The sequence below is a fragment of the Ischnura elegans genome, chromosome 2 (assembly GCF_921293095.1).
Source record: "Ischnura elegans chromosome 2, ioIscEleg1.1, whole genome shotgun sequence".
Lineage (NCBI taxonomy): Eukaryota > Metazoa > Arthropoda > Insecta > Odonata > Coenagrionidae > Ischnura > Ischnura elegans.
This window is the reverse complement of record NC_060247.1, coordinates 16,399,754-16,461,639: the sequence shown is the minus strand read 5'-3', so window position 1 is coordinate 16,461,639 and position 61,886 is coordinate 16,399,754. Positions and strand designations below refer to the sequence as shown.

The window sequence follows — 61,886 nt, the reverse complement described above, 5'->3', positions numbered from 1 at the left end:
AACTGGCTGCATCTAATTGAACTAGATACTCGCTAAGACATGAGCATCAAAATGTTTGTTATGACAGTGGAAATTAAATATGAATGATCTTAATTCAAGCTTCGTTACGAATAATACTTTATATTACTTTCATTCCATTCAAAGATAAAAGTGTTTAACAACCATAAACATATTGCTATTTGGGAAAAAGTTTGTATCTGTATGCAAAAATTTCGTCGGTTTTTGCGTATCTTTCACCGTTTAGACTTTGCGGGCCGCGGAGCCTGGCGCCAAGAGTACCGCTATGCGATGCGGCTCGGCGACGCGGCGCAACAGACGGCTCGCCCACGGTCGACCGCCACGTTCATATACTTCAGTGACTCTCTCTCTCTCTCTCTGAAATTCAGATTCTGAACTCCTTTCGTAGACGAAATCGTATCGGCATGTATACTAATCAATCTTAACTTTATTTTGGAAAATTGTTACAACTTTGTTAACCTACTGAGAAAATTATTCAACAAAACCACGTTTCAGTTGAACTAGCTCTTTCCTCGTACCCTCATTTATCATTTTTCGAAATTGGGAGACAATCTGCGGCAAATATTGCTTTTGTTTTTCGTCGTTAATAATACTGCTATTGAATTCTGTGATTAGGGCATCGCAAAACCTGACTTACCCTGATTACCCTTATTATGGCAGTTTTTGCGAAATCGTACTACAAATTAAAGGTGTTGGTATTTAGGCGCATCTCGCTAAATAATTATTTAAAGTTTTCGAAAATCTTTTTTTCCCTATCCTCGTATACCCGAGGGCGATCGAAATCCGATTGACGATTTTGAAATTAAAAAAAAATGTTTTTTTTTTTTTTGGGACAGCCTACTGTGAGGGCCGTAGCCAGGAATTCTGGCCTCTGCATTGCGGCCAAACCAATGTTTGTGGGGTAATACAATGTCATTAGCACTTTCAGCGGCGAAGATATTTGAGCCCCCCGAAATTAGTATCGAGGTACCCCCACTCTTAATGTGTGAAATTCACACTTTCGCTTTAAAATCATTTCCGGCTCGCATGGCATGGTGTTGTATCAGGAGATGGTGACTGGCAGCTAAGGCCGCTTGCACCATGTCGCAATGATTGGAGAGGTACAGCGGAGAGAAACCCGACGCCGAGATCAGCCTGCTCTCGACGAAATGCGTCAAGGGAACCACGGTCCATCCGACGGACGGAGTGGGGCGCTTGAAGTATGCTCCACACAAAGATCAAGCAATGATCGGGTGATCAGTGGCGTAGCCAGGATATTATTTCGGGGGTCCAAAACTAGGGGGGAAATTTTTTGAAAAATTTGGGTACCAAGTTATGGGTTGTAAAATAATTTTAAGAATTTATAACCGAACAAACTTCATTTGTTAAAGAAATATTTTGTGAATTCATGAATTTTCAATATTTTGTTTTCTTCTATGAAGGAAAATAATTGTATATTTATTTTTGGGGGGAGGGGGTCCGGCCCGGGGTAAGGTGAGTGGGGTTATTATCAAAGATACCACTCCTCAAGTGACCAACGGAGGAACATGTGGGGCAGGGGGGACGTCGAAGCAGCGTAATGGGGGGCGAGGAGAGAGGGTGGGAGGACGATAGTGAGGTGGGAGATGACGTCAGGCGAAGTATGCCGATGTCCTTCGAACATCTTCGATCGTCACTTGGTCTCACTATTACAAACTCATGAATCAACTCCCCCCTGACCAACCGCCATTCCATCGGCAACACTGCAAAATCATAAATTTCCTGGCAGCACGCATCATCGGGGAGGAGGGGTGGTGATCCTTGCGCTGTGGGGGTAGAGCTCACCTTTTACTAAGCGTGTTAAATTTCTCGCATATATTTAGGGCTTGGGGGCAGCAGGTCCTTTCCCTCGCACTTCCAAGACGTCAATTCCCGGTCGGATGCCCAAAATAAAATCATCGAAAAAAACTGCTCCCCCACACTGAATATACGATATTCACTCGCCTATGGCTAAGTCTGAGACGAACCATACCTTTACCCATCCAAATCAACCTTCGGGTGCAATAACTTAATGAGGGAATAATTTTTACTAGAAATGCAACGGAGTTGGATTACCTTAAGCAACTGAACTTAACCTTGCATAATTTAAGAATGCCGGGTAGATATCTCTCCGTAGACTCCGTAAAGATATCACCATAGTCATGGTGATATCTTTACGGAGTCACCCGCAACCCATTTTTCGCGCATTCTTGCGTTACTTTGCACCTCCCTGGAGATATATTCCACGAACGATGATAGCGAAGATCCCGTCAAGAGGGTCTCTCACAGCGGCCAGGAAGTGGAAGCGGAGGAACTTGGGAAGGTGTAGTAGGGGGAAAAGATGGGGGGGGGGGGGGCGGGTTAGAACCGTCAGGCGAAGTATTCCCCGCCATCCTCCGTCCCACACAATCGTCCACAACAGGAACGCATCGTTGGGAAGGGGGAGCGCTTGCTGCGAGGCACTCTCATGTCAGCTATCACAGTCAAATGGGGTCCGTGCAAAGACGCTCAAAGGTGCGAGGTGAATACTGCGACGCAACAGCGCCCATTTTCCTCAAGTCGTGCTTGCTGATAGCGATAGACCATGACGTACTGCGCCCGAAGGGAAGTCGTGGATAGGACTTCCTCGCTTCTCCCAAGGTCTTATCATGAGAGTTAAAAGCAAAGACATTGAAGGGCGGGTTCTTCTCGTCGAGCGCAGAAAACGTATTTGTGGATGCAGCTCGAATTTGTCGTCAACGCAGACGCTAAGAGTTCATTTGAAAAAGAAAATCGGAATATGGTTTGGGAAAGGTAAGTGACGAATAAAGAAGACCCTTCCTCAATCTGATTTCATAAGAACTGCACATTACATACGCGGATAATGGCAGATACACGCACGGATGGGAAAGTTTTCAAACCTAGTTGATGGTCCGCATCCGCAATTTGCTTGGGCACCCTTGTCCGCGATATCTCTGGCCACAGCACCGGCCCAAGGGCCTCCTCAGCTGATGGGCCTCCTCCAGGGGCTCCTCTGACTCTCTGTCCGTGGATTCAGTTACATTTCACTATGTCTGCCCCTAATCACCTTGAAGAGAAACATTGAAGTCTCTTGCCCAAATGTTGAAATATTTTTAGAAAAATCAGTCAGATTCGGTAACACGCGCTTATGGAGACCAAATCATAATAACCACGTAATCTCCGGAAAACCAACGATGGCTATAAATTTGAGCGCTACGCAAACGAATTTTATAGCTAACTGGTGAAATACATTGTTTTTTGATGTGTGGGAATTGATGACAGATTGCCAGTTTATGCTACGTGCATAGCACACCAAACCACCCCCGAAGTAAATTTTTGGCTCAGTGCCTGTCTAGGGTAAAAATTGCCGCTAAGAACTGCTTTGGCTTTAAAGTTTTTCGGCTAGGAATGACGGCTGATGTAATTTCACCATTGGTACAAATTTTAACATAGCCTAATAATAAAAAAAATGGGAAAATAGCCGCCCACCTTTCGTACGTTTTTGACGTCATTGACGTTTAGGCTCATCAACTCTTTAAGAGAGACCTGAGGGAATGAGTCGCTCGATAGTAAGTTGATTAGAACGAGACGTGTGATACAGGTGCACGAAAGACCGAGGATAAGCCATGATGCGTTCGCAATGGTCCGTGACCATGGGTTTACCCAGCCGGAGGCAGGGGGGACAACTGTCTCCCCCTCTAGAATGAAAAACAATTTTATTTCAAAACAAAAGTTATGAACAGATTTTCCTTTTGAAGAAAAATGACATTGGTATACGGCATGGAACTAAAATAAAAATAATTTTTTCAAGCAAACAATTATAAAAACTGATATAATGCGGTCATAATTTCCTTAAAATTTTGGTGTCATTTTCCTCTTATGTACTATAAAGTTACAACTTGAACGATGATAGCTAGTTTTACCCCTCCCCCTAGTTTTGATTACGGGTACGCTCATGGTAGTGGGGGGAAGATATAGGGAGAGAGGGGGGGATATGGGTATCAGAGAGTGGGGGTGAAGATGAGAGAGAGTGGGGGCGGGGATGGAGGAGGGGAAGGTAGTGGGGAATCAGAGATTGGGAGATGGTTTTGTGGGGATGGGATGGAGGGGAGAGGTGGGGGAAATGAGGATGAGGTAGGAGTGAAGTAGAGGTGGAATGGAGTATAATGCGTTTGGGTAATATATGATACTAGTAAAAAATAACTGATTTTATTGATGACAATATTTTGCACTTATTATAGGCTCAATGCACCTCGCAGGATGCTTTCTGAATATTTTTATTTTACTTGGGTTTATTGTTCAATGGCATGATGGTTGTAAAATTTTTCCAATAATTGATGTCATTCCATTTTACTGGATTTGTACCAGTACTTTTATTTTCACAAACATTCAATGTAGAAAGTTTAATTTCCATGAAATTCACGAAGATAACACTATTTTTATAGCATTTTGGATATATAATCAGATGTATACAAAAAGTAACGTAATTTCCTTCACTCGCATTGAGTACTGGATAGCAATTTTTGGCATATAATTTAATATGCATTTAAAATCACCTCAAGGCACGAAATAGCAAAAGCAATAATACAAATAGACTAATTAAACTAATTAAATTAAATTGCAACAAGAAAAAGAATAAGTAAAATTGAAGTAAAAAGACAACTAATTTTTTTTTGTATTTTTTTAATGTATACAAATCTTAAAAATTCGTAAATGCAAGAGTGGAGATTTAAAAATTATCCAACTTTGACCTAATCGGCAATTTTTTAATGTAATTATTTTAAGATTGCAAAGGTAAAATTTGGCATCGAAGTAAATTTATGCAGAAAAGGTCACGGAGACCCAAGTGACATTATCATGTCACAACCTTCTATGGCTTACTTTAAGACTGCATAGATATTACTGAAAATGTATGGCAAACATTTATACTTATATATATATATATATTACATAGATACAATTATATCAATGAGAAATCGTTGTGGAATCAAAATTTGCCATTCATGTTTGCAATCAATTTGTTTATAGAATCAAAATTTGCCGATAGTATCTGTACTAATAATTTCAAAGTAAAAGTCTTCCAGGATAACAGGGACGGGTCCAGGATTTCTTTCTGTGGGGGCACAAGCAAGGCTGTATCCAGGATATTGTTCTGGGGGGCACAAGGATACCCCGTAATACAAAACGAACGCAATGATATCGGGGCCGTATTAAATATTACCTTCTGTCATATTTGTCTTAATTGATCAAGTACTAATTGATTTAAGTAAATATCTTAAGATTTGCTCATTATAGAAAAACAATTTTAAACCCTAAAAATCCGTATCAACAAAAAGCATGAAGAAATGACTTTTCAACAAAAACCTATTCCTTCAAAGTATGTTTTGATAAAAATTTCTTTTAAAAAACAAAATGTTATCATGAAATGCATGAAATACAGAAATTTATTGGCTCTGTCGTTAAAAAAAGATATATATTTTTTAACTTTTACCTGACATTCGGACCTATGTTAAATACACTAATTAGGATCTGGGAGGGGCACGTGCCCCCATGCCACCTCCTAGGTTCAAGCAAACAATTATAAAAACTGATAAATTGCTGTCATAATTTCCTTAAAATGTTTGTGCACTTTTGTCGTAATTATTGTACAGGGAATGTTACTTTGTTATTAATGTCATGTATTTTTTTGTCTTCAATCTTGATGACTGTGAGGGAAAGCGGTACAGACATGTTTTACAATTAAGTACAACAAACACACCCAGTTTAGGCGAGGGACATAAATGTCCAATAACTCCTGTAACACACTTTTATTGTCTTCATCCATCTCTTCGAGGCCCCAGAGATATCTTCTGTCTTCGGGGCCTCAGCTATTTTCTCATCTTCATTCTTCAAACCTGAAATAAATTGGTTATTACAAAACCCAACTTAATATCCAGTCATGGTTGAGCTTCCACGCGAGACAGACGTGGGCTGGTGCTTCGCTCGAGACAGGCAGGTGCCTTAGTGATGTGTTCAGTTGCGTCCAGAGTATAAGTGCATTCAATTACGAGGATAACTTCCTACTCAATTTAGAAGCTCGAGTTACTAATATTAAGTGGAAACCGCAGTTTAAAATGGCTAATTGCAGTGTATGTAATGTGAATGTTCTTAAGCGCCAGCTAAGGATTACCTGCAGTGAATGTCAAACTCAGTGTCACGCTACTTGTGTTCACTTGTCCAAAGAGGATATCGAGTATATTGGCGCTGAAAAGCAAAGTTGGCGTTGTCCTACCTGTGCTGCGGAAAAACGTAAGAGCATGTCAGTAGTTCCACTGGCGGATACGGACACTGCTAGTATCTCTCATATTATAAACCTTCTAGAAGAAGCTAAAGAGGACAGGAAACGCATGGAATTGGACTTGAACAAGGCTATTGAGTTTGTGCACAATAGATTAGATGAAAATACTAAAGTGCTTCAAGAAAACTCAACGCAGATTGCTGAATATTTAGCGACAATAGACTTACTTAGGCAAGAAAATGTTGGCTTAAAATCTCGAGTGAGTGAATTAGAAAAGAGGTTAGACGACCAAGAGCAATATTCTCGCGTTAATGACCTTGAAATACACGGCATTCCCCAGCAACCAAATGAAAATACCTTAGAAATCGTGAAAAGTGTGGGGGACGCCCTTGGTGTTAAAATAACCGACGATATGGTGAACACATGCCACCGATTGGGAAAGAAGGGACACGAAGGCGGAACGAGAGGTATCATAGTCAAATTCGTCCGTAGGTATACAAAAGAAGAAATTCTTCAAAAGAGGCGAGTGAAAAGGACCTTCTCCACACGGCACCTGGGCTTGGCGACCGATACTCCGGTGTACATAAACGAGAGCCTGAGTCCAGGTCGGAGGAGACTCTTCGCTGCTGCGCGTCTTGCGAAGAAAGAAAAGGGATACAAATATTTATGGCTAAGGCATGGGACAATACTTATGAGGAAGAAGGAGAATGATCAAGTAATCACTCTGAAATCCTCTGATGACCTGGAGAAACTGTAAGCATTCTGTGAGTGAGTTATGTATGTCTTCAACCTATCTTTACTAACAAAATGCAGAGTACTGTTAATGATAGTGAATTTAATGGTGGCAGGTTCCTTGTCTTGCATCAAAATATAAGAAGTCTAAGAGCTAATTTTGATAAATTTGTATTTCAACTAATTAATCTCGATATAAAACCCGCTGTAATTGTTTTGACAGAAATTTGGGTCAATGACACTGAAGTATCTATGTATCAAATAACTGGCTATCGGAGTTTTGATGTGTGTAACAATAACTATAGGGCTGGAGGAGTTATTGCATATGTAGCAGATACTTATGAGTGTTCTTCTATTGATCTGGGTGAATTAAAAACTGCTGATATGGTTAAAATATCAGTAGGGATAAATGATTCTTCTTGGATAAGCATTATTGGTGTATATAGACTTAATTTTAATCCTGTTGAACATTTTTTGAGTGAATTGGAGAATGTATTAACCATCTCTAGTGAGAGGAATTTAATTGTAATTGGTGATATTAATTTATGTATATTACAACCCAACGATATTTCCTTTGAATATCAAACCCTTATGGCTAGTCATGGACTGGACCAGCTTATTCGAGTACCAACTAGAATTAGCAAAACGGGTAGTACATGTATAGATCACATTTTTTGCAGAAGTAGAGATAACTATAAGTATGAGGGAAGAGCGGACGATTGGGGTTTAACAGACCATCATGCTGTATCATGTTCTTTAAATATTAATGTACCCATTAATATATACGAACGAGTTTATCGAAGCCATTGCCGGATAAACTTTAACCATCTAAATAATAGTTTGCTAAGATGTGACTGGAATGATGTTTATTCACAACAAAATGTCAATGAAGCCTATGAAATATTTATAAATAAATTGAAATGCTGCATTGAAAAAGCTGAATACGTGTCAGACAGTAACAGATCGGGAGGAATGAAGAGGCCATGGATGACTTACGCTTTGTGCGGGAGAATTTCTAGGCGAAATTTTCTGTATAAAAAAATGAGGAAACACCCTGAAAATGAAAAGCTAAATAGGTACTACGTTTCGTACACGCAAAGATTAGAATATGATATTAAAAAGCGCAAAGAAAAGTATTACAGGGACCTATTTGATAGTAATGTCAATAATACCGCTGCTCAATGGCGCATTTTAGATTCACTCACGGGAGGAAAGCAAGGAAATGAGAATTGTGTAAAAATTAGAACTAGTAATGGTATCGTTGTCACTAAGTGCCAGGACATTGTAAACGAATTTAGTTCACATTATGGTAAAGTAATTCAAGAATTGACCCAGAACAATTATTTTGAAAGTAATACGAATAAATACAAAGAAATATTCCCAACCTCCAATTCAATTGACTCACTGTTTTTTGTTCCTACTGATGCGAAAGAAATTAGCAGCATTATTAAGGAATTAAAGTCTAAAAAATCTAAAGGTGTTGATAATATTTCCACACAAGTTATAAAAGAAGTAAATGCAAATATTTCGGAGGTCCTTGCCCATATTGCTAATCTAAGTATGTATACTGGAATATTTCCTAAACAATTAAAAACTGCAATAGTGATACCAATTTTTAAAAAAGGTGATAAAATGAACGTAAATAATTACAGACCAATATCCCTATTATCTGTATTTGCTAAAATAATAGAAAAAGTTGTTAAAGTCAGACTTCTTAAATTTCTAAATCAGCATAGTTTTTTCAATAAAAACCAATTTGGATTTATGAGTGGTAAGAGTACAGAGGATGCATTATTAAAATTCTGTTCAGAGCTGAACGACGGACTGAATAAGAACTGTAGAGTTGCTGGCTTATTTGTAGACATTACCAAAGCCTTCGACTCCATTAATCATAACATACTAATGAATCGATTATGGGAAGCGGGTATACGTGGAACCGCATATGATTGGTTTCAAAGTTATCTTTGTGATCGAGATCAATGTGTGCGTCTCAAAAATTGCTACAGTGAAAAGATTCGACTCACCTGTGGTGTCCCACAGGGTTCTGTGTTGGGACCCATACTGTTTTTAATATATGTAAACAATTTATGTGCTGGCAGGTTTAAAGGTCAATTAACGTCATTCGCAGATGACACTGCACTAAGTTACTCTGTTAATAGTGTTGATGATCTATATGAACACATACAAAGTGATCTATTAACACTCAATATGTGGTTTTCGGCTAATTATATGTTGTTAAGTGAAAAAACGAAATATATTATGTTTAGCATGTGTAAATCTACCTCAAACAAAAGTAAACTATACTATCAATGTGCAAATTGTATAAAAGATAATGTTACTTCCTGTGATAAATGTATTTTGATCGAACAGGTTAGTCACATAAAATATTTAGGTATATATTTTGACCAAAATTGTAAATGGAAGTCTCACATAAATAAATTAAAATCAGAAATGATTACTATTGTAAGAAAATTCTACTTCCTCAGATACATATGCCCTGAATCAGTGTTAAAAATGGTATATTATGCTCTCGTTAATTCAAGATTGCAATACGGAATAGCCTGCTGGGGTGGAGCATATTTTATCAACATTAAACCATTGATAGTGGCGCAAAAAAGGGTTATCAGGGTTATAACACGATCGTATAGGAAAAGCCACTCATTAGATGTCCTCCCACTAAGGCATTTATTCATTTATAAAGTCCTTAGAATATTCTATAACCGTAGTGGTGAAAAGGCCCGACCACAAAACTATGACATTAGAGCTTGGAGAAACTTCCATATACCTAGGCCGACGACCGAAATTTATCGACAGTCATACAATTACTTAGGGCCTAAATTGTTTAGCATGTTGCCGAGTAATGTAGCAAACTCGGAAAAAAGATGGGGATTTAAATCCGCAGTTAAAAAATGGCTTATGATGTGTGAGGAAGTAGAGTTTCTACTAAGAAAGGTGGGTTAAAAAGTTTACAATAAAAGGTATATTGTATATTCTATGTATGTAATTATGCGTTTATATAAGAAAAATAAGAAAAATAGTTATCCTTGTCCAAATATTTGAAATACGTTTTGTAATAATGAATGCAATCGGCAATAGAACAAATAACTGAATACAAAGAAATTTTACTTCTCATGTGTGCTAGCACCAGACCTATGTAAAAAGTTTATGATGGTAGCCCCAAAACTACTAAAAGGGGTACCTATATATTCCAAAATATTTAAGTATGTTCTAAAATGTAATATTTGATTGTAAATGGAATAAATTATATATTATTATTATATTATTATTAAAAAGTAGCCCATTAACAAAACCAATCCCAGTTAATACTTTTTCAGTGCCTTGTCTGGTACCATTATTTCAGCGCTGAAACATTTTTTAACTTGCTCCTTTGAGCCAATTCTTTACGTGTACTTGTGTTACCTAGAGCTCATACTTGGTTTTACCAGAGTGAAATCACTTTCTACCGGGAGTGTCTCATAACTCAGGTAGTGTTTTTCATGTTTCCCTTCATTAACCACTCAAGATAACCTGATATACCGACATTGAAAATTCACAAAGGCACCGCATCGGAGAAAAGCTGCACTCAACTCAGCCTCAAACTCAAATTGATGAATGGTGTCCAATTCCTGCGAATCAAGTTTTCTTCTCTTCTGAAGTTGAAAAGAAAATAGAAATGTGAATTAAAGTAAAGTATTCCCGATTAACGCGAGAAAAATAGCAAAGGACATCCCACGAGGCCATCATCTGCAAGCTCCTGCCCTTTGGATAAGTATCCTTTCTTCTCTTCTCATCCTGGATTGGCTTGCACCTAGGGATAGAGCGGAAAACGAAATTAAACTTGGGTCTTAGGTTACTTAATCACGGGCCATTCCACCTCAATTCACCAAACGTTTGTCCCTTTTGATCTCAGAGTTTGATAAAAAGGCACAATTTTCGGGAGGGGCGGAACTCTCGTCTCGTCGTCGTCGATCTTGTTATAATAATCGATTAAGGATTTATCATAAAAAACATTTGTCACGTGTGCCATTCTTTTACAATGATAAAGAACTCTGCCTTGGTGATTGGCACCAGGATTCTTTAACACGTGAAAGGATATTATTTAAAGCATGAACTTAAGAATGCACCATGTAACCACCCAAGTTGTACAGGAGAATGGACAGAAAATAGAACATGTTCTAATTTGGTTCCTTAATTCACGTGTTAACTCGTAGGTACGTGCCTAAATCTGCGAGGAACCGTGCAAGCCACCATCAACGCCAGGCAAGGGGTGATTCCACGCCAGGCATGCAGTTCTCATCCGAGCCTTAATCAGATACGCGCTCGTTTACTGGACAATAAACTTGTAAATGTAACTTGCACTTGTAAAATTAAAGTAAGAGCTCAAATGAGCTCAGAGAACTCTGCAAACATTTCCTGTAAAGCAAACTATTATTAGTAAACTATGAAGACTATGTAGGTATGTGACGTCACGAAGGGTATTTTCTGCCCTTTTTTGTGTTGACTGTTCCCCCACCCTCACCGTTGCCGACGATCTTTAAGTAGTACCTTCCCCCAACCACCAGATCCACCCAACGACGCGCAAATCGAATCTCTTCAGACCGCCTGCGTAATGCACTCCGACTTAAAATCAAGGCCAGCAATTTTGACTCTGCCATGGACAATTTGTGCCAGGAAACCTCCCCTAATATCCTTAGCAGTTCCCCGCCTTCCATCATCTTTTGTTGCTGGTGGGCAGTAAGTAAGAAGTAGTGCGTCACCAAAGGTTTTGATGATTAGCTCACATTCTGCCATAGTGAAGGTTGAGTCTCACAGCAGTTCGGTTAGTGCGGTGAGGTGGATGATCTCTCGCCGATGACTACTGGTAGGTGATATGTTTGTTAGTAACCTATTGTTCCATGCTATTTATACTTATTTAGACATGTTTTTGATAATTTATGTGCAAGAAGGCAGCATTCTTTGGCAAGAGGATTTCGTCAAAATTATTGGAGTTTTTGTACCCGGATTTTGGCATAGACTTATCATGTTTTGTACATATCACAAAAATCCGCCTGCAACAGCAAGGTTTAGTCACGCGATACATTTCCACGTACAAGTTTATGCCTGAATTCATGAATTTTGTACACGATTTCGCACATGATTCGTCCAATTAAAACTTTTGAGAAAAGTACATGAACTTGTACTAGTTACAGTGTAATGCCAGGCCCTCAATAATGGCTTTAATTGGTATGAATCGCATTTTTTTCCGCTGTCGCAATTCCTTCTTGGCATATAAATTGAGGTATAGTGTCATCCATTGAAATTTTTTGCGTTATAACTTAAGGACTATTTCTTTTCTTTTTAGAGTTTACGAGAGTTGGAGTGAACAATTTTAATTAATTCATTGAATGAAAATAGAAACCTAAAATCAAACTTTCAACGATCTCTTTCAAGCCTTTGGGTCAACCGTCGGAGTATTATCATCGATCATACTGCTAACAAAATGCATATCTTATGGAAATAATGTGAAGTTACCTGCTGCTTTACTCAAGAGCAGGAGCAAGTGTTACTCAGCTATACAGTGAAGTGAAAGTGTCAAAGGTTCATTGTCATTTGTGTCTTCTATGTGAAGTGTTGGTGAATAAAAATACCTAGGGGATTCGACGATGTAAAGCTAAGCTCTGCCACCGATGGACCTGACAGCAAATAAAAGGTAGGGAGTCATCTCGTCTTGCATTGTGAATCAATATGAAATTTAAGCTTTTTCGCGGAAAAAAGTTCAATCTGGTTTTAGGACTCACTTTCTATGAGGAGAAGGAAAATTCTTCAAAACAAGGTGGCGTCTTTTTGAAAAATGCACGATTTTCTTTGAATGCTGGTTCAAGTTTTTTTTTGTAATATAGCGGGATAAAAGAAAAAAGATTTCAAATTAGTTCGATAGGTTTTAAATGCAATCATTGCACTTTTTACTATCGTGTGACGCTACCACCAATTTTCACTTGCACGATTTAGTTTAATTATGAATTCATATGAAAATTAATAAACTTCGCAATGTTGTATTATATAAATTGGACACCTTATGAAGTTCAGCACTCAAGCGTCATTCCTAACAGATAAAACTCCATCAAAGCGTCTGAAAGTGCAAGTTATGTGCTGATCAAATTCTCAAGGATGTATGTATGGAGTGAGAATAGGGTGATATAGAAAAGAACAGCTGGATCACCACATGGGCAAAGTGGGTTAGATTGAAAAACTTATTTGGCTGGGGGAAGTAGATAAGCTTCTTCCCCCATTCCCTGTGCGCCCTCGAAACATTAGCATGCAAACCTACGTGAAGCTGTGATTGCAGCGGGCATGACCCTATTCTTTCACCCATTTCATCCTCAATGGTGATAACTGGATAATTAACTCAGTCTTAAGATTGTGTACCTATCTCTCTCATGAATGATATGACTTAAAAGAACATACTACTACCGCTCGACCAAAGAGATCTTTGTAACCGTTTGGAAGATGAAATAAAACGTGAGGAAACTGTCCTGGTATATTTGTAAAACTCATCGTGATTTTCGTAAATTCAAAAATTCAAACATTCAATTATTCGGCGAATGTTTTGCCACCTACACTCACGCCAAAGAGGCGGACGAAGTCTCTTAAATTTTATTTGACTACGAATTATTGAATTGCGCAATACTGACAATCAAACCTCGCAGGCCTAGACTGAATTACCGGTGAGACATCCATAAACATTGTCATGCAAGAGCGCATTGATTAAAATCCATTTAGTTAGCAATTAAAAATGACTGCAGTGGGGGTGAACCGAACTTGGCGTGAGCTGAAGCTGATATTTGTTTAATCATTTCCAGATTGCTTTTTCTTGCGGTATGCAAGCATTTTAATGACGGAAAAGGGGGCTTCCTTGATCGCTAACGGACTCTCCTTCACTTAACCGCTATAACCTAAGAGCCTCTCTTGGGCATACCTCTTATTGTTAGTGGCGCCTAAAGTGCACAATAAATGATAACTACAATGGTTATATTTTGGGCAGAATTAAACTATGAATTTGTAATTATTTAAAACATTTTTAACTTACTAAATATGATAGTTTTTATACCATTATTGAATAATAATGCCAACTAAATCAACGATAACTAATTTTAGCCGTGACAAACATTTAATTCAAATAATGAAATGAATAAATAATGACTTACCTCGAGTAAGATTGCACGATAAAGATCAAGAATGTTGTATGCCTTCATGGATAGAAATCAATTACATTGGTTGCTCCTTATATTTTCCTTGAAGTAGCATCTTCCGCAGTTACATTATATATTCATTTGGTTACATAGGCTCCAGTGTTGTCCACAATGAACAATTTAGCAATCCTTTTTGTGCAATGATGACAGCATCAGGCTAGTCCTCACGGATATGGCTTAGTTGAGCATGGATATCTGGGAAACGAATGTGCGAATGACCAGTAAAAATAAATACTACTGTCATTTTATTTTTCATTGAAGAGTTACTCATTTCAACGACGGTCAAATGGAAGACTAATGGCTTAAAGATTCAGCTAATGGCACTATTTTGAGGCCAAGAAAGGTGTGCCATCTACTGACTAACACCATTTTTATCAACAAACGCAAGAAGCCTTAGAAAGCGTAAGCGATATCTGTGGAATTGCGGATGAGGATGATCACATGGTTGTCTGAAATTATAACACATATTATTACGAAGATAGGAGTTCTTTGTTGATATTGAAAGCTCTGTTTTGTCATTGACTAGGTTCCACCGTATATTCTTGACTTGAAAAAGATAAATAATTTGTGCCAGTCATTTTAAAGTTTAACCGCGATTGTACTTAGGGCAGCAATTATGAGAATATCAAATAGCAAATACGCAGCTTACATAAAGATGGGCAAACTATAGAGCATATCCGTTTCGCAAAATCTTAACCGCCGAAATAATATGGAGATGCCAAGAAAAATAGGCCGGTATTATCCCTATGTGATTCTTATAATAGCGGGTTAAAATTTAAAAAAACATTATTATAGATGGGTTCAATACGTCTTGAATGCAATGATTGCACTTATACTAGTGCGTGACACTACCACCAATTTTCATTTAATTGAATGGAATCTTGGATGCTCAATGCTTTAAGGTCTTCATATTAAAATAGTAAATAAATTTGGTACATGGATGGCAATCAAGTGAGTGGTGAAGGGGATCATTTTAATGCACTCTCTTACGGACTCTCCTTCACTTAGCTGCTGTAAACCTCTTTTAGCCATACCTCTCACAATTATACTTCTCGATTATATACTAATCGCATAATGGGATTAGTTATTTTTTATCGTTCTTTAACTCCTCAATATCTGTTCACTGCCCATCTCTGCTTCTCATTCTCCAATGCAATAATTTCACACGATGTGCTATAGTAGTGACGTATGCGCAAGAATAATCGCGATCACACCAAAATTACAACTACCACCTCTTTTCAATATGCAATAAAATTGTAATGTTCTCACTTACCTCAGTCAATACCGCTGCATTTCGTCTTTGCATTTCTGTTGATGGTTGAAAGTAGTTATCGCTCCATATCCTCGTTTCCCGTGAATGAGACGGTGACTTCAACGAACGAAGAAACGACTGAAAATTGATTTGAAGAAGTTAAAACTTGCAGACTTGTGATTATACCGGAAAGACGGATGGTGAAGGACTAGGGGGTGTGTGGGAGAAGGGGAGGAGCTGGATTGGAAGCGACAGTTGAACGTAGTTCGTTGAGAAATTTCTCGTCCATATCTATCGTTTTTTGTTAGGCGATGAGGTGTTCTGCATTGACCTTCGATATTACTGGAAAATTCAAGAATATTGATCCACGTGTATTGTACCAATTGGCCGTTGAAAAAATCCCGCGCTATTGTAGTATAACAGCGCCACCGGATGAACAAATATTTTTTTCGCGCGATATAGTTTTTTAAATAATATATATAATATCGCCGTATTTACTGATATATTTTATTGGATAAAATTTCAAATGAATTAAAACCTACGATATTCAGTTGCTTCTATGGTTTTCGTTTCCATAAAAAGAAAACGATTCGAAATTACCGTGACGTCACAGGTATTCGTCATGTGGCTGGCGGAGTGTCGGAGGTCCCCCTCCCTCTATGCATGGACTTCACTTCGCGGCTAGATCTCTTGGGGTAAAGAGGTGAGTACTCGACCAATTCTTTTGACGAAGGATTTTTCGTATTCTCTTCAATGTTCTGTCAATTCCCTGTAATGGAGAATTATTCGCAAATACCATTTATTCAACTTCAAGTAAACTTGATCAGATTGGCTATTATTTTGAATAAACAATTTTTATTACGCCAGCCGTGTGCAGACTCAGTCTTGAATACCACGTGAGGGATCTCCCGTATAATTTAAAGTTAAGTTCAGGGTAGTGTTTTTTTAAGAATGCCGGTGATAGGGAAATATCCCCTCAGGTTAAAATCGTCCTGCCATCACTCTCAATTCTGTGAATTTTGAATTGAAATAATATATTTTGTGAAAAGTATATCGGCGATGGTCGAAATGTCAGAGCGATTTTTTGTGACGAATGGTTGATTATTCATCGTGTTTAATGCCTCTTGACAAACATAAGTACTAAGTGTATTCGTTTCTGAGCGTTATTAGAGTAACTTTTGAAAATTGCGTTCCGTTATGGAGTGTCGACATTTGCAATGAGTAAGTAACCTGTGATTAGTTTAGCCTTTGAATTGATTGCATTTCTTAGGACATCAAAGATAACGGTTTGAATACAGGAATCATGATTCTTGCAGCCACCCGGTAGCGTACTAACTTTCCTCCGGTGGCTTAGAGACTTTTTTCCGAAAGTCAAACTGATGATTTTTATCGCTGTGATTGTAAATATGAGGTATTAAAAGTATAAGTGGAACAACCCATAAGTTATGAAACCCAACTGCTTCGTCTTTGGTTATGAGGGACCCAGAATTTTCAAAATTTAGCTCCTATCCGTGAGCATCACTCATCAACCCTGATTCGCCCTCTGAACATTATCTCTCATTGCTAACTGAATGTTGAATTATGCCACATATTTATAGTGTCTAAAAGGCATTTTACAAAGTACTCGATATTTAAATCAAGGAAATAGCAATCAACTACTTCCATTCTGATATGTAACTGCCAATCCGAAGCCGCTGTAAGAATCGGTCATATAATTTTCATGAGTAAGAACTACAAGAAAATATTGGCGATTCTATTTGCATTTGCAGGGCTTCATTTGGAATTTTATTTTTTCACTTATACATTCCATTAATCAATATGCATTCCACCTTCATGGTTGTTAGAGTGACAAATTGTTCTAGGTTTTACCTCTACCATTATCCTTTAGTAATGCTCCATGTTAACTGTAAACTTCAAGTGCGTGAACATTGCCAGCCTCTAATGCGAACTTTTTCTTTTCAGGTGCTCGAGTAATATGGGGTAGCGAATAAACTCCGTGATACGGGTGGGTTTTAAAGGGAGAATTGCGATGAGGTTACAAAGAAGAGGACGAAGACTAGAGAAATTAGGTGAGTTAGTATCATCCAGTAAGTGAACATTATTTGATGGATATTTAAATATTCCCATGCAAAGGTCTTCTACTTCTTTTTGTGTCTCTTAGTAGTAACATGTTAACCATATCATGTTCAGTTCGCACACAAACTTATTCTGTGATAATTGTTTTGACTAGAAGGTAGATTTTATAGTTTACTATTTTCGATAGTGTTTTATGCCACACATACTCAGCTGATTAACCAGTGTGATCCTCCGTGGCAATGTTGCCTACGAATGCTACAGAAGTAATTTAAAATGTTAGAGGTTTGCGTAGCTCATGTAAATTTTGAGCGATTACATTTTACTATATAATGATGCCATGTGGAGAGGGATGGAATATCTCAAGCGCCATTTCATACTCTTCATTTTTGGTTCCTTTGAAACGATATCCGAGGCATTTCTTTTCATTTCTAATCATCCTTTTGTCCCCCGAGAGTTGACTTCGTCAGGCCATCATGATAAATGCTTCAAGACACGTCCGATTATAATTGCCCGTCTTGTACTTGAAAATTTCACGGGGCTTCTATTCTCTCCCACTCTTACGAGAAATTCCGCATTCCTCACTCGGTCGATTTAATTTATTTTCACATGAACGAATCACCAACAGTTTCTCCGCTGCTGTATTTGTCCACAATTCATTGCCATAAATATTAAGTTCTGCTGAATTGTTTTCTTACTTTATGCTTAAATTTTCTTCTCTTGTAAGTAACTAGATCCTTTGTTTTTCTGAAAATCGCTTTGCCTCATCTATACTACTGATTATTTCTCTCTTGCTCGTTCCATCGTTGGTATTTCTGCTTCTGAAATACTATAATTGGTCTCTTCCACTGTTTGTTTCCCTAGTTGTATGTTATTATTGACTTCGTTTTTTTCTACACTGTAATATAATGGTGATTATCAGATGACATCTTTTTAAATGTTGAAAAGTCTCTGCTCATGGATATTCATTACATTAAGACTCCTGACAGGTTTTCTTTGATTTCATCAAACCTTTCTAGATGTTAACTTTGAAAATTACTGAGAAATAACACAGCCTCGTGTCACCCAGTTACTAGTTCATGATTCTTAATGGCTAGGTCCTAATTTTATCGCTCCCACTAGTTGTATTTTAATTGTGGATGATTAACCTGTTAATGTTAAGCACCTCAACTTCTTTTAAGATTCTACGATTTGAATTCTTTATCTACCATGCCACTGCTGCGACAAATTCTGGTCTTATTAATTGGACTCCCATCTTCACCCTACTCGAAATCCTTTTCGATTTTTTTCGTGGCAAGTCTCCCTTCCTTGTAAAACTCTTCCAGTTATACAATCCATATCTTCGCTTGTATTGATTTCAGTCATTAGTTCTCCGTTTTTTGTCACTTTCGTTGTCTCATCTGACCCTCAATATTTGAAGTGGTTCCTCTGGCCTGCTTCAACTGTACCCCTTGCATGATGTTTTTGAATGCATTCGTCGTTCGTGTTTCTCAGACCTCCCTGGCTTTCCGACAAATATCGTTCCTCATTCTCATTTATCATTTCTCAGTTTTCGTATTCTTATACTTCGGTAGTATCTTCAGCGAAATTCAAGACTTTCTGCGTGATCTATTTGATTTTCCTTTTCCGTAGAACTTCTTTAACTGCTTCCTTTATTTCACAGCTTAAGTTTTTCTTACTCTCTTCTTCCTGAAGTTAAACTTGATACAGTTATTTATTTAAATTTTCTACTTGCCCAATGCTTCTCACCGCTTACTCCAGTTCTTTAATTATTTTAGGTAGACATTACATCGCTATAAGTTATAGCCACTGTCGGTATAGTTAGGTCCTAGGGTAGCTATTGTCGTCCTATTCTTGGTTCCTGAATATTTCTTTTAGCCAGAATTTAGTCTATTTAGAATCTTCTCGTCTCTACTGGCATTTTCCTTGTGTATTTTCTTCGCTTGATTTGGCTTGCGGTCAGTGCCAGTCTTAATTTTGGATTCATCATCCCTCTTTCACGGTTATTCACTCGTCTTGACCTTCGCCGGTGATAGCATTTCTGTCACCGAGAGTTTCTTCACCTCTTACCTGCTTGATTACTTCTGTGGTATCTTTATAGACCTACTCCACCCTCGCATCTTTTAGCATTTTTTTGTAGGCTTGAAAACCTCCAAAGCTGCAGTAGTTCTGACTTTTGGTTTTTAACGTCACCATTACCAACCTTTTATTAAACTATGTGTAGCTTTTTTATTGACTCTCTTTCTAAGTTCCATCTCCACCTCGTCGTTACCGTTTAGCAATCTTGCGTGTTTATTATGTAAGTAGCTTCCACTCCATAAGTCTCCTACTTCAGTCCATTTCATTTATCTTATTCGTAATACTTCGAGAGTCATTCTTTAAATTTTATCTTCAGGTTCTCTGGCCTTTGAAGCGATCTCACGATTCATATTCTCATCTTTAAGAAAATGTATCGCACTTCTTCAATGTACTCCCTCGTGTTACCTGAAATTCGATTGGGGGAGTATCCTTGTTTAACCAGGACATATTTTACTCTTGAATAATACCATCCTGTTTGAATTGAGTGGGGTAGCTTCGACTTATCTGGATCATCGTGGTGGTTGCCCCTAATCTTCTATTGCCCCGTTCACACTACCATCATTGTCAACCAGCGTAAAGAAGACGTCATAACCAACGCGCGTTCAACAATACCATGGTTAGGCACTGGCGACATGTGATAAGTGGTAAAGCAAGTCCAAGCAAAAAATGAATTGACAAGAGCAAATAATTTGTTGGAAGGAAATGGAGAATAGGCAGGAAAAATTTCTTATGTTGATTGTAATGATTGTCAATGTGTATGCGTATTATGAGCTGCTTATGAATTAAATAATTGCATTCCCGCGTCTTCGAGCATTGTTCCTAGCTACGTAGGAGTTAATTCAGATGTGTTCGCCCAACTTATCGTTTCATCGATAGCGTTGTTTGCATTTTTTTACTGCTCTATTGAATCCGAATGAAAGTGACTATTAGTAATAATTTGGTTGGTATCAACAACATAAACTACTACTTGCCCTATATTCGGATGTGTAGACAAATCATTGATGTATGTGAAGAAAAGGGAACCTAATCTTGAGCCGTAAGCGTCAATTGAGTCATACTTTTGGTGATTTGGAATTGAGATACACTTGTCGCTGCATAGCAGTCATAGATATTAGTTTTCTTGTTTTGAAAAAGGACATGATCCAATCTGATGGTATACCATAAATTTAAACTATTTTACTTCAATTCAATGGTGGACGAACTTGCAGACATGTGACTTGAGTATTGTTGAACTTCTGAGATACAGTAAGAGAGAGAATGTGGAGTTTTTTGCGATATTTAGTGTCACCCGATGTTTCTCACTTTATATTCTCTAGTTATATCTAACCAGCAATTAGTCTGACATTTAATATTGGTATGGGAGTAACTTGTGTTCAAGGATGAACGTAAGTGATCTTTAAAATGAGACAAAGAATTCTTACCAAAACATTAAGTCATTGTGACCATCAGATTTTGATTAAGGTAGTTTGGCACATTTAACATTATTCTAGCAAAATGTTTATAGAGATTCTTAAATATGTCCGTAACAATACAATGCGAGACATTGGCAAATTCACTACGACGTATAGTATATCTTATAACTTACATCAAGTTTAATTATTATTTATGTTCAACAAATTACGGAATTAATCTAAAGCACTTTTCTTTGAATTAATTCTGACAAATAAAGTTCAATAAAATCGTACGTATCCTCTCCGAATGCTTTAATTTCAGTTTTCTTTCCTCCTTTACCACCTTGTTGCTGCTTCGCCTTCTTTTTTTTAACCAGCTTTTAACCAACTTGCGTTCACACACGCATAAACTACCGCCAACCATGGTCGGAAAGCAGTGGTCATAATCCGAACCACGGTTAACGGTAACTTGCGTTCACAGCTCGCTTTGTAACCATGGTCGAGGCTAACCGGCGTAAAAATAGCGTAGTGTGAACGGGCTATAAGTCGCGGTAATATATTCGTTAAATAGATATCACTACGCCTGTAGAGAAAACTGTGTCACTTTACTGATAAATTTCTTGCTCCTTCACACTTGAAGAGGAGCTGCTGTCATCTCCCGTCTGTGGTAATAGGAATACTGGTTGGCGGCATCCTATCGCCAATGTTTTTAAATAGGACTATTGGACTGAAACGCAACAAATCAATCATAAGCAGTGACAAATATCAAAAGTTACCCGTGTGCCTCTTTCCATGAATATTTTTTTTAATAATTCTTGTTTTCCTGATCACCATGATTGTGGTAACCCAAGTATATATGAAGAGTACACATTAGTGACTTGGAATTATGTGAAGGGAGAAGTTATTAAACTGGGCACATTCAAATGGCCTTTTTGGTACCTGTTAATATCAATGTTCGCTATCGTATTCTTTAACTAACCTAAAACAAAGTTAATCCCTAACTCCAGCCGCAGATCTCTTTATTCAATATGAATGGCAGCACTAAGAGCTGTTGCTGAAAGGCGAATCTCCCGGTTCATTTCAGGAGTTGCAATGCTATTGGGTATGGCTTGAGATCTTTCGTTAATGAGGAAGTTTAAGAGCAACTGACAGTAACTCAGAAATAAGACTCTCCTTTCTAATATTTCTGTATTCATTTGCGGTAGACATGTAGAGATGCCGAGGATTTTGATACTGAATGGCTGACTCCATAATGACGAATTGCGAGCATGAAGCGAACTACGACAATAAATTCATCAGTTTTCCTTTATCGTTTCTGCACCTCATCGTTATTCCTACAGATTATTATGATAATATAGATCATCTGCGATGTCCTTCAAGAGGTATTAATCTGTTATCCCAAAGGATCCAACGAAGACTGCGGAATCCGTCAAATAATTATACCTTATGCCTATACTCATCCATTGTAGACTTCTATTTATCTTAGTTGCCGTGAAAATTTTTACGCGTGGCGTATTTGACCGTGCAAGATGAGAGAAATCTCATGAGAGACTTCTCATGAATATGCTTTTAGAGTTTCTATATCGATATTATTATTTGAACTTCTAATGGATCTTTGTGGTGCCTAATATATCGATAGTTACCAAATTCACTCACTGATATGTATTTCGTCGGTATTACCGGCTCATTGTCTGAATTTCATCCTTTGTATGCTTCTATTCATATCGGTTGTCATTGTTTACCTAAAACTCATTTTTATATAGCATATTATTAACGGCTATTCCACTACCAATTGTACTATAGTTTTCAATTATTTGCAGACACCCTCGATACCCACTTATCTGATGGTCGTTGGAAACTTGGAAGGTCGGCAGATGAAACAACATGCGCATCTATCGTTGTCACAACACCAAGAGCCGACGAGGAGCCCCATTGGAATTAAGACTAGCGAATTGAATACACTGAGGAGACACACACGTCCACGCTCACGTTGTGACCTCGGAGTGTTTTCTTTCGGGTTCCGAGGCGAGGTTTTTCCTTTCATTAGATTAATATGTCTCACTAATACGTGGCTACGTTGCCGAGGTCTATTTTGTCCGCGGTGGTTGTCTTAAAGGTCTAGAAGGGTTGTCTTAATAATCATTTCTTTATCACTCATTAAAAGGGGAATTCCTAACATCAACATTATGTCTATGCAGATGACCAAGGAAACATGTAATGCTGAATTTTTTAAACTTGTATAGTTATTTAATTAAGACTTAGGCTCAGAGATAATTCGCATTGCGAAGATTTTCATATCACATTAGTAAACCTAGGAGCGGTAATGCCGGAAAATTCTTGAAATGTCTATAACGCATGGGTAGGACTCAAGCTTCGGTAGCTCAAGTTTTCAGCGACCCGGCCCCGTCAGTTAAATGGGTGTGTACCATTGCTGTAGTTGGGCCGGTACCAGTCGGTACGGCGCACCCCCTAAACTCCAAACTCGTTACATGCGTACCGGTTAAACTACATTTTAAAATCTGTTTAAAAAATAGCCCTACTGTAAATTGTTCAATGGATTTCAGAAATAAAAATCGGAAAATATTTATGTACTTGTTTACAGTTATCTCGAGGCATAGCTTGGAGCTAATATAAAAGTTTGACATTTCAATCGCGGCCGGATGTATAATACATGCTCAGCTGTTGGCAAATTTTGGAGAGTACCGCCTAAATTTTATTCCCAATTACAGCACTGGTGTGTGCACATTATTGATAACGATTGTGCATCTTACTTGTTCACTTATATGAACTAAAATTTAACAAAAATTTCAGCCAATGGACATGACAGTCATTCCCTTTATCCACACTAATGTAAGAATCGCGCACATATCCCGTCAATTTCCGTATTTGACACTGCCATTCAATGAAGCTCCAAATTTGGCGTTTATAAATATATAGCCGCTGCCGCCGAAGACAAACCCAACACCCTTCCCGCCTGCACCTGTGTGTGAACAGGCATGGCACAGAATTGTATAAATTTTTGCATGTCGGGTGTCCACAACGCTGCTGGTACTTGATAGCCTCGGGCCGCCGACATGATGGGAAAGTCCACACGGGATTAATGGAAGACCACAGCTGCAATGTATATACATAGTTCTAGTTACCTTCAGGCAAATAAAATTTAAATTTTATAATGGACTGACACTTGCAAAAATTAGTTGCAGGTTTCTCTCGTTTCCCTTATCAAAACTGGTGCGACCCTGGAAGTAAAGTAGAGACAGAGTGTTTGGTAAAAAACAGCGCATTCCTAATACGAAAAAAATAAACAGCATATATCTGTATCAATTATTTTGCAGAAGGAATGGTACTTCGTGGTAATTATGTACGTATATAGCATTTATTTAATTATTAATCCTCTGCTCTCGCAGTCATTCTTCATTATGCCTACAATTTTGGAATCTATATTTCTTTTTTAAATTCCAGTGGTGAACGCCTCATTCACATGAGAAAACACTCTCATGATGCAAAAATGCATTCACTCATAGGGAAATAAGGTATATTTAGGGGTGTAAACAGAAATTTAAGTATTTGATGATCTAAGTCGTAACTCTTCAATGCTATTAATTGCAAACATTTCACTTCAAAATAATGGAAAAAAGTAGATCGCATTGCACTCATCCGCGCTCCGCGGACATTTTAGTAAACCGATGAAAATGCGACCGAAGTTGCAACAGAAATCAGCCGTCTATGGGATGGATTTGGGCCTCCTCTAAACAGTCCCCTGTGGCATCTTATCAAGGTTTTCATGAAGGTTCTCTTCTCTCCTACTCTGCTTAGGACTTAGCATTTCTTACTCATCGTCAGTCGATCCGTTTGATCCTCATCATTACATATACCTCCATATGGATGTATATGTGAGGTTCATCATTCATAAATATCACCACTTTTCGAAAGCCTCCACCACTGATCTCTTCACTGCTGTCATTGTTCATGTCCCTCTTCTGTAGAGAATCAGTGCGTAGAGATTTTCCCAATGGAACTTCGCAATGAAATGCTATTTTGTTTTCAGTTCCAAGGATAATCGGTTGCGACGTTCCAAATGAGAGAGTAATAGATGTTCGTAGAAATCTCCAAGCGGCGAGCAACAGCTGTATTCACCATACAATACAAGCACAGGCAGTCCTTTTCCGGTACCCATGAAGAAATGGAAGAAGTTTTTGCATATAAAAACATAGCGGACATTAAAAAACATCCAAATTGTTCTAATTAAATAAATGAATGAGGGTCAACTTACAATCAACGTATCCATCTCCTACGGCCGTGGCTCAGACGGCTACAACATTGTTATATGGGTATTATAAATTTTTTGTTCAACTGCTCCAGTCGGCTCCAGTTTTATATTTTATACGCTTACTCAGGCATTAATATCATAAATAACACAAAATATGATAGCTTCCGAGTTTCTATCGTCGGATATTTTGTTTTAAAAACGCCAGCTCGACCCGAAAAAGGTAAACAGACGTCCGCCATTAGGGGGTCGGTATCTCACCACCGGGGTAGCTGGCCGTGGTATCATACCGACCCCTAAGCCGTGGTATGATACCGACCGGTGGCCACTCGTAATCGCTCGGGGGCGGTAAACGCGCTTCGGGGCGGTATGATAGCGCAGGCGGAGTCTCACCGCATGCGGTGAGCCGTTCGTAAAGGCCTCTTGGAATCACGTGAAGGGAGAAGTTATGAAACTGAGCATATTGAAATGGCCTTTTTGGTACCTATTAAAATCAATGTTCGCTATCGTATTCATTAACTAACCTAAAACAAAGTTAATTCTTAACTCCAGCCGCAGATCACTTTATTCAATATGAATGGCAGCACTAAGAGTTATTCCTAACTGAAAGGCGAATCTCCCGGTTCATTTCAGGAGTTGCAATGCTATTGGGTAGGGCTTGAGATCTTTCGTTAATGAGGATGTTTAAGAGCTTCCTCACTAAGAGCACCTGACATTAACTTATAAACAAGAATCTCCTTTCTTATATTTTTGTATTCATTTGCGGTAGACATGTGTAGATGCAGAGGATTTTTATACTGATTGGCTGACTCCATAATGATGAATTGCGGTTATGAAGCGAACTGCGACAATAAGTTCTTCCGTTTTCCTTTATAGTTTCTGCACCTCATCGTTTTTCCTACGGAATATTATGATTATACATATCATCTGCGATGGCCTTCATAAGGTATTAATGCGTTATCCTAAAGGATCCAACGAAGACTGCGGAATCCGTCAAATAATTATACCTTATGCCTATACTCATCCATTGTACGCTTCTATTCATCTTACAATTAGTTCCCGTGAAAATTATTACGCGTTACGTAATTGACCGTGCAAGTTGAACTTCTCATGCATATGCTTTTAGAGTATCTATATCGATCTTATTAATTAACCTTCTAATGGATATTTGTGATGCTTAATATATAGATAGTGAATTCGCTCATTGATATCTATTTCGTCCGTATTACCGGCTCATTGTCTGAATTTCATCATTTGTATGCTTCTATTCATATCGGTTGTCATTGTTTACTTTAAAATCATCTTTATTTAGCATATTATTATCGGATATTCCACTATCAATTGTACTATAGTTTTCAATAATGTGCAGACACCCACGAGACCCACTTAACTTATGGTCGGTGAAAACTTGGAAGGTTTGCACTCGAAACAACATGCATCTATCGCCGTCAGGACAACAAGAGCCGACGAGGAGCCCCATTGGAATTAAGATTAGCCGCTGGAATACAAGAGGATACTCACTCGTCCACGCTCGCGTTGGGCCCGTGGCGAGGTTTTTCATTTCTTTAGATTCATATTTGCACTCTCCGTTTATGACTCACTAATACGTTGATACGCAGCCGAGTAGGTCTCTTTAGTCCGCGGTGGTTGCCGTAAAGTTCTGGAGGGGTTCGAGTCCTAAGTAATCATTTCTTTTTCATTTATTATAAGAGGCATTCTTACCATCAAAATTATCTATGCAGATGACTCATTAAAAAATTAATGCTCATTTTTTTAAACGAGTAAAGTTATTGAATTAAACTTAGGCTAAGAGGTAATTCGCATTGCGAAGATTTTCATATCACATAAATTAAACTTGGGAGCGGTAATGCTGGAAAATAACGGGATTTCCAATAAGCATCGATAGGACTCAATCTGCGGTAGCTCAGTCGCATTCGCGTCCGCCCTCGTCGACTCTTGGTGCCGCGAGGTTCCAAGCTTTCAGCGTCCCGGCCCCGTCAGTTAAGTGGATCTCTTGGGTGTCTACGGATCATTGAAAACGATAGTGCATCTTATTAATTCACATACTTGAGCTTAAAGTTAGCCAAACTTCCAGCCGAAGATACTATAGAAGAACCTATAGGTTGTTGAGTTGAATCCTGTATCACCCAATCATTTTTTCCGTCCTTGTGGCTGATAGCTCTAAAGATGTTTTCATGGACTAAAAAAGTGATCGCTCGAGCCATTATTTCCTGAATGATAGGGACATTTACACAGTCCATTTTTCATACTAACAATAAGCATCCCGCACACATCTCGTCACTTTCCGTATTTGCCACTGTCATTCAATAAATATCCAAGTTTGGCGTTAGGGGTGTTATTGATAAATATATAGGTAGCCACTGTTGAAAACAAACCCAAAACCCTTACCGCCTGCACCTGTATGTTAACAGGCATGGCACAGAGTTATACAAACTTTAGCATATCGGGTTGCCGTAATGCTGCTACAACGTACAACGCTCCTTCGCGCCGCCGACATGATGGGAAAGTCTCACGGGATAAATGAAAGACAACAACTGAAATTTACATGTATATCTAGAGACCTTCAGGCAAATAATATTTCAATTTGTAATGGAACAATTCTGACGTAAACCCTATAAGATATAACTGGGGCCCATAAAAAGTTTATCCCAATCAAAACTCCTTTAACTACCCCAGTATCTGAGCACCCCAAGTACCCCCAACTAAGTAATAATATAAATTGTCCTGTTTGCATTCGTATCCGATGTGATTTAACTTATTTTGGTGAAATACGTCAAGCTATACTCTTCTGCTCTGCCTTCTCTTCACCAGAAGTGAGGGTAATGACCTCCGACGATATGTCTTACACATCACCATGCGCTTCCTCCATGGTTACAATCGATGTCATTGATGACAGAAACATTGTGTTCAGGTTTAAGAAACGTAGTGTTTAGCCTCATACTTATCGAAATAGTTTTTTCAGATATCTGTACATGTTTTTGTGCTCCACCACTTAAGAATCCATGAAGTTCATATGCAGTAGCCGTTGAGGCCCACTTATAAAGTGAATAGTTATAGTTTAAATTACTTGTGGAAATATTTGTTAGCAAACTAAGATCCTCCTTAGCTATATACTTCAAGGAATTCCTCTGCGATCGATAGGTTTGATAATCCAAAGACAAACGAAGGAAAAGACTTTGACAAAAGCTACTCAAATCAATAAGTCATCAACCACTTATAAATTTGAAAAAAAACAATGGTGAATTGACAGTGAATATATTAGAAACAGAACCACCTTCAATGTTCGCCGCACAGCTGGATGCCACCTTTACTGGGTGCCGATGTTGCACATTCCCACCTTTAGGAGGCTCTGTCATTAGATACACGTTACTACAATAAAAACTTCTCGTGGTATTTTCAACATTCTTTCCATGCAATTCTTTACCAAGTTGTTTCTGTATATTTTAATTAATTTTAATTAAGAGATAAAAAATAAGTAGAGATATTCTGAAGCAAAAGACAGAAAAATACTCGAGTCAATAACTAGCTAACTACTTTTAAATTTGAAAAAATGTGGATGTGGCGAGGAGCGTTTTCAAGCAGTACACCAAACTCGAGAGCGATATGGTAAATGATAAGATAAAACTCTAAAATGCACGTTATATCGGATAATTCATGCTTCGGAGGGGTCAAGATTAAACTTGAAAATTTACGTAATAATGGATAGTTCAATCTTCGGAGCGGTCAGAAGGTAAGAAAAAATGGATGATACGTCTTCGCTCGACAGCTTACTCTCGAAGAATAATACTAAGATTGGTTTGCTGTTAGCTGCCGTGCGTTTGAATTGTGGGAAATTATGCCAAATATGCCTTTAGTTTTAGTTTTGTCGACTCATTCTACTTAGCATCTCATCCTCAAATAGCCTGGCCGCCTCCCCGAAAACAAATATTGAGCAAAGTCTCGCACTTGGCTGTTTCCCCACTCAAAACTGGTGCGACCCTCGATGTATCGTAGAGACTAGCTGTTCGGCAAAAAAAAACATCGCATTCCAGAGTCGGAAACAATAAATAGCATACATCTGTATCAATTTTTTTGTAGAAGAAAAGGTATTTCGCGGTAATTATGTACGTAATCTGTATATGTTCCAATTCATCATTCATTTTATCACTGAAGAAATCTTCCGCATGCATTTAAAATAAAATATATCATTGGACAAAGTGAATTGTGACTATACTCAAGTGTGCGAACAGGAAATTTGACTGGCGTCTTGTCAAGTTTTCATGGGGGTTCTTTTTTCTTCTCTACTACTCTGCTTAGGACTTAGCATTTCTCACTCATCGTCAGTCGATCCGTTTGATCCTCATCATTACATATATTTCCATATGGATGGATATATGAGGCTCATCATTCATAAATATCATCACTTTTTAATCAGTGGTGTAGGCTTTCGAAAATTGGTGATCTCTTCACTGCTGTCATTGTTCATGCCACTCTTTTGTAGAGAATCAGTGCGTAAAGATTTTCCCATTGGAACTTCGCAATGAAATGCTATTTTGTTTTCAGTTCGAAGGATAATCGGTAACGAAGTTCCAAATGGGATGTTTTATGATACAAAGCTGCGGTTCCTAAAGTTTTTTCCTCCATTACTCTTCTATATGTAAATAACTAATATTATAACCACAAATGTCAGCGCCCATTTTATGACATAATTTCACTACGAGTAGGTGACACTTTCAGTAAGAAATAATTCTATAAATAGATATTTGATTTCAACACCCTATATAATATGTATACATATTTCCTGGTGAAGAGATACATAACTCCTGGTGTCCATCATTACCAATTACTTTCGGCGTACCCCCAAGGGGTAGGCGTGCCACAGGTGGGGAACCGCTATTGTAAAGCATTCGAATGTCTTCTTTCCATTTATGATGCAAAACACTTTTCTGGATTCATTTGCAACGTGAATGGAAACGTAGTTTTTGAGGTTTATGAACACAAGTTGTTGGCTACTTCATTATTGTAGAGAACTAAAACAATGCCTTCCTACTTCGCTTTATCGCCTGTTCATTCGTAGTTCATTCCGATTCTCCTTTTTGCCTCTAAACGCAGAGATTATCATCTTACAATTACTACAGGTGATATTTTCCTCACTCGGCCGTGCAGTCATTTCAGAATTGAAACGCGATATATTTTTCCATCCATTCTTGTTATTCACGTCTTTGCACGGTAAATTTTGCACTCCACGTTGGTTTGTGCATCAGGCTGTGCAACTTCTCGTCTCGTGGAAAACTGGCTTTGTTGCCCATTTGAATTATTTTTTCCGAATGCGATGGCCTGCATTCGCCCCTGGTGATGAGTGATCAAATTCAGTCTCCGACTCCCAGAACGCTAACTCCTAAACAAAGGATCCCGGTGTTCCTCAGAATTGCTCGCAATAACGTGGGCACGTACAACCTTCGACATATCGTAGGAATGAATTTGTTGGAGAAGAGAGACATCCGTGAATCTTGATACAGTCCTTCCACACACATGTGCCCCTTGTTTTTATCCCCTCACGGTTTTGATTTTGATCGGCATCATGATCATTTCTGGTCAGCAATCCTGAGATTGTATTTACGCAGATCTCACCTGAACTCTCTTAACAGCTGATCTTTTCACACCAACGTATTTCTTCTATTTCACATCCGTCGTTACTCGTTCCATATACTGTATTATAGGTCTTCCTTTTCCGTTATTGTCATCTACTTGTGCCTCAACGATTGTCTTCTTCAGGCCATCATGTCTCAAGATATGGCCTATGAGGTTGTCGTTAGTCTTCCTGCGAAGGTTTTCATGAGGCTTCTCTCCTTTTCTTCTTAGGTCTTCCTCATTACTAGCGCAATCGACCTATTTGATACTCATCATTCTTCTTAGCACCACGTTTTGAAGGCCCCCAGCATTCATTTCTCTGCAACTGTCACTTTTCGTCCCTCACTTCCGTAGGGAAGCTACTCCAAATATAAGTTATAATGTTAAAATAAGTTATAATAAATAAAGTTTCTTTGCGTGTATGTTTAAATTTCCCGCCGTAAGTAGTTCTTTCTTTCGCCTGGGCTATTTTTCTGATAGTAGTAATTCCTTTCTTGAATCTTCCATTGCTAGTTATTCTACTTCCCAAATAACTGAGTTGATATTTCGATAGTTGTAGATAATTTTATTAGTATTTCACGTCACAATAATGCCTAAATTCTTACGTTTTAGGAAATGGATATTCATTCAGGTCCCACAAAATGAGCTAAATGTAGAATATTCTGAATTGAAGTTGTCAAACGAACATTCACCTCGGTTTTGGAGTACTTCTTCCTTATGGTTATTGCATTATATTTGCACTTTATCTCTTTTGCATTAGCTATTTTTATCGCCTGTTTTTCCGAAAGGTAATTTCATCTTGCAAGCAAAAATTCACAGATATAATTGGCCAAGGACAAGGTTGAGAAAATGATTCCGCTTAAGTAATTCCTAAGTCCCCAAATGTGTACATTGATTTAAAGGGCCTTACAAACATTTAGAATGGTTCATTAAGATTGAGATCTCAAAAAGAAAACTAAGTTATCGATATTAATTTCGCAATTTTAAAATTAAGGCGGCAGCTCGATATTTATTAATATTTAGTGTATATATCGCTTTTATAAAGCTAGTAACATGTAATTTAATGCGTATTTTTTAACTTCATATACGCAGCATATGACTTCAAAGCCTAAGGCGTTGGTTATATATTTGACATGATGAATGGATAAATTAATACTTTAAGGATGAATTAATAAATGAAACTAGAGAACTTCCATATGTTTTAAACCTTGAAGTGCGACTTATTATTTTTCTATCAGCGGATTGAAATTTTTGAACATTTTATTTCCATTGGATCAGCAAATATTGAATATGGTGGGATTTTTATTTGCTAATTTTGGATGTGTGATTGACTACTCAACGTTTAAAAAAATTCTGGATCTCTGAGTCGCATAAAATTGAGTTAGCTGTAGTTAGTCATAAAAGAGATCAATGCATGGGAATATTAAAAGAACGTAGTGCTATTATAAATCTTTTCCCTATGATTTTTTCCTATGACTTGGCTTTTATTTAATTTCCACCTTGCTCATGTTATTATCTCCACAATTATTGACATTTACTCAGTGAACTAACTTTGAATCTCTTTTCTCTTCGTTGCAGAATCAGAGAGTTTGGAAAAAATATCATCCAAGCAAGGAAAAGTGGAATCACCAAATGGAGAAGTTCAATTCATCGGCTACAGAGGAAATAAGAAGAGAAATAAGTCTTCAATGTGGGAAGATGAAGTCTTCAATAGATGAAGTGAAAGGCTCTTCATCGCTAGGAATTTTAGGCTAATGAGGGATATTTTTATGCGATTCTCTAGGGTTTACGTCGATGCGTCTTTTATTAATGCAATCCCGTTTACACACAAATGACACATGGTACGAATCAAGATATGAAGGAACAGAAAGCAAAGCGTCGAAATTGACTCTGAGAGTAAAGAATGAATACATGGTTATATGGTTGCAACTAACGAGAGGTTATGATGAATGGTACCAAAAATCAAGTGAATAAAAACTCACAAAGATCATTGGCCAAGATCAAGGTAGAGAAAATGAAAACAGCGCTAAATAAATCCCAAAGTCCCCAAATGAATACTGAAATAAAAGGCCTTATAAACCTTTAGAATGGTTTATTTAGATTATGAGATCTCAAAAAGAAAACTTAGGTAGGGGTGTGTGTGTGCGTGTGTGAGTGTGATGGTAGTTTTTTGTTTTGGGGAGGGTAGTGCTATGTATATTTTTGTATGTGCTACTAATCCTACCTCTCCACAGATTCGATTCATCGCTGGATTTGAAGAAAAGAAGACAACGGTTGAAGTGCGTGTGTGCGTGTGCGCGTGCGAATGCGTGTGTTAGCTTTGATTTGGGCCATTCAGGCCGAATGATTTGCGTAACGTAAGGATAGGCGATTAACATGCGTGCGTTATTTTTAGCCCTTTGAACCAAGGTTTGGTATTCACGCTAATCCATTGCAGCGTACAGGAATGGGACTTTCACTTGGATTGAGTGCAAAGGTACCCCCTGTATGTTGTCGTGGAGTGCATACTAGGCTTTGGGGATTTTTAGTGCAAGGGTATTTTATTTCTTGTGTGTGCTATTAATCCTACCTCTCCCCAGGTTTTGAAGAGTAGAAGAGGACAACGAAGTCATCTCTTCACTTGAAGATTAGAAGAAAGAAGACAACGTTTGAAGAGGACCGCATCACTAGGACAGTGCGAGTGTTAGCTTTGATTTGGGCCATTAGGGCCATAGAAAATTGCGTAACTTAAGGCTAGGAGTGCAAGGGTTATTTTATTTCTTGTGTGTGCTACTAATCCTACCTCTCCCCAGGTTTTGAAGAGCAGAACAGGACAGCGAAGTCATCTCTTCATTTGAAGATTGGAAGAAAGAAGACGACGGATGAAGAGGACCGCATCACTAGGACAGTGCGAGTGTTAGCTTTGATTTGGGCCATTAGGGCCAAAGAAAATTGCGTAACGTAAGGCTAGGAGTGCAAGGGTTTTTTTTATTTTTTGTATGTGCTACTAATCCGACCTCTCCACAGGTTTTGAAGAACAGAAGACAACTGCAGAACAGGACATGCAGTATGCTTACCTATTTCGCGAAGAACATGGCGCCATCTCATTACAGTAAGATTACATTCCGCTTCCATTCGAATTCATACATTCGAGATCTCACTTTGAAATTAAAATAGCTATTTCTATTATAAAATCAACTGAGAAAATGAAGATTATTTTGACAAACGTTAGTTTTTCGACTAACATTGTTTCATTTTTTTCATATTTTATATTTCCAGCTTTGAATTATTTCCGGAGTAAAATTTTAAATTTCATGGAACGATATTAGAAATATTTTATCCACAATTTCAGTTCAATGGGCAGTGAGTGCCCATTACTCTCAATATATACAATTACTCTGTAAACTTATTTTTGTCTATTTTACGATTTATCTTAATTGCCTTTCTATTCTCTTGCTTATAGTTAGAATCATTTTTTAAACAACTTCCACATTCATTTGATGTTTAAGTACTTAATTTTTTCAGTATTTTCTGGTTTTCAATTCTGAATTTCAGTTAACATTCGAATTTTTTCTCTTTCTAGCTAAGACGCATTCCCAGAATTGAATATCAATTTGGGAGAAGACAGAATTGCTCTGGATTATGGAGACATTTGAACGGATTGGATGCAATCACTTAATGGTAAGAATGGATTTAATTTATTTCCTTTAAAAAACTAATACATGTGTTGTGACCCTTCTCTTGAAAATCATAAATATTATCCTTTTCATGAACTAAGAGAGTCACTTTTTTACAACATGTAATTTTGACTTATGCTAGTAAAAATAATTGCTTTTTGATTACTTGCTTCTTTGATTATTGCCTTTCCAATTCGATATCAAGATTTACGATCCAATAACAGTAAATTATTCTCTTTTGTAGTATCACATTGAAAAGTTTGTCTTCTAACCATGAGACAGGGTCTTGCCCTAGTCACAAATTTTTTTATGAGATAGTATTTCTTCGAAAATGGATCATGAGGGAAGATTTTCATTGTTATTTCTGAATACCTTGATTGTATTTATTGTAATCCTTCATTTGGATTTTAGGATGCTATTTTTTCTTCTTTTCAGACTTATCGATTAAGTTCATACTCTCACTTCTTTCCTTTGACCTAAGAAATGTACCGACTATCTATATATGCTCTAATTTAGTGAATAATTTGTTGGAATCAATATTTTGCTATGATATTAATGTGAAAATAGTTTAATTAATTACTAGAAAATAAATTAAACAATTCTCTAGATAACAAATCCATTATTCGATTTATGCCGATTTGGCTTTGCTAGAACTTATTACAGTCGCAGAGTATATATGCTGTAATTTCGTGAATAATTTGTTGGAGTCATTATTTTCATATGATATAAATGTAAAAAAAAGTTTAATGAATTACTAGAAAATAAATTAAACGATTCCCTAGATAAAAAACCCATTAATGGAACATAATGGTCATGTAACCGTAAACGGAATGTCAGTGCTACACTACTACACATAGTTACTGCAAGATTATGAATGTGTATCTTTCTAAAGAAATCAGTATGACAATTTATGCTGTTTTGGCTTTGCTAGAACTTATATCAGTCGCAAAGTATTTTTACTTAGGTATATTAGGAATGATTTTATTACATTCACCCTAAATATGTCATTTTGCATGCTTTTGTATAGGAATTTATTTGAAAAGCCTCATCCAGTTCTTACTAAGCCTGTCTTTCTTTAGTTCTTATTTCAAATTTAATTTTCAACAGGGAGGGTAAAAATGCGATTTGGTAGTTATTTGCATCGTTAGTACATGTGATGCTTCTTATTTGAACAGGTGATTCTGCATTATGCTGCGTTTTCCTGGAATAGCGGTGCATCTGTCAGTGTCACTTGAGACGAAGATTGAAGAAATGGAAGAAAAGGGCCTGGAGTCGTGTTCATTTCATCAGTGTACTTGGACTATTTGTGTGTACTTTTTTATTGCTGTGTACTTAATTGTAATTTATTTATTGTAATGTGTTTTTTTTCAGCGTTAAGGGGGATGTAGGCAGGAGAGTAGGAAATCGTCTTCGACATGCGTTGCTTTATGCGCAGGAAATTAGATAGTACTGACGTAGTACTTAGGTATCTTAGCTAGGATCAGGAACCGTAGTAGGTCCGTATCGTTTTCGACCTCGGGGGGCCGCTGCGATGTGTGGGTTCTTTAGATTATAATGGGCTGGATCGTAGGTGTGTGAATGTGTGCTTGGTATGAGTGAGTGAGTGTAGTAGTAGTAGTAATAATAGTAGTGTTAGTAGTAATGCTAACACTAACTTCCCTTCCTTAACTAAAAATCCTTCCCCACCCTCCCTCCCCCTCAAATCCAACCTGCTCCCTCTACGTGGGGAGGGGGAGTAACAGAGGAAAGTCCATGAAAATCGATTGGTGATGTTAATGAATGATGAAAGTAAACACCTGATTGAATCGTGACTTTCCTCTGGCTAAAGCAGTGTGGTATTCTAGTGTCTTCTCAAATTCTGTGAATGTTCTTAATACTTAGCAGGATAGGTTTGGAGGAGTGATGGATTTACCCAATTTTTTTCTTTTGTAATTTTTTCCGTTAATTGTTTTCCCCAGTATATCCTTTGGTCTATTGTTTGAAATGTTTTATGATAATCTTAATGATTCAATTATTGTGTGGTTTTAAATTATATTTTGCAGTTTTTATGTATTCGCCTATTTTGGGAATTAAATTTGATTAAATAAAATATTTTCTCTTAACTATCATTTGGTGAATGAGTGTTTCTGCTTTTTTTTTAAGAATGGAAACATTTTTTTAAGAATTAAAATAATTGTAAATGTATCTTCTATATTTATTTTCACTTCCAATGGAATATTATGCCAATGAAGGTTTCAGTGTTACATTAATTTTCACTGCTCTCAAACACTTTCCTCTATGATGTGCGTTGATAATGATATAAATGCAATCATATGTTTAAAATAATGTGACATTTCAAGTAATGCGCATCAAATGCATAGATTTCTTAACAATTAAACTTGATTTTTAGTTGATTGCAGAGCCTCTTTATAATTCGTCCTGTGTGCTATATTATAGGAATATAATTTTTGTTATGTACAGAATCATCTTTAATGATTAAAGAATTGAAGTACTGTGCTTTTTCCATTTATTTTTTGTTAATTCCTTTTCTTCAATCCTGTACATTTTGTCCAGTCTCGGTTTCTTTAAAAAATTGATCTGCAATGCAAATTCCATTCTTACAACCCTATCTCAATTGTTTTTCGATGAATTCATTTATTTTTCAATGCGATTATATTGAGTATATTGATGGCTTTGGCGGAAAATATTTTTTTTCAGTAAGATGAGTTGTTTTAATGAGTGAGAAATATTTATTTCTTCTATTTTTATTGTAGACAGGCAAATGCCCAGCAGTGATGGAAACATTTTTTCCGCATAAATGGTTCCAAATGGTTCTTAACATTGTTATGCAATGGTTCTTGGTTTTCTTGATAATGTATTTAGGGAGAGAATCTCGGAGAAAATTCAATAGTCAAGTTTCATAGTCAAGGTAAATGATAAAACTATTTCTATTAATAAAAAAACAACTGTGAACCGGTCCGGCTATACCAGACAAGGTGGTGTCATTACAGGTGTCGAAGGGGTGGAGAAACAGAATTGTCTTCCAATGTGTATACAAATTAGACGGTTGCATACCACCGTTAGTGGCAAATTGTCGCAGCCGGTATGACCCTTAATTTTAAATCACCAGTAATTGATATAGATGTCATTTATTACGAATAGTGTCTGTATATGATAAAGCAATTAAGCTAAATTACTATGTCACCTGATTCCATTTTTTAGAAGCTAGATTAGCTACACTTCACGAAGGTAATCGCTGGGATATGGTTACATAAGGTAGGAAGGGAAACGCAAGGAAAGGAGAATCGAAGTGGTGAAGACCGATCTATTAAATCCACGTTGATAAACGCAACTCATTAATACACCCCACTCTCTCTTTTCGGATAGGCCTCAGAGCTCTTTTGGCAGACGTAGTGATAATTATTCACGTTTCTGTGAGAATACACAAGTATTAAAAAAAATTAAGCAATCGTTTTTCGGGGAGAGGAAGAATATGTATTCAGACAAGATCCATTATAACAGCTTATTGAGTATTCAATGATCGCCGCACAGTTGATTGCCTCCTCTACTATGAAATGCCGATGATGCATGTTCCCACCGATAGGAGGCTATGTCATTAGATACTCGTTACTATTATATTAACTTCCACTTGGGATTTTCAACATTATTTCAATGCAGTTCATTACGAGGTTGTATACTGTATATTTTAATCATATATATTCTGAAGGGGGAGGACGGGTTTTGCAGCAGTGGCCTTAGAGACTATACCCAAAATGCATTTCAATAATGGCGATTATAAGGTGACAACTTCAATACCGTTGGCAGGGGGAGTTAATGCATCTGCCCTCAATGTGGATGAAGTAAGTTGCGAAAACCGAATTATTATATTAATTTTCAGAATGTGATGATGGAATATAATAATATACATCAATTCATACTGCTGTGTATCAGCCAACAGGTGGTTCTGTCTGAACATTAGCACGGGAGACTCAACTATCGAATTTTTAAATGTCAAATGCTACCACCTTTCCCCTTTTTACTTCACTTGCTAGAGGCTATGTCAAGTGTTAGTGGCGTGCTGAAATTATGATAAGCAAAATTGTATCTTTTGTTTTGAATATAGTGTGAGGGTGGTAACTAAACCCTCAACATATTGAACTACTTGTTATCAATCTATGGATACGATCGACTTTGTGCTACATTAGTATGAAGCAATTCGGTTGGAAGTTATTTCTCGCGGTTCGCAGCCAGCAGTTGTGCAGACTTACAAAAAAATATTGGGGGGGGGCCAAACCGGAGACATTGCCCCAGTAAATTTTATATGTAGTGGATTTCAAGTTTTTAAGCATTTTAGACACTGGCTGTCAGGGAGAAGCATGGACATTCTGTGATGTGAATTACGTTTTTTTTGTGATTCAAGCGCATATGTCGGTTCTTTAGTTCATAGTATAAGTTCATTAATTACTCTTCGACCTGTCAGTATGTCTGTTATTCCGTTATAGACTTGACATCAGTAGGTGAAAATGTTCACCGCGAGATTCATTCAAATATGTATGCGAAAAATGAATTGTCCAACCTTTATTGGTGAGGAACTGCTAAGAGTCATCTATCATTTTGGTATTGAGGTTCCGGTGTGTACGCATATTGCTGACATGCTGACGGATGAATTTGAGATTATGCATCTTTAAAAAGCCACATCCGAAAAGGATTAGTTACTACCACGCTGTGCGGAAGTGCAAGTACCTCATTGTAACCGTAAGTACGAAAAATCACCTTTTTATAGTCATCTATAATTTAACCTGAATAGAAAAAAATAATGTCTCTGGGCACTCAACCATTTAGGTAGTCAATGCAAACTAGAAAATTTCTAGGACCCTGGGCAAGTTTGTGTATCATTAGGTGATAAATGGCTAACGCGGGAACCACTGGTAGTGATTTGTGCCAGTTGAACCCTCGAAAGGAATGGTCGTGATCATAATTTTGGACCTCACCCAATACTCAAGGGTCTTTCACGAAAAACTGGTCTTATGATAATGGCCTGTTATGAGGGGACCATGTGCAGGACTGCAAAAATATTGAAATTTGTACATTCGTAGGCCTACTCATTGTTCATTATCTCATAATGAGGCATCTGCCGCTCTTGCAAATCTTGGACTCGGCTTGTTGCAGGTGGTGGGAGGATTGGGATGCAACAAAGACCAATCTGCCATACCAATGTTCTGCTTTGTGAGGATTCAGTACAGAGACTTAAGATAAGACACACCTTTAATGTATGTCAAAGATTTGATGTATGTGTATTTATGACCGAAATCCCTTTTGTATTTATTTGGTTTGTTTTCTGTTTTTGAGTACATTTGTTGTGTTTTATTTGTCTGTGAGCATGTTTGTTTTTATTTTGATTTCCTTTTTTGCCGATTTGATGCTATGGTGATGAGAGATAAATAAGTTATTGTTAGTGAGAGAGCCATTTTGAAGTGAATGTAGAATAAGATTAAGATTAAAATACAGTGTGTGAAGTGATGTTTTCCTTTGGTTTAATCGCTGTGATACGTTAGATTTTCCCATCATGCTTGGGACTTGCTGACCATTTGCATGGATGTCTGTCTCTATCATCAGCAGGGGCGGATCCATGATTTCTTTCTGGGGGGGGGCAAGCAAGGTCGCTATCCAGGATTTCTTTCTGGGGGGGAGGCGGACAATGTTACTTCGTAGTACCAAACAAACGCAATGATAATGGGACTATATTAAAAATTTTGCATATTTTTTAAGGGCCTGGGGGGGGGGGGGGGGCGGGGTTACGAGCCCCCGTGACCCCCCCCCCCCTGATCCGCCTATGGTGTCTGAAAATAAAAGTATAAGAATTGAACCTGATGCTTTTTGAAAGGGTTATTTGAAAGGATCATTTTAGGAATTTTTTTAGACTTCCTTGCCATATCAAGGAACAAATTCACTAAAAACATAAGAGGACCATAATAAATTATTAAATTATATACGCTGTAATATTCTTACTTTTCACAGTATTGTTTCTTACCAAATTTCTATTTTTTAATCAACGATCATCTTGTAATTAAGATCCAGAATAGCATCAAAATCTATTCCGGTTATGCTACTTCCGAAAATTTTCCAAGGGAAGGCCCCAAATCACTCCATATTGCCCATGTGTTTAATGGTCATAATTTCTTATGATTTACCCACAAACATTTTAAAGCTTTCTAAATAAGGCTAATATATCTAGCTTCCTTCGTTCTATATGCTTTACTCCGTCATCAAAATGTAGTGGGTGAACAATAATATGTGGCCCAAATAGCTCCATTGAGAATCTGACACTATTGAGGAAACGAAATTGGTCACCTGCAGAAGGGAATCCAGAGAGGGGTTAGTGGGCCTATAAATCCCCCTGCGGCATCGAATTTCAACTAGATAAAATGGCAATTTTGTAATACTGCTGGGAAGTTATCCCCCAAGTTTCCCAGCCAGCCCCCCTTTGTCCCCTATCCTGGAGCCGTTGCTGTTCATATAATTTTTTAGATTGATTTTGACACCATCCATTGTATTACTGGCTAGCTATGATTTTTTAAATATGAAATTTTCCTCTCATTTCTAACAATTTGAAATGGTTCAACCTGAATCACTTAGACATTATTTTCCTATCCATGCCAATAAATATACAATCTTGTTCCAGGAATGAAAAGTCACTTGACCTTTTATTTATTTTTTAGCAACTATTAATTTTAAACCATTCCTTGCATGAAATGGATGCGAAATATTCGTTTTATAAGATACTTATCCCTCCCAAATTTTGTTCCCAACCTTTGTCAGGTCATCCATCCATATCATGTGAAACAATTTTTATCAATTTTCTCTGAATATTTTATAGAGATACACTGTGCATAACATTCAATTCTTACCCTGAGCATTTTTATCTCCAAAATAGACACTACATGATTGTAAATTTGAATAAACAAAGCATCATTTGAAATAATTAATTCTTGAAATCGTATCATGAAAGGTGGAGATCTGCGAGCCATATTTGGATGTTGTACTTTTTTTTGGTCATAAACCATTGCTTTTACTTACTAAGTTAGAAAGTATTATTTTTCAATCATTTAGTTGGGCAAAGAGAATTTTTGTATTGCAATAACTTTCAGAAAAATCTTTACATATTAGTGTATCCATTATTTTTAACAAGTGCCGGTGCATCACATTATCATCAGTATTCAACATCAGTAGTAACAGGTCTACACTTGATTCTCCTATCAGCTAATATTTTCACACCTGTGTATTTCTTCTTTTTCACATCCTTCGTTACCAGTTCCATATATTTTTTGAAAGCCTTTTTTCCGTTCTTTCCCTCTACTTTTCCCTCAATAATTGTATAATCTGGCCATCATGTCTCAAGATTGGACCTTTAAAGTCGTTCTGTCTTCTTATCAAGGTTTTCATGAGGCTTCTCTTCTCTCCTACTCTTCATTGGACTTATCGTTACTAACTCAGTCGATCTATTTGATCTTCATCATTCTTCTGTAGCACCACAATTGAAAGGTCTCTACCATTTATTATTTCTCTTCTTGGTGGACACAATAGGTGGCTTTAAGGTAAGCAGCAAGAGTTCTTTTGAACCCGATGGAAAGTAAGGAAGTTATTGACTTTTTGAGGTGAATATGTTTACCCAATTATGGATTACTCGTATGTATGAGGATCCATATTTTGGGGGCTTAAAATACTCAATAAGCGGACACAAAACTACTAATGGAAACAGGGAGGCCGACATATAAATAATATTGGAAGGGGGGGCATTTCGGGGGTTATGAGCCGGGAATTTTTTATTTTTATTTTAGATGAAAAATAGTGAGTTTTAAAGTTTTAAAAAAGCCTTTTAGAGGAGTCGTATGATCAAAATTAGAATCCCGAAAACTCGACTCACTATAACTCGACACATCGGGAAATTCTACAAGCTTGACACATCCCAGACGAAACGGCAGCGTTCGGGGAAGTGTGCTGGAAGTTTTGTAGGAGTGTTCAGGAAGCGTTTAACGGTATGTGGACGCTTCCCGTCAGCTTCCCGAACACTTCCTGAACAATACCTGACTGTTGACGCTGTCGACCCTTCGCTTGCCGAACGCTCCCTCGCAAATTCCTGGTTGAAAAGCTTCCCAAACACTTCTCGAACAATGAAGGATCTAAGGTAATCACGGCGAATAGACTGGAGGAAGATATCTCGGCTTTCCAGCCGGGTCAAAGGGTTTTTCAGCACCGACTTTTCGAGGGCGAAGTCTGCCATCGTCTTCAGGGTGAAATTTTCGAGAAAATTGAAAAAAACAAATAAAAAAAAGATTCACCCTGAAGACGATGGCAGACTTCGCCCTCGAAACGTCGGTGCTGAAACTCCTTGGACCCTGCTGGAAACCCGATAACTCTTCCTCCACTTCCCGAACACTCCACGTCTCTCGACACTTCGGCTTCGCTGACGCTTCCTCGTCACTCCCGAGTTGAAACGCTCCCAGGACGCTCGCGCGACGCTTTCCATACACTTCCCTTGGAGTGATCCAAAAGCTCTCCGAAATCTCCCCGGTTTCTTTACTCGTTTCTGAACACTTCCCTCGCGCTTTCGCGAATAGGGTGGGCCTATTTTGGTCATAGCACGTCCTCAAATGATTGATAATTTGTCATTTGTAAAGTATGATGGAAAGAGTAAATAACAGTTGAAGTTGCATTTGAGAGAATTCACAAACAAACCACGAGAAGTGGGAGCGTCGATGAAGTATTGCGGGAGTGGAAGTAGCGGTTGAGTGTTATCACGGTAGTTCACTAAAAACAGCTACGGCTTTACACAGTGCAATTTATGGTATTTAAGAGGATGGACGTACCGCCGTAGATTTCCCAAGTCCCACCGCCGCCAGCGAGGGTCGCACCTTTTATAGTGGCGTAGAATTTTTAGAGTGGTAGACCGGTGGTTACTGAATCCTACTCGCACCCGAAGGTCAAAGGTTCGATTCTTGGACGCGGAATTTTTTTCATAAATTGTTTCTACCTTTCATTTTACAAAAGCTGCTCTTCATCATTATTTCTCTGATTTACAATATAAATTTTATTTTTCTGTGTGGAAATATTTTTCTGCAATGTGGCAGCGTCAGGTGTCAGATGGACACTTCCCGAACGCTTCCGAAACGCTTCGGAAACACTTGACCGCTACTTCCAGAACACTCCGTCCGACTCTTCCATAACACTTGCTCAACGCTTCCGTTTCGCCTGTTTTTTTTTGGCTTTGAAAAAAGAAACAAAACATCAACAGCACCAGTGGCGCCGACTCCATGGGGCCTGAGGGGGCCCGAACCCCCTCAAAAAATTGGTTATGGGTGTGAGGAAAAAATTGGGCTTGTCGATTTTCCCCGTAGTGTACAGATATCGAGATTCGAGGTATCAGGGTTCTAATGTTGATCATGTGACTATTCTAAAATGCTTAAAAAACTTAAAACTCACCACTTATTAAATTTCCCGGTGCAAGATCCCCGGTTTGGCCCCCCCAATATTTTTTGTATGTCGGCAACCGTGAACAGCACGTTATTTTAGTAAAAAACTAATTTCATTTACAGTTATAAATACGCTCATAGACTATTACAGTGGAGGGAGCTCTGAACTAACTGAAATTATTTTCAAATATATCCTAAAGCATCATAAAAGAATAAAACATGAAATATTGCTGTCACTCTGCAATAGCACTTTGGTTAATAAGTGATATAGCTAATTTAAGTTTACTTTGAATAAGACTCGGTTCATTAAATTGCAACATGATTTAAACGTTAATAATTTAATACAATCAGTAAAGTTATACAGTGAGCCTAATACTTTCAGTCAACAAGTATGTAAATATCATGTTTTAATTGGGTCTTACTCTCTAAAAATACTGAAGTACTTCAAAATAAATAAAACAGTGCTGTAGTATGAAATATAGATATAAACTTAATATATAAAGACAGTACTGAATTATCATTAACATTTCGAAACTGAAAATTAAAAATTCTGCATGTATTTATACATTTTATAAAATTTTTAATATTGCTATAAATACCATTATTAAGGAAAGAGTGTCTTTATAAAAGTGCAAATGTCGACCGTCTGACCGGATTACTGTATATGAAGTCGTTGATTACTTGTCGGATATCCAAACAACCAAATTCTTCCAAAACATCCCGGTGGGCATGGAGAACAGCCAAGTTGTTCACTTGCTTCTGTCACATTGCTGATCGAAGATATTATTTAATGACCGTTCTGCTGTCGCTGCCATTATTGGAACAACTTGGAGAAACTAATTGTACTTCACTGCTTCGCATATCTGCAGTCTCTTGTGTAATGTACTTTCATTTATTACGCACGTTTTTTAAGATCAGCTGTTTTTTATTAGCAATATCGGCTAATATATGAAAGTGTAAGTGCAGTCTCTCAATGTCTAGGTCATTTTGAAAAACTCAGTTCATTTAAAAAAAATTATATTCCCTCTGTTTACTAAAAGCAAACATTCTAGTTTAACTGCAATAGTCTGCGTGAGTTCAGTGGGTGCAAATCGCTCAGTAATGCAAGATTTCTCCGCTTCACAAACTTCATTGTAAATAGCTTTGTAGTATTTCTTATGGGTTTTGAAAGTGTGCGGTGAGCTAGCGTCGTCGTTTTTATATTTCTTTGGCATACATCTATTCGGAGGAAGCGAAGGGTCATCAATCTGTGAAGGTTTCTTTTTTAAACACAATTCCCAAAAGTGTTCAAAACTATCACGCCTTCCATTCATTATACAAATTAAGCCCTCATATATTTTTCCTAGATCAGCAACAATTATATGAGGGCATTGAATTTTTTTAAAGACATCCTCTAATGGATTCATTAAATGGAAATAAAGTCGTAAAAATAAATAAGTCTGTGGTTGTATGTACATCCAAAACTAACTTTTGTAGTCCATAGTCGACTATGAGAGCACTGTCCTAGTGAATTATTCATTGACAAATAAAGACGAGCCTGAACGTTTTTTATAATAATAAACAGAGTTAGTGATTCAGTGTGGGGGGATTCGTTTAAGCAAATAAAGTTTTCATTCATTGATGATTAAGGATCATCGACAGTACGAATACAGAATGATACTCGTTCGTGAATCGAAAAATCACTTGTTTCGTCAACTATAATAGAATAATTTTGTCTTCTTAATTGAAGACAATACCATCCTCAACAGTCTTACCTAGTAGATCAATGATCTCGTTTTGAATATCGTTGGATGTCCACTTGTGCCCAGTGGTGGATACAGATGGGGGGTGCAGAGGGCGCGCCCCCCCCCCCCCTTCGTGTGTTCGGCCTTCATTCCATCTCCACGCCACAGTGTGTCATCAAGAACAACAAAAGTTAAAAAAAACAAGTCATATCATTTCATCAATGTTATGGTAGTAAGTGGAAATCTATTGAAACAATATTTTTCAAAGGAATACAATTAAAAAAGAGAGTTTCTAAGAATGACAAATGAAATTTTTTTCGATTATCCCTACGCAATTTTTGTCTGCTCTTAGAATTTGAAATTTAGACCTTTTACCGACTTTATTAAATGTTATGTGAATGTGGGCATTAGCCAGTGGAAAATTTTTGAATGAAGTAATAAAACATTTTTTTAACTTCGAAACATCTCTAATCTCTCAAAATGTTGATGCATGGATACCTTTGCCTTTCTTCAATTGAAATTACTCATTTGCAACACCCTGGAAGGTCTCCGCCATTTGGGCCTCAGCAGCACTTCTCACCTCTGCCTCCTTCACCATGCGTTCATCGAGTGATGTGGAGTTATCATCTGAAGTAAATTTATTCACGACGCTTTAGGCTTCTCAAAAAATTGAAATGAATATATGTTATGAACCAAATATTTAAATAGAAAATTACAGCCAAGATATAAATACTCTGACATAGCGACGCAATGCTGAAAATTTATCGGCTATCCATACCTTTGAAAGCAAATAGTGGCAAATGGTATGTAATGATAATCATCTATCATGCCATCAACATATGCAAAACGTGCCTCTGTCCTTTTAAAAATATTTTTGTGATGGCTCCCCATCTTACGGTGAAAGTTTCTCTAAGATTCTCAATGGAATGAACTGGCTGCATCTAATTGAACTAGATACTCGCTAAGACATGAGCATCAAAATGTTTGTTATGACAGTGGAAATTAAATATGAATGATCTTAATTCAAGCTTCGTTACGAATAATACTTTATATTACTTTCATTCCATTCTAAGATAAAAGTGTTTAACAACCATAAACATATTGCTATTTGGGAAAACGTTTGTATCTGTATGCAAAAATTTCGTCGGTTTTTGCGTATCTTTCACCGTTTAGACTTTGCGGGCCGCGGAGCCTGGCGCCAAGAGTACCGCTATGCGATGCGGCTCGGCGACGCGGCGCAACAGACGGCTCGCCCACGGTCGACCGCCACGTTCATATACTTCAGTGACTCTCTCTCTCTCTGAAATTCAGATTCTGAACTCCTTTCGTAGACGAAATCATATCGGCATGTATGCTAATCAATCTTAACTTTATTTTGGAAAATTGTTACAACTTTGTTAACCTACTGAGAAAATTATTCAACAAAACCAGGTTTCAGTTGAACTAGCTCTTTCCTCGTACCCTCATTTATCATTTTTCGAAATTGGGAGACAATCTGCGGCAAATATTGCTTTTGTTTTTCGTCGTTAATAATACTGCTATTGAATTCTGTGATTAGGGCATCGCAAAACCTGACTTACCCTGATTACCCTTATTATGGCAGTTTTTGCGAAATCGTACTACAAATTAAAGGTGTTGGTATTTAGGCGCATCTCGCTAAATAATTATTTAAAGTTTTCGAAAATCTTTTTTTCCCTATCCTCGTTTACCCGAGGGCGATCGAAATCCGATTGACGATTTTGAAATTAAAAAAAAATGTTTTTTTTTTTTTTGGGACAGCCTACTGTGAGGGCCGTAGCCAGGAATTCTGGCCTCTGCATTGCGGCCAAACCAATGTTTGTGGGGTAATACAATGTCATTAGCACTTTCAGCGGCGAAGATATTTGAGCCCCCCGAAATTAGTATCGAGGTACCCCCACTCTTAATGTGTGAAATTCACACTTTCGCTTTAAAATCATTTCCGGCTCGCATGGCATGGTGTTGTATCAGGAGATGGTGACTGGCAGCTAAGGCCGCTTGCACCATGTCGCAATGATTGGAGAGGTAGAGCGGAGAGAAACCCGACGCCGAGATCAGCCTGCTCTCGACGAAATGCGTCAAGGGAACCACGGTCCATCCGACGGACGGAGTGGGGCGCTTGAAGTATGCTCCACACAAAGATCAAGCAATGATCGGGTGATCAGTGGCGTAGCCAGGATATTATTTCGGGGGTCCAAAACTAGGGGGGAAATTTTTTGAAAAATTTGGGTACCAAGTTATGGGTTGTAAAATAATTTTAAGAATTTATAACCGAACAAACTTCATTTGTTAAAGAAATATTTTGTGAATTCATGAATTTTCAATATTTTGTTTTCTTCTATGAAGGAAAATAATTGTATATTTATTTTTGGGGGGAGGGGGTCCGGCCCGGGGTAAGGTGAGTGGGGTTATTATCAAAGATACCACTCCTCAAGTGACCAACGGAGGAACATGTGGGGCAGGGGGGACGTCGAAGCAGCGTAATGGGGGGCGAGGAGAGAGGGTGGGAGGACGATAGTGAGGTGGGAGATGACGTCAGGCGAAGTATGCCGATGTCCTTCGAACATCTTCGATCGTCACTTGGTCTCACTATTACAAACTCATGAATCAACTCCCCCCTGACCAACCGCCATTCCATCGGCAACACTGCAAAATCATAAATTTCCTGGCAGCACGCATCATCGGGGAGGAGGGGTGGTGATCCTTGCGCTGTGGGGGTAGAGCTCACCTTTTACTAAGCGTGTTAAATTTCTCGCATATATTTAGGGCTTGGGGGCAGCAGGTCCTTTCCCTCGCACTTCCAAGACGTCATATCCCGGTCGGATGCCCAAAATAAAATCATCGAAAAAAACTGCTCCCCCACACTGAATATACGATATTCACTCGCCTATGGCTAAGTCTGAGACGAACCATACCTTTACCCATCCAAATCAACCTTCGGGTGCAATAACTTAATGAGGGAATAATTTTTACTAGAAATGCAACGGAGTTGGATTACCTTAAGCAACTGAACTTAACCTTGCATAATTTAAGAATGCCGGGTAGATATCTCTCCGTAGACTCCGTAAAGATATCACCATAGTCATGGTGATATCTTTACGGAGTCACCCGCAACCCATTTTTCGCGCATTCTTGCGTTACTTTGCACCTCCCTGGAGATATATTCCACGAACGATGATAGCGAAGATCCCGTCAAGAGGGTCTCTCACAGCGGCCAGGAAGTGGAAGCGGAGGAACTTGGGAAGGTGTAGTAGGGGGAAAAGATGGGGGGGGGGGGGGCGGGTTAGAACCGTCAGGCGAAGTATTCCCCGCCATCCTCCGTCCCACACAATCGTCCACAACAGGAACGCATCGTTGGGAAGGGGGAGCGCTTGCTGCGAGGCACTCTCATGTCAGCTATCACAGTCAAATGGGGTCCGTGCAAAGACGCTCAAAGGTGCGAGGTGAATACTGCGACGCAACAGCGCCCATTTTCCTCAAGTCGTGCTTGCTGATAGCGATAGACCATGACGTACTGCGCCCGAAGGGAAGTCGTGGATAGGACTTCCTCGCTTCTCCCAAGGTCTTATCATGAGAGTTAAAAGCAAAGACATTGAAGGGCGGGTTCTTCTCGTCGAGCGCAGAAAACGTATTTGTGGATGCAGCTCGAATTTGTCGTCAACGCAGACGCTAAGAGTTCATTTGAAAAAGAAAATCGGAATATGGTTTGGGAAAGGTAAGTGACGAATAAAGAAGACCCTTCCTCAATCTGATTTCATAAGAACTGCACATTACATACGCGGATAATGGCAGATACACGCACGGATGGGAAAGTTTTCAAACCTAGTTGATGGTCCGCATCCGCAATTTGCTTGGGCACCCTTGTCCGCGATATCTCTGGCCACAGCACCGGCCCAAGGGCCTCCTCAGCTGATGGGCCTCCTCCAGGGGCTCCTCTGACTCTCTGTCCGTGGATTCAGTTACATTTCACTATGTCTGCCCCTAATCACCTTGAAGAGAAACATTGAAGTCTCTTGCCCAAATGTTGAAATATTTTTAGAAAAATCAGTCAGATTCGGTAACACGCGCTTATGGAGACCAAATCATAATAACCACGTAATCTCCGGAAAACCAACGATGGCTATAAATTTGAGCGCTACGCAAACGAATTTTATAGCTAACTGGTGAAATACATTGTTTTTTGATGTGTGGGAATTGATGACAGATTGCCAGTTTATGCTACGTGCATAGCACACCAAACCACCCCCGAAGTAAATTTTTGGCTCAGTGCCTGTCTAGGGTAAAAATTGCCGCTAAGAACTGCTTTGGCTTTAAAGTTTTTCGGCTAGGAATGACGGCTGATGTAATTTCACCATTGGTACAAATTTTAACATAGCCTAATAATAAAAAAAATGGGAAAATAGCCGCCCACCTTTCGTACGTTTTTGACGTCATTGACGTTTAGGCTCATCAACTCTTTAAGAGAGACCTGAGGGAATGAGTCGCTCGATAGTAAGTTGATTAGAACGAGACGTGTGATACAGGTGCACGAAAGACCGAGGATAAGCCATGATGCGTTCGCAATGGTCCGTGACCATGGGTTTACCCAGCCGGAGGCAGGGGGGACAACTGTCTCCCCCTCTAGAATGAAAAACAATTTTATTTCAAAACAAAAGTTATGAACAGATTTTCCTTTTGAAGAAAAATGACATTGGTATACGGCATGGAACTAAAATAAAAATAATTTTTTCAAGCAAACAATTATAAAAACTGATATAATGCGGTCATAATTTCCTTAAAATTTTGGTGTCATTTTCCTCTTATGTACTATAAAGTTACAACTTGAACGACGATAGCTAGTTTTACCCCTCCCCCTAGTTTTGATTACGGGTACGCTCATGGTAGTGGGGGGAAGATATAGGGAGAGAGGGGGGAAGATATAGGGAGAGACGGGGGAATATGGGTATCAGAGAGTGGGGGTGAAGATGAGAGAGAGTGGGGGCGGGGATTGAGGAGGGGAAGGTAGTGGGGAATCAGAGATTGGGAGATGGTTTTGTGGGGATGGGATGGAGGGGAGTGGTGGGGGAAATGAGGATGAGGTAGGAGTGAAGTAGAGGTGGAATGGAGTATAATGCGTTTGGGTAATATATGATACTAGTAAAAAATAACTGATTTTATTGATGACAATATTTTGCACTTATTATAGGCTCAATGCACCTCGCAGGATGCTTTCTGAATATTTTTATTTTAATTGGGTTTATTGTTCAATGGCATGATGGTTGTAAAATTTTTCCAATAATTGATGTCATTCCATTTTACTGGATTTGTACCAGTACTTTTATTTTCACAAACATTCAATGTAGAAAGTTTAATTTCCATGAAATTCACGAAGATAACACTATTTTTATAGCATTTTGGATATATAATCAGATGTATACAAAAAGTAACGTAATTTCCTTCACTCGCATTGAGTACTGGATAGCAATTTTTGGCATATAATTTAATATGCATTTAAAATCACCTCAAGGCACGAAATAGCAAAAGCAATAATACAAATAGACTAATTAAACTAACTAATTAAATTAAATTGCAACAAGAAAAAGAATAAGTAAAATTGAAGTAAAAAGACAACTAATTTTTTTTTGTATTTTTTTAATGTATACAAATCTTAAAAATTCGTAAATGCAAGAGTGGAGATTTAAAAATTATCCAACTTTGACCTAATCGGCAATTTTTTAATGTAATTATTTTAAGATTGCAAAGGTAAAATTTGGCATCGAAGTAAATTTATGCAGAAAAGGTCACGGAGACCCAAGTGACATTATCATGTCACAACCTTCTATGACTTACTTTAAGACTGCATAGATATTACTGAAAATGTATGGCAAACATTTATACTTATATATATATATTACATAGATACAATTATATCAATGAGAAATCGTTGTGGAATCAAAATTTGCCATTCATGTTTGCAATCAATTTGTTTATAGAATAAAATTTGCCGATAGTATCTGTACTAATAATTTCAAAGTAAAAGTCTTCCAGGATAACAGGGACGGGTCCAGGATTTCTTTCTGTGGGGGCACAAGCAAGGCTGTATCCAGGATATTGTTCTGGGGGGCACAAGGATACCCCGTAATACAAAACGAACGCAATGATATCGGGGCCGTATTAAATATTACCTTCTGTCATATTTGTCTTAATTGATCAAGTACTAATTGATTTAAGTAAATATCTTAAGATTTGCTCATTATAGAAAAACAATTTTAACCCCTAAAAATCCGTATCAACAAAAAGCATGAAGAAATGACTTTTCAACAAAAACCTATTCCTTCAAAGTATGTTTTGATAAAAATTTCTTTTAAAAAACAAAATGTTATCATGAAATGCATGAAATACAGAAATTTATTGGCTCTGTCGTTAAAAAAAGATATATATTTTTTAACTTTTGCCTGACATTCGGACCTATGTTAAATACACTAATTAGGATCTGGGAGGGGCACGTGCCCCCATGCCACCTCCTAGGTTCAAGCAAACAATTATAAAAACTGATAAATTGCTGTCATAATTTCCTTAAAATGTTTGTGCACTTTTGTCGTAATTATTGTACAGGGAATGTTACTTTGTTATTAATGTCATGTATTTTTTTGTCTTCAATCTTGATGACTGTGAGGGAAAGCGGTACAGACATGTTTTACAATTAAGTACAACAAACACACCCAGTTTAGGCGAGGGACATAAATGTCCAATAACTCCTGTAACACACTTTTATTGTCTTCATCCATCTCTTCGAGGCCCCAGAGATATCTTCTGTCTTCGGGGCCTCAGCTATTTTCTCATCTTCATTCTTCAAACCTGAAATAAATTGGTTATTACAAAACCCAACTTAATATCCAAAGTAGCCCATTAACAAAACCAATCCCAGTTAATACTTTTTCAGTGCCTTGTCTGGTACCATTATTTCAGCGCTGAAACATTTTTTAACTTGCTCCTTTGAGCCAATTCTTTACGTGTACTTGTGTTACCTAGAGCTCATACTTGGTTTTACCAGAGTGAAATCACTTTCTACCGGGAGTGTCTCATAACTCAGGTAGTGTTTTTCATGTTTCCCTTCATTAACCACTCAAGATAACCTGATATACTGACATTGAAAATTCACAAAGGCACCGCATCGGAGAAAAGCTGCACTCAACTCAGCCTCAAACTCAAATTGATGAATGGTGTCCAATTCCTGCGAATCAAGTTTTCTTCTCTTCTGAAGTTGAAAAGAAAATAGAAATGTGAATTAAAGTAAAGTATTCCCGATTAACGCGAGAAAAATAGCAAAGGACATCCCACGAGGCCATCATCTGCAAGCTCCTGCCCTTTGGATAAGTATCCTTTCTTCTCTCCTCATCCAGGGATGGCTTGCACCTAGGGATAGAGCGGAAAACGAAATTAAACTTGGGTCTTAGGTTACTTAATCACGGGCCATTCCACCTCAATTCACCAAACGTTTGTCCCTTTTGATCTCAGAGTTTGATAAAAAGGCACAATTTTCGGGAGGGGCAGGAACTCTCGTCTCGTCGTTCTTGCTTTAATAATCGATTAAGGATTTATCATAAAAAACATTTGTCACGTGTGCCATTCTTTTACAATGATAAAGAACTCTGCCTTGGTGATTGGCACCAGGATTCTTTAACACGTGAAAGGATATTATTTAAAGCATGAACTTAAGAATGCACCATGTAACCACCCAAGTTGTACAGGAGAATGGACAGAAAATAGAATATGTTCTAATTTGGTTCCTTAATTCACGTGTTAACTCGTAGGTACGTGTATACATCTGCGAGGAACCGTGCAAGCCACCATCAACGCCAGGCAAGGGGTGATTCCACGCCAGGCATGCAGTTCTCATCCGAGCCTTAATCAGATACGCGCTCGTTTACTGGACAATAAACTTGTAAATGTAACTTGCACTTGTAAAATTAAAGTAAGAGCTCAAATGAGCTCAGAGAACTCTGCAAACATTTCCTGTAAAGCAAACTATTATTAGTAAACTATGAAGACTATGTAGGTATGTGACGTCACGAAAGGTATTTTCTGCCCTTTTTTGTGTTGACTGTTCCCCCACCCTCACCGTTGCCGACGATCTTTAAGTAGTACCTTCCCCCAACCACCAGATCCACCCAACGACGCGCAAATCGAATCTCTTCAGACCGCCTGCGTAATGCACTCCGACTTAAAATCAAGGCCAGCAATTTTGACTCTGCCATGGACAATTTGTGCCAGGAAACCTCCCCTAATATCCTTAGCAGTTCCCCGCCTTCCATCATCTTTTGTTGCTGGTGGGCAGTAAGTAAGAAGTAGTGCGTCACCAAAGGTTTTGATGATTAGCTCACATTCTGCCATAGTGAAGGTTGAGTCTCACAGCAGTTCGGTTAGTGCGGTGAGGTGGATGATCTCTCGCCGATGACTACTGGTAGGTGATATGTTTGTTAGTAACCTATTGTTCCATGCTATTTATACTTATTTAGACATGTTTTTGATAATTTATGTGCAAGAAGGCAGCATTCTTTGGCAAGAGGATTTGTCAAAATTATTGGAGTTTTTGTACCCGGATTTTGGCATAGACTTATCATGTTTTGTACATATCACAAAAATCCGCCTGCAACAGCAAGGTTTAGTCACGCGATACATTTCCACGTACAAGTTTATGCCTGAATTCATGAATTTTGTACACGATTTCGCACATGATTCGTCCAATTAAAACTTTTGAGAAAAGTACATGAACTTGTACTAGTTACAGTGTAATGCCAGGCCCTCAATAATGGCTTTAATTGGTATGAATCGCATTTTTTTCCGCTGTCGCAATTCCTTCTTGGCATATAAATTGAGGTATAGTGTCATCCATTGAAATTTTTTGCGTTATAACTTAAGGACTATTTCTTTTCTTTTTAGAGTTTACGAGAGTTGGAGTGAACAATTTTAATTAATTCATTGAATGAAAATAGAAACCTAAAATCAAACTTTCAACGATCTCTTTCAAGCCTTTGGGTCAACCGTCGGAGTATTATCATCAATCATACTGCTAACAAAATGCGTATCTCATGGAAATAATGTGAAGTTACCTGCTGTGTTACTCAAGAGCAGGAGCAAGTGTTCACTCAGCTATACAATGAAGTGTAAGTGTCAAAGGTTCATTGTCAGTTGTGTCTTCTATGTGAAGTGTTGGTGAATAAACATACCTAGGGGATTCGACGATGTAAAGCTAAGCTATGCCGCCGATGAACCCGACAGGAAATAAAAGGTAGGGAGTCATCTCGTCTTGCAGTGTGATTCAATATGAAATTTAAGCTTTTTCGCGGAAAATAAGTTCAATCTGGTTTTAGGACTCACTTTCTATGAGGAGAAGGAAACTTCTTCAAAACAAGGTGGCGTCTTTTTGAAAAATGCACGATTTTCTTTGAATGCTGGTTCAAGTTTTTTTTTGTGATAAAGCGGGATAAAAGAAAAAAGATTTCAAATTAGTTCGATAGGTTTTAAATGAAATCATTGCACTTTTTACTATCGTGTGACGCTACCACCAATTTTCACTTGCACGATTTAGTTTAATTATGAATTAATGTGATAATTAATAAAATTCGCAATGTTCTATTATATAAATTGGACACCTTATGAAGTTCAGCACTCAAGCGTCATTCCTAACAGTTAAAACTCCATCAAAGCGTCTGAAAGTGCAAGTTATGTGCTGATCAAATTCTCAAGGATGTATGAATGGAGTGAGAATAGGGTAACATAGAAAAGAACAGCTGGATCACAACATGGGGAGAGTGGGTTAGATTGAAAAACTTATTTGGCTGGGGGAAGTAGATAAGCTTCTTCCCCCATTCCCTGTGCGCCCTCGAAACATTAGCATGCAAACCTACGTGATGCTGTGATCGCAGCGGGCATGACCCTATTTGACCGCATCTTTCACCCATTTCATCCCCAATGGTGATAACTGGATAATTAACTCAGTCTTAAGATTGTGTACCTATCTCTCTCATGAATGATATGACTTAAAAGAACATACTACTACCGCTCGACCAAAGAGATCTTTGTAACCGTTTGGAAGATGAAATTAAACGTGAGGAAACTGTCCTGGTATATTTGTAAAACTCATCGTGATTTTCGTAAATTCAAAAATTCAAACATTCAATTATTCGGCGAATGTTTTGCCACCTACACTCACGCCAAAGAGGCGGACGAAGTCTCTTAAATTTTATTTGACTACGAATTATTGAATTGCGCAATACTGACAATTAAACCTCGCAGGCCTAGACTGAATTACCGGTGAGACATCCATAAACATTGTCATGCAAGAGCGCATTGATTAAAATCCATTTAGCTAGCAATTAAAAATGACTGCAGTGGGGGTGAACCGAACTTGGCGTGAGCTGAAGCTGATATTTGTTTAATCATTTCCAGATTGCTTTTTCTTGCGGTATGCAAGCATTTTAATGACGGAAAAGGGGGCTTCCTTGATCGCTAACGGACTCTCCTTCACTTAACCGCTATAACCTAAGAGCCTCTCTTGGGCATACCTCTTATTGTTAGTGGCGCCTAAAGTGCACAATAAATGATAACTACAATGGTTATATTTTGGGCAGAATTAAACTATGAATTTGTAATTAAATAAAACATTTTTAACTTACTAAATATGATAGTTTTTATACCATTATTGAATAATAATGCCAACTAAATCAACGATAACTAATTTTAGCCGTGACAAACATTTAATTCAAATAATGAAATGAATAAATAATGACTTACCTCGAGTAAGATTGCACGATAAAGATCAAGAATGTTGTATGCCTTCATGGATAGAAATCAATTACATTGGTTGCTCCTTATATTTTCCTTGAAGTAGCATCTTCCGCAGTTACATTATATATTCATTTGGTTACATAGGCTCCAGTGTTGTCCACAATGAACACATTGTGGACAACACATTGTGGACAATGAAATTATAACACATATTATTACGAAGATAGGAGTTCTTTGTTGATATTGAAAGCTCTGTTTTGTCATTGACTAGGTTCCACCGTATATTCTTGACTTGAAAAAGATAAATAATTTGTGCCAGTCATTTTAAAGTTTAACCGCGATTGTACTTAGGGCAGCAATTATGAGAATATCAAATAGCAAATACGCAGCTTACATAAAGATGGGCAAACTATAGAGCATATCCGTTTCGCAAAATCTTAACCGCCGAAATAATATGGAGATGCCAAGAAAAATAGGCCGGTATTATCCCTATGTGATTCTTATAATAGCGGGTTAAAATTTAAAAAAACATTATTATAGATGGGTTCAATACGTCTTGAATGCAATGATTGCACTTATACTAGTGCGTGACACTACCACCAATTTTCATTTAATTGAATGGAATCTTGGATGCTCAATGCTTTAAGGTCTTCATATTAAAATAGTAAATAAATTTGGTACATGGATGGCAATCAAGTGAGTGGTGAAGGGGATCATTTTAATGCACTCTCTTACGGACTCTCCTTCACTTAGCTGCTGTAAACCTCTTTTAGCCATACCTCTCACAATTATACTTCTCGATTATATACTAATCGCATAATGGGATTAGTTATTTTTTATCGTTCTTTAACTCCTCAATATCTGTTCACTGCCCATCTCTGCTTCTCATTCTCCAATGCAATAATTTCACACGATGTGCTATAGTAGTGACGTATGCGCAAGAATAATCGCGATCACACCAAAATTACAACTACCACCTCTTTTCAATATGCAATAAAATTGTAATGTTCTCACTTACCTCAGTCAATACCGCTGCATTTCGTCTTTGCATTTCTGTTGATGGTTGAAAGTAGTTATCGCTCCATATCCTCGTTTCCCGTGAATGAGACGGTGACTTCAACGAACGAAGAAACGACTGAAAATTGATTTGAAGAAGTTAAAACTTGCAGACTTGTGATTATACCGGAAAGACGGATGGTGAAGGACTAGGGGGTGTGTGGGAGAAGGGGAGGAGCTGGATTGGAAGCGACAGTTGAACGTAGTTCGTTGAGAAATTTCTCGTCCATATCTATCGTTTTTTGTTAGGCGATGAGGTGTTCTGCATTGACCTTCGATATTACTGGAAAATTCAAGAATATTGATCCACGTGTATTGTACCAATTGGCCGTTGAAAAAATCCCGCGCTATTGTAGTATAACAGCGCCACCGGATGAACAAATATTTTTTTCGCGCGATATAGTTTTTTAAATAATATATATAATATCGCCGTATTTACTGATATATTTTATTGGATAAAATTTCAAATGAATTAAAACCTACGATATTCAGTTGCTTCTATGGTTTTCGTTTCCATAAAAAGAAAACGATTCGAAATTACCGTGACGTCACAGGTATTCGTCATGTGGCTGGCGGAGTGTCGGAGGTCCCCCTCCCTCTATGCATGGACTTCACTTCGCGGCTAGATCTCTTGGGGTAAAGAGGTGAGTACTCGACCAATTCTTTTGACGAAGGATTTTTCGTATTCTCTTCAATGTTCTGTCAATTCCCTGTAATGGAGAATTATTCGCAAATACCATTTATTCAACTTCAAGTAAACTTGATCAGATTGGCTATTATTTTGAATAAACAATTTTTATTACGCCAGCCGTGTGCAGACTCAGTCTTGAATACCACGTGAGGGATCTCCCGTATAATTTAAAGTTAAGTTCAGGGTAGTGTTTTTTTAAGAATGCCGGTGATAGGGAAATATCCCCTCAGGTTAAAATCGTCCTGCCATCACTCTCAATTCTGTGAATTTTGAATTGAAATAATATATTTTGTGAAAAGTATATCGGCGATGGTCGAAATGTCAGAGCGATTTTTTGTGACGAATGGTTGATTATTCATCGTGTTTAATGCCTCTTGACAAACATAAGTACTAAGTGTATTCGTTTCTGAGCGTTATTAGAGTAACTTTTGAAAATTGCGTTCCGTTATGGAGTGTCGACATTTGCAATGAGTAAGTAACCTGTGATTAGTTTAGCCTTTGAATTGATTGCATTTCTTAGGACATCAAAGATAACGGTTTGAATACAGGAATCATGATTCTTGCAGCCACCCGGTAGCGTACTAACTTTCCTCCGGTGGCTTAGAGACTTTTTTCCGAAAGTCAAACTGATGATTTTTATCGCTGTGATTGTAAATATGAGGTATTAAAAGTATAAGTGGAACAACCCATAAGTTATGAAACCCAACTGCTTCGTCTTTGGTTATGAGGGACCCAGAATTTTCAAAATTTAGCTCCTATCCGTGAGCATCACTCATCAACCCTGATTCGCCCTCTGAACATTATCTCTCATTGCTAACTGAATGTTGAATTATGCCACATATTTATAGTGTCTAAAAGGCATTTTACAAAGTACTCGATATTTAAATCAAGGAAATAGCAATCAACTACTTCCATTCTGATATGTAACTGCCAATCCGAAGCCGCTGTAAGAATCGGTCATATAATTTTCATGAGTAAGAACTACAAGAAAATATTGGCGATTCTATTTGCATTTGCAGGGCTTCATTTGGAATTTTATTTTTTCACTTATACATTCCATTAATCAATATGCATTCCACCTTCATGGTTGTTAGAGTGACAAATTGTTCTAGGTTTTACCTCTACCATTATCCTTTAGTAATGCTCCATGTTAACTGTAAACTTCAAGTGCGTGAACATTGCCAGCCTCTAATGCGAACTTTTTCTTTTCAGGTGCTCGAGTAATATGGGGTAGCGAATAAACTCCGTGATACGGGTGGGTTTTAAAGGGAGAATTGCGATGAGGTTACAAAGAAGAGGACGAAGACTAGAGAAATTAGGTGAGTTAGTATCATCCAGTAAGTGAACATTATTTGATGGATATTTAAATATTCCCATGCAAAGGTCTTCTACTTCTTTTTGTGTCTCTTAGTAGTAACATGTTAACCATATCATGTTCAGTTCGCACACAAACTTATTCTGTGATAATTGTTTTGACTAGAAGGTAGATTTTATAGTTTACTATTTTCGATAGTGTTTTATGCCACACATACTCAGCTGATTAACCAGTGTGATCCTCCGTGGCAATGTTGCCTACGAATGCTACAGAAGTAATTTAAAATGTTAGAGGTTTGCGTAGCTCATGTAAATTTTGAGCGATTACATTTCACTATATGATTATGCCATGTGGAGAGGAATGGAATATCTCAAGCTCCATTTCATACTCTTCATTTTTGGTTCCTTTGAAACGATATCCGAGGCATTTCTTTTCATTTCTAATCATCCTTTTGTCCCCCGAGGGTTGACTTCGTCAGGCCATCAAGATAAATGCACCAAGACACGTCCGATTATAATTGCCCGTGTTGTACTTGAAAATTTCACGGGGCTTCTATTCTCTCCCACTCTTACGAGAAATTCCGCATTCCTCACTCGGTCGATTTAATTTATTTTCACATGAACGAATCACCAACAGTTTCTCCGCTGCTGTATTTGTCCACAATTCATTGCCATAAATATTAAGTTCTGCTGAATTGTTTTCTTACTTTATGCTTAAATTTTCTTCTCTTGTAAGTAACTAGATCCTTTGTTTTTCTGAAAATCGCTTTGCCTCATCTATACTACTGATTATTTCTCTCTTGCTCGTTCCATCGTTGGTATTTCTGCTTCTGAAATACTATAATTGGTCTCTTCCACTGTTTGTTTCCCTAGTTGTATGTTATTATTGACTTCGTCTTTTTCTACACTGTAATATTTTATGGTGATTATCAGATGACATATTTTTAAATGTTGAAAAGTCTCTGCTCATGGATATTCATTACATTAAGACTCCTGACAGGTTTTCTTTGATTTCATCAAACCTTTCTAGATGTTAACTTTGAAAATTACTGAGAAATAACACAGCCTCGTGTCACCCAGTTACTAGTTCATGATTCTTAATGGCTAGGTCCTAATTTTATCGCTCCCACTAGTTGTATTTTAATTGTGGATGATTAACCTGTTAATGTTAAGCACCTCAACTTCTTTTAAGATTCTACGATTTGAATTCTTTATCTACCATGCCACTGCTGCGACAAATTCTGGTCTTATTAATTGGACTCCCATCTTCACCCTACTCGAAATCCTTTTCGATTTTTTTCGTGGCAAGTCTCCCTTCCTTGTAAAACTCTTCCAGTTATACAATCCATATCTTCGCTTGTATTGATTTCAGTCATTAGTTCTCCGTTTTTTGTCACTTTCGTTGTCTCATCTGACCCTCAATATTTGAAGTGGTTCCTCTGGCCTGCTTCAACTGTACCCCTTGCATGATGTTTTTGAATGCATTCGTCGTTCGTGTTTCTCAGACCTCCCTGGCTTTCCGACAAATATCGTTCCTCATTCTCATTTATCATTTCTCAGTTTTCGTATTCTTATACTTCGGTAGTATCTTCAGCGAAATTCAAGACTTTCTGCGTGATCTATTTGATTTTCCTTTTCCGTAGAACTTCTTTAACTGCTTCCTTTATTTCACAGCTTAAGTTTTTCTTACTCTCTTCTTCCTGAAGTTAAACTTGATACAGTTATTTATTTAAATTTTCTACTTGCCCAATGCTTCTCACCGCTTACTCCAGTTCTTTAATTATTTTAGGTAGACATTACATCGCTATAAGTTATAGCCACTGTCGGTATAGTTAGGTCCTAGGGTAGCTATTGTCGTCCTATTCTTGGTTCCTGAATATTTCTTTTAGCCAGAATTTAGTCTATTTAGAATCTTCTCGTCTCTACTGGCATTTTCCTTGTGTATTTTCTTCGCTTGATTTGGCTTGCGGTCAGTGCCAGTCTTAATTTTGGATTCATCATCCCTCTTTCACGGTTATTCACTCGTCTTGACCTTCGCCGGTGATAGCATTTCTGTCACCGAGAGTTTCTTCACCTCTTACCTGCTTGATTACTTCTGTGGTATCTTTATAGACCTACTCCACCCTCGCATCTTTTAGCATTTTTTTGTAGGCTTGAAAACCTCCAAAGCTGCAGTAGTTCTGACTTTTGGTTTTTAACGTCACCATTACCAACCTTTTATTAAACTATGTGTAGCTTTTTTATTGACTCTCTTTCTAAGTT

The 61,886-nt window shown here is 37.9% G+C and overlaps 4 long non-coding RNA genes across 5 annotated transcripts; 2 read left to right on the top strand and 2 right to left on the bottom strand.

Annotated features, from left to right (window-relative positions):
• Positions 1–5,469: 5,469 nt before the first annotated feature.
• On the bottom strand, positions 5,470–15,833 carry LOC124153428. 2 transcript variants are annotated; one of them, XR_006863645.1, is made up of 4 exons: positions 15,527–15,833; positions 14,209–14,448; positions 10,352–10,832; positions 5,470–5,909 (listed from the first exon to the last, which is right to left on the bottom strand). It is a non-coding gene; the product is annotated as an uncharacterized LOC124153428 (long non-coding RNA). The 2 variants fall into 2 exon arrangements; XR_006863644.1 differs by lacking the exon at positions 5,470–5,909 and having other exon boundaries at positions 10,321–10,832; positions 15,527–15,830.
• Positions 11,720–33,430, top strand: LOC124153431. Its single transcript, XR_006863648.1, has 4 exons — positions 11,720–11,885; positions 12,366–12,713; positions 17,468–17,574; positions 32,525–33,430. It is a non-coding gene; the product is annotated as an uncharacterized LOC124153431 (long non-coding RNA).
• Positions 33,431–33,468: 38 nt separating this feature from the next.
• LOC124174005 lies at positions 33,469–35,850 on the top strand. Its single transcript, XR_006868831.1, has 3 exons — positions 33,469–34,037; positions 34,509–34,606; positions 35,778–35,850. It is a non-coding gene; the product is annotated as an uncharacterized LOC124174005 (long non-coding RNA).
• Positions 35,851–52,434: 16,584 nt separating this feature from the next.
• On the bottom strand, positions 52,435–56,725 carry LOC124174004. The gene is made up of 2 exons (XR_006868830.1): positions 56,570–56,725; positions 52,435–53,188 (listed from the first exon to the last, which is right to left on the bottom strand). It is a non-coding gene; the product is annotated as an uncharacterized LOC124174004 (long non-coding RNA).
• Positions 56,726–61,886: the final 5,161 nt, after the last annotated feature.